Raw genomic sequence first — 63,947 nt, 5'->3', positions numbered from 1 at the left:
GACTGTAGAGATGGCTGCTAAGTGCCGACGGATAGTGCTGGTGGAGAGACCTTGATGGAAACCTTTCATGAGAAAGGCAAGTATCTTGTGGATGGGAAGACACAGGGGGGATAAACCCTCCTGCGAGCACCACTGATGAAATTTTGACCAAGTATGGTCGTATATCCTATTGGTCGATCCCCTTCTGGCCTTCAGGATGATTTCGACTGTATCCGGATCGTACCCTCGCAGGTCTAAGTCTCTCCGGATAAGAGCCAGGCGGTGAGGTGGAACCACTCCGGGTCTGGATGGAATGAGGCCCCCTGCCGTAACATATCCTCCAAAACGGGGAGTCGCCAAGGGTCCTGGACGGATAGTTGTTGAAGGTCTGCGAACCAGGGCCGGCGAGGCCAGTGGGGGGCGATCAAGATCACTCGAGCTCTTTCTAGGATGATTTTGTGGATCACCTCCGGTAAGATCGGAATTGGAGGAAAGGCATAAAGGAGGCCTGGAGGCCAGGGGCTCCTGAGGGCATTGGTTGCCTCCGCTCCCGGGGCTGGAAATCTGGAGATGAAGCAGGGGAGCTGGGTATTGGTTTCGGTCGCAAATAGATCCAGTACTGGAAACCCAAACCTGAGGCAGATTTGGTGGAACAGTGTCTGATGGAGGTTCCACTCTCCTGGATCTATGGTCGCTCGTGAGAGCCAGTCCGCTTGGACATTGAGGCTTCCCGAGATGTGATCGGCTAAAAGCGACTGGAGGTGTTTCTCCGCCCAAAGGCCTAACTTTAGGGCCTCCCTCATGAGAGCCTTGGATCTCGTGCCTCCCTGTCTGCAAATATGGCTTTTGGTGGCTATGTTGTCGGTCAGGACCAGAACATGTTGGTTGGAGATGTGAGGATAGAATTGCTTTAATGCTAGAGAGACGGCCCTTAACTCCAGCCAGTTGATGGGCCTGGAGGCCTCCTCCGGAGACCAAGTGCCCTGGGCTATCAATCCTTGAGCATGGGCTCCCCAGCCCAGGAGACTGGCATCTGTGGTGACCACAAACTGGTCTGGGCACCTGAAGGGGGAGCCCCTGTCCATGGCTGGAGAAATCCACCATTTGAGAGATCTGCGAACTGCCGGTGGAATGGCGATACGCCGTGTCGAGTTGCTGCGTCCCGATCTCTGGAAAGGTAACAGAAGCCACTGTAGTTCCCTGGCGTGAAGGCGAGCCCAGGGGACAATTCCAATGCATGATACCATTTTCCCCAGCAAGGAAGATAGGGAAACTATGGGGACTGATTGTTGGGACAACACACAGAAAATCAGGTCTTCTATGCTCTGCTTCCTCTCAGGAGAGAGAAATACCTGGGATATCTCAGTTTTAATAATGGATCCCAGATGCAGAATGGCAGTAGATGGTCGAAGGTGGCTTTTATCGAAGTTGATGGAAAAACCATGGTTCTGTAGAACTGACATGGTGATAGAAAGATCTGCGGCCACTCTATCTCTAGAGTTCCCATGAACTAAAATGTCATCTAAATAACATAATATGTGAATGGGCGTGGCCCGGATGTGAGCCGCTAGAGCTCCCAAAAGCTTGGTAAAGACTCTTGGGGCTGAGGAGAGCCCAAAGGGCATAGCTCTATATTGAAAGTGTCTGCCCTGGAAGGCAAAACGTAAATATTTCCTGTGGTGTTTGGCAATGGGAATATGGAGGTACGCCTCTGTGAGGTCCAGCGAGACCATGAAATCCCCTGGATGAAGGGAAGCTAAAATGGATGCCAAGGAGTGCATCTTGAATTTTCTATACTTGATGAATAGATTCAACTTTTTGAGATCTAGAATGGCTCTCCAGCCTCCTGACGTCTTAGGGACCATAAAGAGGATGGAATAAAAACCCCGGCCTTTTTGGTTGGGGGGGACTGGTTGAATGGCTTTAATAGATAGTAAATGAGAAATAGCTTCCTCCATTCGGGAACTGGATGAGGAGGATCTAGGGGAGGGACAGGAAATGAAACGTTTAGGTGGAAAGGAAATAAACTCTAAACAGAGGCCACTTTCTACGGTGTCAATGACCCAGGGGTCCTTGGAGGAGCGGCGCCAAGCGGAGGAGAAATGGGCTAGGCGGCCGCCTATCGGATGTGAGGGGAAATTACCATCTGGGTTTCTTTGAAGCCCTATTGGAAGAGGCTCCTCTTTGGAACCGGAAGCCTCTACCCCTGGAGCCTCTAGCTTGGGAACGAAAGCGGGGGGAATACTGACCTGGCTGTCTTTGAAAGGTAGACCCCTGCTCCTGTTGGCGCCCTGGGCGACGAAAAGGCTGTGTTTTGGACGCCTTCTTGATGGTGGGGCCCAAAACCTTCTTCTTGTCTGTGGTCTCGGTGAGCAGGGGGTCCAGGAGATCTCCGAAGAGGAGGTCACGTTTCAATGGTCCCATGGAAAGTTGCCACTTTTGTCGTACTCCTGCCTGCCAAGGACGAAGCCATAGGAGTCTTCTGGCCGTTGTGGAGGCCGCTATAGACCTGGCTGCAAATCTGGAGGATTGAAGAGTGGCATCCGCCACGTACTGGGCAGCAGCAAAAACCTTGTTGAAGTCCTGTTGACCCCTCAGATCATCGGGAGGAATATGCTGTTGAAGTTGACGAAGCCATAGAAGCATAGCCCTGGAGAAGAAGGATGCAGCTGCGGCGCTCTTTATTGCCCAGGAGTCAGCGGTGAATCCTCTCTTGAGCATTTGCTCAAGTCGCTTATCTTCTGGGCGAAGCACCTCCTCTGCCTCACCAGGCATGGCTGCAGCAGAATGGAGGGTTTTGACAGGTTCATCAGGTTTAGGGCATGATAGAAGCTCTTCGTATGAAGGAGAGAGCTTGTACAATTTCTTGTCTTTGGTAGTGGGATTGAGGCCAGAGGCTGGATGATCCCACTGTTTAAGTAAGGCATCCTTAAACAATTTAGGCATAGGAATTACCTCATTATCTTCCTGCTCTTCTGAGAAGTATGGTAAATTTTCCTCTGGGGGGTCAGTGGAGGAAGCAGTCTGCTTCTCCTGTCCAGCTAAACCTGTGGATACTCTTGCCTTGAGAAGGAGAGATTTGAAAAGTTGAGAAGGAAAAATAGTAGCTGGAGTAGGTGTTTTGACTTGAGATTCTTCGTCCTCTGAGAGACCCTGAAAGGGGTCCTCTTCCTCTGCCGGGTATTCATCCTCATCTTCGTCCTGGGAGGAGTCTGAGACCTCCTCCATTGGAGCCCTAAAGGTTGAGGGAGAACCATGGGGGCGGGAAGGACGCAGAGGTGGGTGAGACACAGATGGCACATTGATGGCTGAGAGCTTAGCATCAATGGCCTTGGATAAGACAGAGAAAATAGATCGAAATTCTGGTGGTAGAGAAGAAATATCTGCAGAAATGTTAGAAGAGTCCTTGGGAGCCTGAGAGGTTTCTGGCTGGGAGGAGTCTTCTACTAAATCTGGTTCCTCTGGCCCTAGACCCCACAGGTTAGGTTGGGGTAAGTTTAGGTTTGGCTCATCCAGAGATAAAACAGTTGACCCAGGGGGAGGCAGGATAGATGCTTCTGAGGGGTCAGGATTAATGTGCACTTGGGCCTGCACTTTTAAGCGTTTAGCTGATTTATCGTGAATTTTTTGGAGGGCTAGGTCCCTTCTCTTTTCAGCTCTGGTGGATTTAGCCACATGGTGAGCTCCAGCAGAAGAGGAAACAGAGGCCTGGGGGAAATTAGTAATCTCATCACCTGTAGGCCTGGCCTCTCTGGGACCTTTAGCTGTGCCTCTCTTGGGAAAAGAAGCCATAGTCTGAAATTAGCAGAAAACCAGGCTTGAGCCAAAAGAACCTAGGGGGGAGAAGCACTTTTAAAGGGTTTTATTCCCAAGAGGAATGGGATCCTGCTCCTAGGCCTAGGAGCTGCTGCGACTTGAGAGCAATCTGGGCGAGACCAGAGTTCGTGTCCTCAAATGCAGCGCGGCTAGCCTCCCTAAAGTTAATCAATTAACCAAGGCACACTGGTTAAAGGCGTAGCCGGTGGAGAATTTAGCCTGAGAGACTCAAAGCCCACTCCAGGATCCAAGCGGTGGACTGCAAGCACTAAACGGATGGCAGAAAGCCAAAAACGGAAGTGCGCAATTAAGGGGACACGAAGGCCTTCGCGCCAAAAATAAGAACGCTCCGAAGTTTAAAGAAGCGATAGACTAAGTCCAGGAGACTGACAAGAGAAACTTGAGAACGTCTCACACCGCAGGAGGTAATGCCCTCTAATTATCCGCTTGCTAAGAAAAAACCTCCAGGCCGAGAGGATTGAGGGGAAACAATCCAAGCCGGCAGCAGCAGCCGGCTAGCGGCGAAGGAAAAGCCGCGGGGAGCCGGGCTGCAGGCTTCTCCCTTAAGAAAACCAAGCCGATTACGGTTGGCTATATAACAAGCAAGTCAATAATAGAGAAATATTCTTACTGTTCAAAGAAGAAGGAGTCAAAGGGAAGGTGTTATGTTGAACGAGCGTTTCACCGTACCGATGGATACGAGAACTGAGCGAATTCTGGGAAGGGGCGGATCCAGCAGGCTTTTTTAATACAAGGCTCAGTTCCACCGGATTGGACATGAGCAACCCACGTGACTGCTGGACCCGCTCCTTTAGCACAGAGAAGATTGCATGAAATGTTTTTGAAGCATACACCGGAGTTTTTGTTGCAGAAATCCCATATTTCGTATTGGAAAACAATATTTGTTACTAGTAAGAATGTTAATGAAATCCTGTTGACATTATTATCCTTGCATTTTGGTTCATCAACCTAATTCTGTGCACAGTAGCTGTCAGTTAATTTCTACCACTCCCCATATCCCTTGTCTACAGTGAGGGCTAAATTTTTCTTGTACTCCAGGGCATTTGCATTTTACCTCTAACACCACCTGGCTGAGGCAGGTTAAGGGAAAGAAAGGCACATCGTAAAGAACTGGATATGGGCATTGATTTTGACAAGGTATTTGGCCTTTGCATGGTGCAAGTTTATTCTATCAATTTTATTTAAAAAATGATTTTATTTTTTATTATAATGCAGGTAGTCCTCAACTTATAATAGTTCACTTAGTGACTGTTCAAAGTTACAACAGGACTGAAAAAAGTGACTTATGACTGTTTTTCACACTTACAACTTTTGCAGCATCCCATGATCATGTGATGAACATTCAGATGCTTAGTAACTGGTCCATATTTATAAGGGTTGTTGTGTCCCAAGGTTATGTGATCACTTTTTGTCTGACACAAGAAAAGTCAATGAGGAAGCCAGATTCACTTAACAATTCGGGCAAGACGGTCATGAAATGGGGCAAAACTCACTTAACAAATGTCTCACTTAATAACAGATATGTTATGACTTAATTGTGATCGTAAGTCGAGGACTATCGGTACCTCTACAATTCTGGTAATTCTGGTAGCTCTCAACACACCAGCAACCAGATCACTATCTCCATGGTCAAAACTGTGTTTGGAAAAGAGAGAAAATGCTACTTTAACACTGGAACAGCAAAGAGTGGCTGTATGCTTTCTCTGGTATTGGCTGGTGATGACATGAATGCAACATCATAAGGACATCATCAAATTTAACTGGGCAATCAGGAACTAAATGTATACCTCCTAATATTGTTCTAATAGTAGCATCCAAGTCAAAATAGAAATGCAGATTTCAGAAACTGGTCATAACAAGATGCTAAGTACAGACCTGTACTGCTACCTTGCTTGGAATAATCCCTGTGGTGAACAAACAAATTTTTTACCACTTTACTAAACAGATGCTAATATGTAGAATGCCTTTCTAATGACTTTTGGAAATGTCTATGTCTTCTGTGCCAGTTGTTCTACTTAAAACTTAATCAAATTTAGGAAGTAAGATGGCTAGAGTCAAAGAGTTGAAAAGTTTATTATATTCATCCCAAGTTTTCAACTCTTTGAGTCTAGCTTACTTCCTAAATTTGATTAAGTTTTAAGTAGAACAACTGGCACAGAAGACATAGACATTTCCAAAAGTCATTAGAAAGGCATTTTGGATTTGGATCCCAGAGTAGCCCATCCGAAAACACCAAAGTCTTTCAAATGAAAAAAAAAGTATCAACGGGTAATATAGAGTTATTCGTAATTTTATTTCTTAATAGTTTTTCTTCTGGATGAAGAAATGGTAATCTGAATATAGTTTTATAAAAAGTACAGCCAATGACTCCAATGAAAATTGAAAACAGGCTGAAAATTTGTAAGACTTGGGATAATTCTTCAATCAATCCAGCAAGATTTTGGGGCAGAGCACATAGCTGAAAGGGATAGAAATGTTCACAAAATTCCTATTAAATGCATGTTTATATTTGACACCCACATTCCACAGTTTACTTTTGGTCTGTTAATTTAGGTAACTTGATTCTTATTGATCACAGCTTTAGAGAGGACAACATAATCCACTACAACATTTGATGAACTCTGAGTTTGTTTCTTTAGGCTGACCGAATCATTGTGAAAATTATATGAATTAACATGGCAGGGTTGCAGTAATTCATTGTGATTACAAGTTAACTGCAGCATTATAAATTTAATTGTGATTACAAATCTCATGGACCAGTAAGTAGTTTAAAACCTAAAATGAAAAAGTTGCTTTACGTTTAAAGTACGGTACTTACAGAAACTCTAGATGAGTCTGTATCATCTCTGACTGACACACGCAAGCAAGCAAACATATATACATACACAAAACACACAGACACACAAGCTACAAAAAATAACCTGGAAAAGAACTACAATGGTGTTTTATCTATTAAAAATATATACAAAGAGTAAGTCTGAATCTGATCGAACACTTGTAAGAGCTTTTATTAAGACTTACAAAGTGGCGCTCAAGGCGGCAAGATGCGCGTATCATGCCGCCCTGATTGCATCAGCGGAATCCCGCCCGGTCGCTCTGTTTAGGGTGACCCGCTCCCTTCTTAATCAGAGGGGAGTTGGGGAGCCCTTACAGAGTAGTGCCGAGGACTTTAACACGTTTTTCGCTGATAAAATCGCTCAGATCCGGGCGGACCTCGACTCCAATTGGAAAACAGAGTCGGCTGACAACGAGTCAGTCGAGGTGACTGGGGCCCGTACTTGTCCACCTGTCTGGGAAGAGTTTGATCTGGTGACACCTGATGAAGTGGACAAGGCCATTGGAGCTGTGAGTTCCGCCACCTGTTTACTGGACCCGTGTCCCTCCTGGCTGGTTTCGGCCAGCAGGGAGGTGACACGGAGCTGGGTCCAGGAGATTGTCAACGCTTCCTTGGGGAGGGGATCCTTTCCATCATCCTATAAAGAGGCGCTCGTGCGGCCCCTCCTCAAGAAGCCTTCCCTGGACCCAGCCATACTTAATAACTACTGTCCAGTCTCCAACCTTCCCTTTATGGGGAAGGTTGTCGAGAAGGTGGTGGCACTCCAGCTCCAGCGATCCTTGGAAGAAGCCGATTATATAGGTCCCCAGCAGTCGGGTTTCAGGCCCGGTTACAGCACGGAAACTGCTTTGGTCACGTTGATGGATGATCTCTGGCGGGCCCGGGACATAGGTTTATCCTCTGTCCTGGTGCTTCTTGACCTCTCAGCGGCTTTCGATAACATCGACCATGGTATCCTTCTGCACCGGCTGGAGGGGTTGGGGGTGGGAGGCACTGTTCTTCAGTGGTTCTCCTCCTACCTCTCCGGTCGGTCGCAGTCGGTGTTAGTGGGGGGTCAGAGGTCGACTCCGAGGTCTCTCCCTTGTGGGGTGCCTCAGGGGTCGGTCCTCTCCCCCCTGCTATTTAATATCTACATGAAACCGCTGGGTGAGATCATCCAAGGGCATGGGGTGAGGTATCATCAGTACGCTGATGATACCCATCTTTACATCTCCACCCCATGTCCAGTCAACGAAGCAGTGAAAGTGATGTGCCGGTGTCTGGAGGCTGTTGGGGCCTGGATGGGTGTCAACAGACTCAAACTCAACCTGGATAAGACGGAGTGGCTGTGGGTTTTGCCTCCCAAGGACAATCCCATCTGTCCTTCCATTACCCTGGGGGGGGGGATTATTGACCCCCTCAGAGAGGGGCCGCAACTTGGGCGTCCTCCTCGATCCACAGCTCACATTAGAGAACCATCTTTCAGCTGTGGCGAGGGGGGCGTTTGCCCAGGTTCGCCTGGTGCACCAGTTGCGGCCCTATCTGGACCGGGACTCACTACTCACAGTCACTCATGCTCTCATCACCTCGAGGTTCGACTACTGTAATGCTCTCTACATGGGGCTACCTTTGAAAAGTGTTCGGAAACTTCAGATCGTGCAGAATGCAGCTGCGAGAGCAATCATGGGCCTACCTAGGTATGCCCATGTTTCACCAACACTCCGCAGTCTGCATTGGTTGCCGATCAACTTCCGGTCACAATTCAAAGTGTTGGTTATGACCTTTAAAGCCCTTCAGGGCATTGGACCAGAATATCTCCGAGACCGCCTGCTGCCGCACGAATCCCAGCGACCAATTAGGTCCCACAGAGTGGGCCTTCTCCGGGTCCCGTCAACTAAACAATGTCGGTTGGCGGGCCCCAGGGGAAGAGCCTTCTCTGTGGCGGCCCCAGCCCTCTGGAACCAACTCCCCCCAGAGATTAGAACTGCCCCTACTCTCCTTGCCTTTCGTAAGCTCCTTAAGACCCACCTGTGTCATCAGGCATGTGGGAACTGAGACATCTCCCCCGGGCATATACAATTTATGAATGGTATGTGTGTTTATGTATGTGTGTTTAGAAAATGGGGTCTTTTAAATGTTTTTAGTAGAATTTAGATTTGTTGTAAACTGTTTTTTTTCACTTTGTTGTGAGCCGCCCCGAGTCTGCGGAGAGGGGCGGCATACAAATGTAAATAAACATAAACAAACATAAACATAAACTTGCCAACCAGTAAAAATGCAATTAATAATATATTTACTCTCTATGGCCCATTAAAAACTACATATATTACTATGATATAAAATAACATAAAATATTTGTGCGCCCAATGCAAAAATAAATTTATTTATTTTATTTATTTATTAAATTTGTATGCCGCCCCTCTCCAGAGACTACTATACAGAAGCAAACTCTACAAAAGTCAGTGGGGTTTAATCCCAGAGGAACACACAGAGCATTAAGAGTCTTATTTTTGTTTATTATATACCCTGTTTTCCCCAAAACAAACAGCTCCTGATAATAAGCCCAATCAGGCTTTTGAGTGCATGGCAATAAGGCCAAGCGCTTATTTCAGAGTTCAAAAAAAATATAAGACAGGATCTTATTTTTGGGAAAACATGGTAGTTGATAGTTTGTTTTATTCTGCACAGTACAATTGTATTGAAAGGAGAAGCTTAATAATTTCAATTATGGCTTAATCTATAGTGAACTAAGCCATTCACAAAATCATTTGTGATAATTCTGTGAAGATGTGAAACTCTATTAAACTATGCACTCAAATGGTTTTTGCCTAGGAGATAATCTTGCAACTTTACTTTTAAAAGAACGATGACTCCTTCATTCATTAAAAACATGACATCTCATGAAAGAAAGTAGCACAGTTCAACAATCTTTGACCACATTAACAAAAGCATTGCATTAAACTCAGTACTTATGTGTGTGTGTGTGTATGTATGCCTTCTAGTCATTTTTTAAAAATTCCAAATCATATTTTGATTCTTGATGCCTGCCTGGATTAATCCCTACAGTTCTTTAAGCAAGATCTGGAGAAAAGGCTTGTCATTGCCTCCTTCTATGGGTGAGAGAGAGGAACTGAACCAAGTTCATAGCTGGTTTCGCACTGAAGGAAGGCTAGAACTCATCATATCCTGGTTGGTACTTTAACCATTACACCAATCTGGCTCTCACTCTCACTGCATCAAAATCATTACTGTGCAGCAATTTTGTGTACTCTACACTAGTTATACCACATTTAAAATATTTCTTCCAGCACTGGGTCCACAGATTAAAAAGAATTTAAGGAAATTGGGGTGGATTCAAATGAGACACACCAAGAAGTAAGAGGCTTGAAAACAAAGTTCTATGCAGCACAGAGAGCTACAGGTTTAGATTGTAAACAGAAAAAAAACGAGAGTACAGTGTTCCCTTGATTTTCGCGGGTTCGAACTTCACGAAAAGTCTTTAGCACGGTTTTTCAAAAATATTAATTAAAAATTACCTTGCGGTTTTTTCCCCTATACCACGGTTTTTCCCGCCCGATGACATCATATGTCATCGCCAAACTTTCATCCGACTTTAATAAATATTTTTTAAAATAAACTTTAATAAATAAACATGGTGAATAATGATCTAAATGGTTGCTAAGGGAATGGGAAATTGCACTTTAGGGGTTTAAAGTGTTAAGGGAAGGCTCGTGATACTGTTCAAAGCCAAAAATATTGTATTTACTTCCGGATCTCTACTTCGCGGAAATTCGACTTTCCCGGGCGGCCTCGGAATGCATCCCCCGCGAAAATCGAGGGAACACTGTAGTTTAAATGACTATTATTCCTCTGAAGAGCAGAGTGGACCTGTTCTCTTTTGTAAGCAGGACAGAGTCCAATGAGTTGGAATTAAATGAAATCATTATTTCATTTTTTCATTCAACATTAATTAAATTATTCAATATTAATTAAATGAAATAAATAAAAAATAAGTCTTAAGATTAGAAGAAACTTCTTGATACGAAGAGCTGATCAGCAATGGATCCAGAATAGTGGTGCTACCCTCTTACTGAAAGTCTATGGAGATTCTCAATTATCCAGGTCATAGTTGTCTCTAAGGTGTTTTTTCAAGAAGCAACTGGATTTTTCTTTGAAGTCTTTCCACTTCTCATCCAAGAAGTTTCTGAAGATGAGCTTTTTAGCGGAGCTGAAGAAGCTACTTGGATGAGACGCGAAACCTCTTCAAAGAAAAAACAGAAAGTCCAGTTGCCTCTTGAAAAAGCACCTTTGGGACCTCTTAATGAAAGTTTTAGAAAAAAAAGGATTACAGTAGATTAGCACCTGTTAAGGGGATGATTTAATGGATTCCTGCATTCAGCTAAAGATAACCCATAAGAATCCTTACAATTCAGGCCCACTGCCATTCTACCCTCTAATGCCCTGGTTCCCAACATGGGGCCCATGCCCCACAGGGGGGCAATTTCATTTTTAATGGGGGCAACTGGAACCTTATTTAAGCCCTACATGGCATAGAATCAGACTATCTCCGTGACCGCCTTCTGCCGCATGAATCCCAGCGACTGTTGAGGTCCCCCGGAGTTGGTCTCCTTAGGGTCCCATTGACCAAACAATGTTGGCTGGTGGGACCTAGGGGAAGAACCTTGTCTGTGGGGGGCCCGGCTCTCTGGAATCAGTGTCCCCTGGAGATTCGCACTGCCCCCACCCTCCTTGCCTTCCGAAAGAGTCTAAAAACACATCTTTGCCGTCAGGGCTGGGGACATTAGACCTTTCCCTGTCCAACAAAATGTTGTTAGCATGATTACTGTATGAATGTGAACGAATGTTTTAAATTAGAAATCTAAGAATTGTTTTAGTATATTAATTGGACAAAGTATTGTTATGTATTTTGGTATATGTTGTGAGCCTCCCTGAGACTACAAAGGCGGGCAGCATACAAGTCCAAACAAACAAACACATAAATAAATGAATGAATGAATGCATAAATAAATCTAGTTAATGGCCTTTTAGGCTTCCTCCATGTGAATAGTTTACTTTTTGAATAATAAGAATTATATGCAATGGGGGGGGGCTCAGGATTTTAGATTTTGGCACTGTCAAAAAAGATTGGGAACCACTGGTCTGGAGCCACAGTGTTCTTTCTTTTCTTCTTTGTGTCTATGAGAATTTACCATAAGTGAATTTTTTTCATGCCATTAAAATAATGAGTGTTCGTACGAAAACAAGCCAATTTGCATCCTGTGTGCTTAGATTCTCCTATAGATTTCTTCACAGTATTATTTATATTATCAGTGAGTAAGAAAATATAAAGGCAAAATAAATCTAATTATTTTCCACACTAGCCTAATCTGGCTTGATATGTCAAAGCAGACACCCCACTCAAGTGAACCTCAGGATTTTAGAGATGCATAGGTGGGGCATGGGGAAAAAAAGGTTGGGAACCACTGCTCTAATGGTAGCTAACTAGATCTGGCATCTCTCATGGGCTAAGCTAACTGTAGATGATGGGAGATTTAAAAAATAGCCAAAAGTCCCATGAACTCTTATGGAGTTAATTCCCAAGACGCACCCCAAACTTAACTAGAAAAGAAACGCGGTCTAATTATTTCTGAATAATTGCGTCTAGGGTTGGTTTTATGGTGGAAAAGTGGGGGAATAAAAACGGTCCACGGCAGAAGAAGAAACTATCTCGCGGAATATTAAAGCCCAGCCTCGGCACAAGGCTGCTTTTACCGCGTGGGTTTTGTAGTGCTCCGACAAAGGGGGGAAAAACGGACCAAGGCTTGCGCCGATTCCTTCCAGACGTGTGCTTGGTTTGGCTCCCATCCCGAGATGTCGCCTCTGCTAACGCCAGATCTCCCTCCCAAACACACACACGCCCGCTTTACCTGGGAATTCTCTCCGCTGAACCGACAGCGCCAGGATGCGCGCTCCCCAAGGGGTGGTAGAAAGCCTCCGGTCCTCGCCCCTCCCGGCCCCTTTGCAGCTCCCAGGTGCGAAGCGACGCCACCCGCAGAAGCTTCTGTCCTGCTTTGAAGGTGGGCGCGCGCTCTCGATTCGGGGAACTTTCTTGCGGGCAACGTCACCCGGGAAGGAAGCGGGAGGGAGGGAGGGGGCGGAAGTGAGAGCGCGAGGAGGGAGAAAAGAGGGGAGTTCCCCCCTCCCCTTCCTCGGGCCTTGGCCTAAGTAAACCTTGCAGCGCTGACTTCCTCTGGGGTTTCTGGGGCTCTTCCTCCTCCCCCCCCCCTCTGCCTCGCTTTCTTCGCGCGCACGCACGCACGCTCGGCGCCCTGGTTTCTTCGAGGCCGCAGGGCGCTGGTAGATTTTGACCTAAACTGACTTAGGAGCCGTTCCAAGGTTGCGCCACCCTTCCCTAAATTACACCGTCGTGAGATTGCTGAGAGAGGGGCGAAGTGCTACTCTGAGTTCAAGTCTGCTGTGAAAATTGTAGCTCACCGCAGTCCTCCCCCCCCCCCCCTCCGCGGATGACTAGAAACCTGTTGTGGCTACAGGGTGAGGGGAAAATATTCGGCTGATAACCTGAAGGACCTCTGAGGCTTTTTTTTTTTGAAACTGTCAAGACAAGCATGGCCCTTTCCCTGCCTAGTCAGACTAGTTCAATGGACTGAACTTTCTGGACGAGATGTAAAGTATAGGTAGTCCTTGACTTACAACCAAAATTGAGCCCAGAATTTCCCAGATAGTTTCTTCATTGCTTATTTGACCCCTACGACAATCATTAAGTGTTGTATCTCATGATTCTTGACAAATCTATATTTTCTTTTATGTACACTGACAGCATATGCACCAAAGACAAATTCCTTGTGTGGTCCAATCAGGGCCGCCATCAGGAATTTTGGGGCCCCATACAGCCTAAGTGCCCCCCCCCCGGCCATTTTAAAACTACTTTTTTAAAGTTTTTAAGAAGATGTTAGATAATCATCTGAAAATAGCTGTAAATAAAACCCGATGTTCCCAGAATTAACTTTATTCATAAGATTATGATAGCAACAACTTGACCTTAGTTTTACTGGAACTATAGAATAATCATATAATAACCGCTGATGTTACAGGCCGTATAACTATATAAAGAAGGAACTGTGAGGATAACAGTTCAAAAGGGACGGGGGTGGTGTTTGTTATGTTGTGTTGTTGCTTGTCTTATAAAATGCAAATACAAAATTTAAACAAACAAATAAGTATATTGTAAAATGATAGATTATGTACTATCTTATTTTTTTAATGTTTACATAATAACTACTTTAAAAAAAAAATCATCTGTCTGAAGTAGTGTAGGATTCCTGTCTAAGCAGGGGCTTGGACTAGAAGACCTCCAAGGTGCCTTCCCACTGTTATTCTATTCTAATTATCCAGGGGGTTGTGTAGTTATCAGTGGTATTAAAATAGGAGCTATTAAAAAAAACCCAAATACAATTTCATATTGCTTCACATCTCAATATCCTTTTCGATCTAGTTTTTACGCCCATCAGTGAACGCAGGTCTGAACGAGCCCGTGGTATCCAAGTTAATTTCAAAGTACACTGCTCAAAAAAAAGTGAAGGGAACACTTAAACAACACAATATAAACTCCAAGTTGTCAATCAGCATTGCTTCCTAAGTGGACAGTTTGATTTCACAGAAGTTTGATTTACTTGGAGTTATATTGTGTTGTTTAAGTTTTTCCTTTATTTTTTTGAGCAGTGTAGATAGAGCAGGAGGTCTCCAATCTTGGCGACTTTAAGACTTGCAGACTTCAACTCCTAGAGTTCCTCAGCCAGCGAAGCTGCCTGGGGAACTCTGGGAGTTGAAGTCCGCAAGTCTTAAAGTCACCAAGGTTGGAGACCCTCTGATAATACTGTACAGGGATTCTATCATTGTATAAGTCAGTGTTTCCCAACCTTTTTTGAGCCGCGGCACATTATTCATATTTTCAAAATCCTGGGGAACATTGAAACCGGGGTGGGGTGGGGGCGGGCTAAAGAAAAGTTTGGACAAAAAAACCCTCTCTCTTCCTCCGTTTTGCTCTATTTCTCCCTCTTTCTCTCTTTTCCTTCCTTCCCTTCTTTCTCTCTCTCCATCCCTCTTTCTTTCTTCCTCTCTTTTTTGCTCTCTTTCTCCCTCCCTCCTTCCCTTCCTCTGTCTTTCTCTCTCCCTTGCTCTCTCTCTGTCTCCCTTGCTATCTCTTTCTTGCTTTTTTCTCTCTCTCTTTCACTGTCTTACTATATGTCTCTTTCTTTCTCTTTGCCTCTCTTGCTATCTCTCTTTCTCTCTCTTTCTCTCTCTCTTTGCCTCTCTTGCTAAGTCTCTCTTTTTCTCTTGCTATGTCTCTCTTTTTTTCTCTCTCTGCCTCTCTTGCTATGTCTCTCTTTCTCTCTCTCTTTCTCTGCCTCTCTTGCTGTCTTTCTTTCTTGCTCTGTCTCTCTCTCTGCCTCTCTTGCTAAGTCTCTCTTTTTCTCTCTTTTTCTCTTGTTTTGTCTCTCTTTCTTTTTCTCTCTCTCTGCCTCTCTTGCTATGTCTCTCTTTCTTTTTCTCTCTCTCTGCCTCTCTTGCTATGTCTCTCTTTTTCTCTTGCTATGTCTCTCTTTCTTTTTCTCTCTCTGCCTCTCTTGCTATGTCTCTTTTTCTCTTGCTATGTCACTCTTTCTTTTTCTCTCTCTCTGCCTCTCTTGCTATGTCTCTTTCTCTCTCTCTTTCTCTATCTCTCTTTCTCTGCCTCTCTTGCTGTCTTTCTTTCTTGCTCTCTCTCTCTCTCTCTCTCTGCCTCTCTTGCTAAGTCTCTCTTTTTCTCTTGCTATGTCTCTCTTTTTCTCTCTCTCTGCCTCTCTTGCTAAGTCTCTCTTTTTCTCTTGCTATGTCTCTCTTTCTTTTTCTCTCTCTCTGCCTCTCTTGCTATTTCTCTCTTTCTCTCTCTCTGTCTCTATCTCTCTTTCTCTGCCTCTCTTGCTGTCTTTCTTTCTTGCTCTGTCTCTCTTTCTCTGCCTCTCTTGCTATGTCTCTCTTTCTCTGCCTCGCTTATATGTCTCTCTTTCTTTCTCTCTCTCAGCTGACTGCAAGCGGGAGCCCTGACGGCGGCAGCTGGACGTGCTGCTGGACACCGTATATGCCAGGCCCGCAGCGCCAGCATGTACGACGTCCAACAGCACATCCAACCGCACGTCAGGGCTCCCGCTTGCAGTCAGCTGAGAGAGAGAGAGAGAGAGAGCGCTCCCTCTCGCCGCCGCCTGGAGCTCTCTCTCGCCGCCGCCATCTCCTCACGACTGACTGCAGCCGCTGCAGCCACCCCCCCTCCTACCGCCAGTGCCCTCCCACCGCACCGGGCCACAAAGGACACTTGCCGCCGACGCCAGGAAAGTTGCAGCTGGGCGGGGCGCTGCCGGTACTTCCGTCCTGGGGCTCCCGCTCGCAGCTGTCCCCCGGCTTCTGCTCGATGCCGCGGTTTTCGGTGCTTTCCTGCTGGGCCCCAAAGAAGGAAGGCGGGAAAAAGGCGCGAAGAATGAAGCTCTCCTTCTTCCTGCCTTCCTTCCGGTTGGGAAACGCTGCGGGTTCTGAAGACCAGCCCCACACGACAACAAACCTCCCTTCTTTTGCTTTGGGAAGGCGCCTCGAGTTTCCCTCACGTCCATTCATCTGGGTTATTTTTCTTTTACCGAAGGGAAGCTCTGATTGACGCCGTTAATGCGGGGCCCCTGTAATCACCGGGCCCGGTACGGGGCTCCCTGTAGTACCCGTCTATCGGCGGCCCTGGGTCCAATCACACTTGGACAATAAAGAATTCCTATTCTATTCTATTGTTAAGTGAGACATTGGTCAAATGAGTTTTGCCTCATGTTATCATTTTTCTTGTCACAGTTGTTAAGTTAATCACTACAGTTGATACTTGTAGCTTAATAACCGGGTTGTTAAGTGAATCTGGTTTCCCCACTAACTTTTAAAAAGTGAAAATAGAACAAAAATAAGAATAGAATAGAATAGCTTTATTTTTACAGTGATACCTCTACCTAAGAACACCTCTTCTTAAAAACTTTTCTAGATAACAACCAGGTGTTCAAGATTTTTTTGCCTCTTCTCAAGAACCATTTTCTACTTAAGAACATGAACCCGAAAAAATTTCCCAGGAAACTTGAAAGCAGCACGAAGGCCTGGCCAGTTTCCTGCTATTCCTGACCATGTCAGGTTTTTCTGGGCTGCTAGAGGAGCCCTTCCGTGGGGCTTAAGGTGGCTTTGGCAGTCCAGAACAAACAAAGCATTTTCTTTTCCCTGGGTGCTTGGAGAGGGAATAAACCACTTCGCTGTGGTGACGACTTTGCACTGCCTCCCATACACCCAGTGCAAGGTTGCCTCCCGGAGCATCTGGGCACGGAAAGACAAAAGGGGGCACTTCACCCAGCCGGATCAGCTCAGCTTCAGCCAAACCGAGGAGTCACCACAGTGAAGGAAAGCACCATCTACAAGCGAGTGAGAGGAGAGGGGAGCCTTTCAGCATGGGAAGGAAGAGGAAGCAGGTAGCAGCAGCAGCTGCTGCCTTTCGGTCAAAGGAGCAGGAGGTTCTCCCCCTCTCGCCTGCCTGGGTTTCTCTCTCTGGTGCAGTGTATGGGAGGCAGCCTCCCACTGGGCATATGGGAAGAATGTGCTCCTCGCCGCCTCAGAGTCCATCTTTTTTTTAAGCCTTAAATTTTTGAATTTTTTTTATTCCCCTCACCTCACCTTCTTCCTCTTCCTCCTCCCACCCAAGTTCCAAGCTTTTATTTCTTTCCTAATGGGTTTGCACACATTATTTGTTTTTTTACATTGATTCCTATGGGAAAAATTGCTTCTACTTACAAACTTTTCTACTTAAGAACCTGGTCATGGAAAGAATTAAGTTCTTAAGTAGAGGTACCACTGTACTTTGAATGTACACCAATCTGCATACATTAAAATGAAATTTTGCTGCACACATCTCAAAGGGTAATAGACATACATACATACATACATACATACACACATGACCCTGGGACACTACTAATGTCCTAAATATGAAACAGTTGCCAAGCATCTGAATTTTGATCACAGAATCATGGGGATGCTGCAAAGGTTGTAACTGAAAAACAGTCATAAGTCACATTTTCACATTTTTGAATGGTCATTAAATGAACTGTTATAAGTAGACTACCTGCACAAGATGTTGATGTGTCAAGACTTCATCAGCAAATTCCGTGTCACAGCGTATCTGCAGGCTAGGAGTCTTCGGAGAGGGGCGGCATACAAATCTAATAAATTATTATTATTATTATTATTATTATTATTATTATTATTATTATTATTATTATTTTCCCCCCATACTCCTGGGTTCAAAAGCAGATTGTTTGTTCCGTACAGATAGTCCTCAACTTACAATCACAACTGAACCCAAACTTTGTACTGCTAAGCAAGACAGTTGTTAAATGACTTTTGCCCCTTTTATGAACTTTCTTGTCTCAGTTGTTAAGTGAGTCACTGCAGGTGTGAAATTAGTAACATGGCTAAGTGAAACTGGCTTCCCCATTGGTTTTGCTTGTCAGAAAGTCTCAAAAAGTGATCACATGACCCCGGGACACTGCAGCTGTCAAAAATGCAAGCCAGTTGCCAAGCACCCAAATTTTGATCACATGACTATGAGGAATGTTGCAACAGTCATGGGGAAAATGGTCATAAGTCACTTTTTTCCGTCCCTTCGTAAATTCAAACAGTCAGTAAATGAATATTTGTAAATGAAGGACTATTCATTATATAAATGTGTTGCACTGGGCAATTTTGAGAGGAAAAATGAAATAACTATAACTCTTAGTATTTTACTCAAGTGGATATTCGATACAGATTCTTGTAGAGTTCATTTTTGGTCCACTATGTTGTAGCCCAGAGGCATCAACCTACATTGCAGCACATACCACTATAAGAGACTTTCCTTGTATATTTTGCTTTTTTATATTCAATGATAACACAATTCACCGCAACTACTTTGTGGTGATATGTTCTTTTTAAAATAATTTACAAGTTTTATGATTAGTCATGAACAGGGTCTCTTACGTTTTAACATAGGAACACAAAAATGGTTTTGGTTAATTTTTATTATTTCCCCCCCTTCCAAAAAAATAAAACATTGCATGCATATAACCAGAAGCGACACAAGAATAAAGATACAAAAAGCAGGATAAAAAATAAATTTTAAGAAAAAATATTGTAAAGCGAAACAATACATATGGTAATTTCTTTTTCATTCCTTCCATTTCCCCCAACTACTATTACTTAAACACTAGATTTAGCATTAAACACTGAAGATAATTGCTTATATCTATTTAAGCTGCTTTTTCTGTTATTTTTAATTAGTCTCTTAACTGTTTTCCTAAAAAACATAAAAAATATCTAAATTTGCCTTGTGTAATGTATCAAATATAATGGAGCAATTCTTCCTTAAACTTGATTGCACTTCTGGTATTTATATGCAGTCTGTTTTGCTGCATATTCTCAAATTGTGGTCTCCTACAATTGTTGTATTGTTGCCAAGTTTTCCTTTTCCAACATGCATCAGATTTGTTCATGCCCCTGTCAGCATGTACCCTAGTATATTGTAATACTTTTGGTTTATGCTGCCTAGAATTATTCCTAATAAAAATATTTGTGGTTTGAACTCAGGTTTTATTTTAAAAAATTCTGAATGCTTCAGTGTAGTTCCTTCCAATAATTTTGAGGGTTTTTTACATTACTATTAGACATGAGTAAATGTTCCTTGTTAATTTGCAGTTTCCAATATTTATTGTTATATAATGTGTCCATCTTGATAATCATTGATGGAATTATATATCATCTGTGCAACATTTTGAACCAATTTCCCCTCAAATTATAGCTTGGAGTAAATTTTATTGAAACCCCCCCCCCCCCATATATTTTCCCATTGTTCTATTGTAATTACTTTTTTAAGGTTTTGCTTTCATTTTGTTATTAAATTCTTATGTACTACTCCTATGCACAAACTATGGGCCTGCAAGTTCCCTGACTTACTTACTTACTTACTTACTTACTTACTTACTTACTTACTTACTTACTTACTTACTTACTTACTTACTTACTTACTTACTTACTTACTTTAGTTAGTTAGTTAGTTAGTTAGTTAGTTAGTTAGTTAGTTAGTTAGTCCAATACACAATGAGGGTTTTAGTGGGTATATATCTATATACACATAGTAAAATACATGAAGGTTATAGAGGAGATACTTATAGTAAAATATATCTAAGAAAGAATAGAAAAGAAGATATAGTAATAGAACATATCAATGAAAGAATAGAAGAAGAGATATAGGAATAGAAGAAAGGTATAGGAGATATAGGAGAGCAATAGGACAGGGGACGGAAGGCACTCTAGTGCACTTGTACTCGCCCCTTACTGACCTCTTAGGAATCTGGATAGGTCGACCGTAGATCGACCCTGAAAAGCAGAAAGTCTGAAAAAGAATTTCTCAAAATTATCTTGCCCAGAAGTCACTCTCTTTGTCTCCCCATCCTTTGTTTGTTTGTTTGTTTGTTTTGCTCAATACCCAATAATACCCAATGAGGGTTATAGAGAATATAATCAGGTAGAATGTATTAAAGGAAGAATAGAGGAGAAAATAAAGGAGTAAAATATAACCATGAGAGAATAGCAGAAAAAGATATAGGGATAGAAGAGAAGATATAGGAGATATGGGAAAGACAATAGGACAGGGGATGGAAGGCCCTCTAGTCCACTTATGTATGTCCCTTACTGACCTCTTAAGAACTTGGAGAGGTCAACTGTGGCTAGTCTAAGGGTAAAGTGTTGGGGGTTAGGGGATGATACTACAGAGTCCGATAGTGAATTTCACACTTTGACAACTCGATTACTAAAGTCGTATTTTTTACAGTCAAGTTTGGAGTGGTTAATATTAAGCTTGAATTGTTGTGGGCTCTTGTGTTGTTGTGGTTGAAGCTGAAGTAGTCTTTGACAGGCAGGATGTCCTCCCTCTCTCTCTCTCTCTCTCTTTGTCTCCCTTTGTGTCTCTGTCTCTCTTTCTCTTGCTCTGTCCCTCTCTCTCTCTCTCTCTCTCTCTGACACACACAGAGTGATGGATTCCTACCGGCATGATCAGGTACATAGAACCGGTAGAAAAAAAATGTGATTTTTTTTCTTTTTCCCCCTTCTGGGCTCTGGGTATGTTTTTCCTATTGCTGTAAATGAGGCTAAATGTGTATAATTTTAGAAGAGCTGCACGTGCGTTTGTGTGTGTCTACATACACATGCAGTTTATATAGTAGATAATGCATATTTTTGTGTGCCTGTGTGTAATATGTATGTACACATATGGCATATATACATAGAATGAAATAGTATATTTTGGATGTTCAGTAAGAGTAAATAGATAGGGAAATGTATCTCTTTGAGGCGAGAAGAGGCCAGGCACCCTAGCTCTTACTGCCCTGAGTCGCCTCGAGAAGGGCGGCATAGAAATCTAATAAATGAATGAATGAATGAATGAATGTAACAGTAACAGTAAATAGATAGGGAAATTGCCAGGTGCCCTAACCCTTGCAGCCCTAAGCATCCTTGAACCTTCCTCGTTACTCCTGACTTTGTCCCAGTGCAAAAACATGCTCACGGAAGATAATACATGGATCAGTTAAAACAAGCTACCTTGTTTAACAAATGTTTGCAAATACAGTGGGGTTTTTTTTTAATCCTTTGCGAAGGAGAAGGCAGGTCATGCAAATATAACAAATTGTAAACGCCAGGTAGAAGTGGCCACTGGCCTTGGATGTGGCAAATTTGCATGCATGTTGCAGCTAGGCTGATGATTTGCAAAAAAATAATCATTTTGGATGGGCACTGACAGAGAGAGTTAAATTCCCCCTGAGAAAATGTCAGGATTCCTGCAAGAAAACCCATGAAGACTGGAAAGCCCAAAAGGGGGGGCAGAGGTTTAGAGGAAGGGCTGATGGAGTGAGCACGAGTTAAGAACGGAAGGCACTTGTAAGGGGAGGCTTGAGCAGCATCTAAAAAGTCCCTGAAGAGAGGATTGAGAGTGGATTCTCCTTAGACAATTATTGTAGGTCAGATCTCTAATGGACAAATTGGAGTCTGTACATTAATGGGCAGCCAAAATTTTTATTGCTACAGTGTGGGTGTGGCTTATTTTGTGGGTGTAGCTTAATGGTTATGTGACTGGTAGGAGTGGCTTGCTGACCATGTGACCAGGTGGGAGTGGCTTCAGCGATCATCATTGTTCAAATGAAGTGTTAAGTCCTCGACTTACAACCTCACCAGTGTCACTCGCTGGGGTGACAATTTGCTTTGTGTTTCCTGCGCTCTCCTTCCTGGGCCACCCCTCCCTCCAGGGCCACCATCAGGAATTTTGGGGCCCCATACAGCCTAAGCGTCTGGCCCCCCCCATTTTAAAACTATTTTAAGTCGCCAAGCCACTCCATCCCCCTCCCGCTTCACGCCAAGTGAGGTGGTCCCATAGGCCAGTGTTTCCCAACCTTGGCAACTTGAAGATATCTGGACTTTAACTCCCAGAATTCCCCAGCCTGCAAACGAGGAGCTGGAAAGGACGAGGGGAGAGAAAAAGCAGGGTACCAGCAGTCAGGCGGGTGTCTTGAGAGGGCACTCCCATCTGGAAGGAAGGGAAGAAAGGCGAGGGCGAGCTATGAAGGAAGGAGGGAGGGAGGGAGGAATGGTAAAAGGGGCGATCAAGAGAGGAATGGGTGAATGAATGGACGGAGGGTGGGAAGGAAGGAAGGAAAGAGGGAAGGGACAGGAACAGAGGAAGGGTGCAAAGGAAGCAAGGAAAGGTGTGAAAGGGGAGAGTAAGAGAAGAAGGAGTGAAAGAAGGGAATGAGGGAGGAAAGAAGGGAGGAAGGAGAAGGAAAGCAAGAAATGGAGGGAGGGAAGGAAAGAAAGAAAGAAAGGGGAAGGGACAGGAACAGAGGAAGGAAGCAAGAAAACTTATGAAAGGGGAGAGTAAGAGAGGAAGGACTGAAGGAAGGGAGGGAGGGAAGAAGGTAGGAAGGAGAAAGAAAAGAAGAAATAGAGGAAGGGAAGGTAAAAGAGAGAAAGAAAAAGAGCAAGAAAGAAAGCAAGAAAGAGAAAGAAAGAATGAAAGAGAAATAAAAATAGAGAGGGGGAATGAAAGAAATGGAAGGAGGGAAGGAAGGAGAGAAAGCAAGAGAAAGAAAGAAAGCAAGAGAAAGAAAAAAGAATGAAAGAGTAAGAGAGAAAGAAAGAAAGAAAGAAAGAAAGGCAACTTCAAAGAAAGGCTCACTGAGCATCTCTCACTCTCTCTTTCTATCCCTCTTTCTTTCTCTCTCTTCCTTTCTATCTCTCCTCTTCCTTTCTCTCTCCTCTCTCCCTCTCTTTCTACCCTCCTTTCTCTTCCTTCCTTCTCTCCCTCCCTCCCTCCCTCCCCTCCCTCCTTCCTTCCTCTCCATTTCTCTTTCCCTCCCTCTCTTTCCCTTTTCTTTCTTTTGGTCCACTTCTCTCTCTCTCCGCTTCTCCACTTGCCTCCCCCTCGCGCCTCGCCCTTCCCACCCGGCCACCCGCGCGCGCTTACCAGCAGCAGGAATTCGAGTAAGCCCAAAAGAAACCATTGGCTCCGGACGGCGTTCATGGCCCCCCCGAACCCCCGGCCCATCACTTCCAGAAGCCGAAAGGCGCAGCTCTCTTGCCCTTGCAATCCTCGGGGGGACACAAGGCCGGCGGAGAAGCCCTCTCCCGGCTTCCCCAATTCCGCTTCCCCAGCAGCGCGGCTTGGCTTGGCTTGGCTTCCAGAGGGCTGAGCCAACCCCGCGGTCTTTCCTCCTTCCGTGGCTGCCATCGGGGCTCCCTGCCTGTCTGCCGGCCTCCCTGCCTTCTTTCCTCGTGGGGGTGGGAAGAAGGTGCGGGCCGCAGAGGCAGAGTTTGTCTCAATCGGAGTTGGGCAGTTTTTGGCGGGCACCCCACCAGCGCGAAAACAGGCATTTTGCCTGGCAACAGAAGTCTGGAGGCGGGGTATCCCAGTGGCGGCGGCGGGTTCATAAGGTGAAAATAGTTCAGAAGAAGAGGCCAAAAAATCTTAAACCCCGGGTTCGTATCTCGAAAAGTTCATATGACGAGGGGTTCATAAGACAAGGTATCACTGTACTGTATATACAGTACATACTATATAATCTCTGTAACCCTCATTATATTTTGTACGAAATAACTAACTAATTAACTGACTAACTAACTAACTAATTAACTAACTAACTAACTAACTAACTAACTAACTAACTAACTAACCAAATCGGTTGTACAAGCTTCAGGCTCGAGGGGTGCCATCTTAGCCCCTCAAATCCGGAAGGGAAGCTCTTGTCCCCTTCTGGGCAGCAGGAGGAGAGATCCGGCCTTCCGTTTCCTCAGCCCAGGTGGAGAGGCAAGAGGAGCTGGGTCAGCCAGAGGAGAACCTTGTGGGTTTCACTCAAGGTTGGCCGCTCTGCATCCCTTCCCTCATCCTTCAAGAGGGCCATTTTTTCCAGTTTTGCTCTTGGCAGTGAGCCTGGATGCAGGCTGGGTTGTTAGACCTCTAGAGACCAAACGGGGGTAAATTTGAAAGGCTGCCAGGCAATTGCTCATCCTAATTATCATCAGTGACTTAAACGAACATTGTGTTATTCACCCGGCTATTACCTCTTCCGTCTCCCTGACTAGCTTGGTCCCTCGTAAACCTCACCTTGGAGCCTCCACAAACTTTGCGAGCAGGCATTCTTTCAAAACGGCCCTTCGTTTGGGGAAACGAGCTTCCCACAACAATCATCCAAATTGTTTTCCTCTCCATTTTCTTGTACAACAAGGGTGGTGGTGGTGGGGGAGTACATCTTGCATAAAAAGAAAGGCATGCAGCGTTGCTGTGCTATTGTCAAGCTCCAGGGTCCTTCTAAAATCCCAGGCCCTTGATTGTTGCAGAGGATCCGGCTCAATTCTGGTGGCAGTTTAAAAAGTTGGAAAAGGAAGAGGAGAATGTAACTGAAGGTGACTGAAGTCCTCCTCCTCCTTCTTGTTCTCCTGCCCCTGCTCCTCTTCCTCCTCTTCCTCCTCTCTCCTCCTCCTTGTCCTCATCCTATTCCTCACTATGATTCTTCCTTTCTCTTTCTCTTCATCCTTCCCCTTGTCCTCCTGCTCTTCTTTCCTCCTCCTGTCACTCTCCCTCCTCCTCTTCCTCCTCCTTCTCCTCTTTCTCCCCTCCTCCTCCTGCTCCTTCTCTTCCTCTTCCTCTTCCTCTTCCTCCTCTCCTCCTCTGCTTGTCCTCCTCCTATTCTTCCTCCTGCTCCTCCTCTTCCTCCTTTTCCTTGTCCTCTTCCTCCTCCTTCTCCGCCTCTTTCCCCTCTTTGTCCTCCTTGTTCTTGTTCTCCTCCTCTTTTTCTTCCTCCTTTTCCTCTTTGTTCTTGCCCTTCTCCTCCCCTTCCTTGTCCTCTTGTTCCTGCCCCTCCTCTTCTTCCTCTTCCCCCTTTCCCTCTTCCATGTCCTCCTCCTATTCCCCTTCCTCCCGCTGCTCTTGCTCCTCCTCCTCTCTCCTCCTTCCCCTCCTCTTCCTGCTCTTTCTCTTCCTCCTCCTCCTCTGCCTCTTCTTCCTCCTCCTTGTCCTCCTCCTCCTTTTCCTCCCCCTCCCCTTTCTCTCTTCCTCCTCCTCTTTCTTATTTTCCTCCTTTCCCCACCTATTCCTCTACCTCCTCCTGCTCTTTCTCCTCCTTCTCCTCTTTCCTCCTCTACCTCCTCCTCTTCTTCCTCCTCCTCCTCCTCCTCTGCCTCCACCCAGTGAAGAATGTGCATCATATGCAGATGTGCAGGAAAGAGCCGCCCTCAGCCTGCCAGTCAGGGGGGGGGGTAGGTGCATCAGGCAGCTCCCTCATTATCTGGCTGCTGCTCGGAGTTCCAGGGCGAGAAGGGTCCTTGAAATCTCCTATAACTGACACCTCCCTTGATTGGCGCTCTTTCGTACCTTGATGGATCTCTGTTCACCTCCCTGTCGTATTTATACGCTCCATTTGAAAGCTTCTGTGAGGATCATGACTGGAAGTCTCTTGGAGGAAATCCATACATGCTTGACAGCACATTTGCTTTGTGAAAAATGTCTCACAACTCCTGCTGAGAGCTCAGTTTTCAAAGGAGATAATCAAATATGTCCAGTACAGCAGAGATATATTTTATTTATCTTTTTGAGTTATTCCATGTCTCCCCCCTTTTTACCTTGTTCTTATACGCTGAGATCAATTTGATACCTCCTGTGTGTGATACTATTATTATTTTTTTAAAAGACAAAATATCTCTAACTCAAACCGCTCTTCACGTCAGGCTTAGGAATGCTGGCAGTCACAGCTGCAGAGCTGCGATTCAGCAGGTTCTGAACAGTTCTGGAGAGGTTTTCAGTACAGTGGTACCTCTATCTAAGAACGCCTCTACTTAAGAACTTTTCTAGATCAGAACAGGGTGTTCAAGATTTTTTGCCTCTACTTAAGAACCCGAAGCCGGAAAAATTTCCCTGGAAATTTGAGAGCGGCACAAAGGCCCAGCCAGTTTCCTGCCATTCCCCCTGGGTTTCTCTCTCTGGCGCAGTGTATGGGAGGCAGCCTCATGCAGGGTGTTTGGGAGGCGTGTGCTCCTCCTCGCTGCCTCAAAGTCCCTCTTTTGTTTTTTTTAACCCTTAAAGTTTTGGATTTTTTTGATTCCCCTCCCCTCACCTTCTTCCTTCGGCAGCGACTGTCCTCATCTCCTTCCTTCGTGCCTGCTACCGCACGAATCCCAGTGGCCGATTAGGTCCCACAGAGTTGGCCTTCTCCGGGTCCTGTCGACTAAACCAGTGTTTCCCAACCTTTGCAACTGAATGCTGGCTGGGGAATTCTGGGAGTTGAAGTCCAAATATCTTCAAGTTGCCAAGGTTGGGAAACACTGGACTAAACAATGCTGTCTGGTGGGACCCAGGGGAAGAGCCTTCTCTGTGGCGGCCCCAGCTGTCTGGAATCAACTCCCCCTGGAGATTCAAACTGCCCCACCCTCCTCACTTTCTGCAAAATGGTAAAGACCCATCTCTGCCACTAGACGTGGGGGGATTAACCTCTCCCCCTTTTTCTCTTACTTACTGTGTTTACCTGTATTAAATAGTTTTGTTTCATCCTTAGAATTAATAAAGATTATCAACAACTTTTTGTCCAGTTTGTGCTACTAATATGTTTCCTCGCTTACTTTTGCACAGGTGAGATCTCCAGATATGGCGTTAGTAATAGGGGGAATATTTCAGAATGAGGGAGGGGAGGCAGCCGGAGGTTTCACCTGTGCAAAAATAGGTGAGGAGGAGGGAAGATCTTGCTCAACAGAGGGGATCTGCTCCCCTCTCCCCCCAAGCAACACTAGTCTAGCAGCAGCCATTCATTGTCAGCGGAGCCTAGGCAAGCTCAGAGGAGAGCAGTACGCCACCAAGCTAAGTCTCCAATGCTGTGCTCCTGAAAGCCACAAGGCTCCAAACCAGCTGCTCACTTGTTTGAGGCAGTATCGCCGTGCCAGTAAGATGACATGCTGTGCAGGAGAGCAGGCCTGGCGGCTGGAGCTCGGAGCTGTTGCTATACCTAGCTCTCCCGAAAATTTTGCAGTCACACGCATCAAGCAAGATTTTGCTTCCTGTACACGCGCAGGAAGCAAATCTCATGCCAGGTGCATGTGTCCGCCCACCAGTCACCTGGAACTGCACGCCCAGCTCCATTACCGCTGTCAGAACAGTGCCCCCTCCCTCCGTCCAGCCGGCAGCTCCCTCACTGGTCTTTTTTTTTTTTTAATAAATTTTATTGATTTTATAGGTTTACAAAAAACAAACATATAACAGTGCACAGTGCATGTGCCCATCACCAAACAACACACACACCCCGTCACCCCCACCACCCCTATAGAAGGATTCAAAGACCTCACTGGTCTTATACTCTGAAAAATATGGTAATTTTTCCTTTTCTCATTTTTGTGCATTTTTTTCATGAATTAAATGAATTTTCGGAGAAAGAGAATGAGAAAAAAAATTCCCTAATTTACAATTTTGTTCTGCATTCCAGCATTTCAAAACATACAATGACAAGCGTTTTTTTTCCTTCTCAGTTGGATGAACTTCAGCTTTGCAAGAACTGTTTCTATCTTTCAAGTGCACGTCCTGACAATTGGTTCTGCTATCCTTGTGTAAGCTTACTTTTTCTCACAACTGAAATGCAGAATCTGCTGCCCCAAGTAATGGTGATGGAAAATAATCCCAGCTGTCTTAAAGAATGGGATTCATTGAGGATATAAATGCAGCTATCAGACAAATAGGGGATGCGGTGGCTCAGTGGTTAAGACGCTGAGCTTGTCAGTCAGAAAGATCGGTAGTTTGGCAGTTCAAATCTCTGGAACTTGCCCCAGCTTCTGCCAACCTAACAGTTTGAAAGCATCTAAAAATGCAAGTAGACAAATAGAGATCACCCTTGGTATAAAGGTAACCGTGTTCCATGGGCTTTCGTGGTTTTGTCATGCTGGCCTTATGATTACGGAATCATCAGATAGCACTAGCTCTTCAGCTTAGAAATGGAGATGAGCACCACTCCCTAGAGTAGTGATGGTGAACCTATGGCACAGGTGCCACAGGTGGCACACGGAGCCATATCTGTTGGCACGCGAGCCATTGCCCTAGTTCTGCGTGTGCCGACCAGCTGATTTTTGGCCCGCACGGAAGCTCTGGGAGGGCATTTTTTTTTGGCTTCCAGAGAGCCTCCAGGGGGATGGGGCAGGGCGTTTTTACCCTCTTTCAACTCCAAGGCTGGTGTTTCGCTTTGGAGGGCAAAACACGAGGCTACTGGGCCCACCCGAATTTAGGAAACAGGACGTTTCTGGCCTCCAGAGGGCCTCGGGGAGAGGGGTAGCTGTTTTCCCCCTTTCCAGGCATTGAATATGGATGTGGGCACTCATGCATGCATGATAGCGCCTGTGCACATTGTTTTGGCACCCAAGGAAGAAAAGGTTCACCATCACTGTCCTAGAGTCTGGAACGACTAGCACGTATGCGTGAGGGGAATCTTTACCTATGAGACAAAATTGTAAAAAAGTTAGTTCTGTAACTACCACTAGGTGGAACCATCTTCATACCAGTACAAAGGTAAGATCAGTTACCTTTCAGAGATCACATTCTTATGTTTCCTTGAATACAGTGGTCAATTCCTATTTACCCGGCACTTGGGAAAGGATTGATTCTATAATAAAGCTTTGCCAATATTTTCCTGGCTTAAGGACTCACAGAATAAAAGCATTCCTTGGAGTAAAGATGACACTCTGTATTCTCAAAATAGCAATCTATAATTCATTCAGTGTGGTTGAATCCTGCCAAGACCACCTGTAGTGAGCAAACCAGCTTATCAGTTTTTGTATGTAGTGCAAAGAAGGCCAGAATCTTCCATTTTATAAACACCAGTTAAGCATTTAGAAACATTTGTTTAAACCACATTTTCTGATGCTTGCCTGTGAGATTTAGTTTACCTGCACAGCTTCCTCAGTAACATCAGATGTTTCCCATGCATGAAGCAACACAATGTCAATTTTTGCTGATGAGAAGGAACATTTATTTAGTTGAAGGCTCAATGAAACTGAGTTTCTTTGCTCTAAGTTAACAGTACTTAGAAACTGCTAGAACAGTAATACAGTAATTTGTTATATCATGTGAGTATGGTCTGTTAAACTATGCTGATACTGGTATTTTTAAAGTGTTGACCACTTTTTAAACTTTTTAAAGTGTTGACTATTAACTATTGTTAACTATTGGGGCTACCTTTGAAGAGTGTTCGGAAATTGCAAATAGTCCAGAATGCAGCCTTGCGAGCTGTCATGGGTGCTCCACGAGCTGTGCTGGCTACCAATTAGTTGATTATTATCTATAAAGCCCTACATGGCTTAGGGCCAGACTATTTACTGGACCGTCTCCTGCCATATACCTCCCAGAGACTAATAAGATCGCACAGGGTTGGCCTTCTTTGGCTCCTGTCCACTATGCAATGCAGGTTGGAACCAACTCCCCCCCAATGTCCATACTGCTCCCACCCTGCTGGCCTTCCGAAAGGTTACGAAGACCTGGCTTTGCCGGTAGCCTGGGGGCCATGAATTGTACATCTTTCATGGCCAAATTTGATATATTGTATTGAATGATATGTATGTTTTGATTGGATTGCTGACTTGTGGGTTTTAACTGGAGTTTTTGTTTTAATTTATACTTGACTTCTTTTTATTGTTAACTGCATTTCTTTATATTGTTGTAAGCTGCCCTGAGTCCTTCGGGATTGGGCGACATAGAAGTCGAAGAAAGAAAGAAAGAAAGAAAGAAAGAAAGAAAGAAAGAAAGAAAGAAAGAAAGAAAGAAAGAAAGAAAGAAAGAAAGAATCTGTCATGAATAGGTTTTGTTGTGGAGTCCTTGGTGCTCTCTCTGTTTGGTTGTTTTCTTGTAAATTTTTCATAACCCAGCTAGGCAACCCACTTGTACATATGAACAGATACCAGAGCCCATTCTCTTGCAGCACTGATGATGTTAGCCAGTTGGGTAATGGAACGTCTAGAAGAAAACCACCTCACAGGACCTCACAGCTCCAAACCTGAGCTCCATATTATTCTCCATATATTCTCTTGAGTTGGCAAAGTTTTATTTTCATTATGTTGACATGGTTATACCTAACGCCTGCCAAGTCAGAAATATTTCTGTAACTGGTACCATATTTCTTTAATTTTTAGATACCAAATCATGAATTGGTATGGGCCAAAATGAAAGGCTTTGGGTTCTGGCCTGCAAAAGCCATGCAGAAAGAAGACAATCAAGTTGATGTTCGCTTTTTTGGCCATCACCACCAAAGGTATTTTCCTTCTTGCAGTGTCTCTTGTATACTGAGATAACCAGCACACCCCTGAGTGTGGTTAGTGGTGTGGATTCAACCCAGACTGATGCAGGTTCAAATTCACTTGAACTTTGACCCATTCTTTCTCAGGCCAATCAACCACACTGGATTACCTTTGCAAGATGAAATTGGAGGTGGAGATGTTGTGGAGCTTCAACTGGAGGAAAAAGATCTAACAAATAAACAACAGTGCGCTTCCCTTTCTAGGTGTGGTGAAATGTCTGGATTCCTAGCAGGGAAAGGCTGCATTCCTGGGGACTAAAAGACAACAGCATTTAAACAGTTTGGTTGAGGGAAAGAGAGTTAAGGCAGCTCCACCCTAGAGATTTTTCAGATTACATCTCTAGTGATGGATTAAGTTTGGCAAGATTTAATCAAGGACACTGCTTTTAAAGGTCACTCTGTGTCTTTCTTGGTTTTTTCCCTGGGGCCTGATACTAAGGCTCAGTAAGATTCTAGCGTTCTCTTAACCACAGAAGCCAACTGGGGCCAGTCTCTTTCAGGCACCCTGGCCCAACTCATAACGTTGTTTTGGTTAGAAGTAGGGAATCAATGCGTATGTCATCCTGAGCTGAACAAAGTAAAGTGAGATAAAAATCCCACTTCAATAACTGCATATTTTGTCTTTATGACGTTTGTGACATTAGACAATCTGAATCCTAAACACAACCTGCCAAAGAATTCACGTCTTAAAATTTAAATAAGAATGCAGTTAGTAGACAGTTCACAACTGTTTACTTAATGACTATTCAGAGTTATAACGGCAGTGAAACAAGTGACCTATTACTTGTTCTCATACTTACGACCCCTCAGTCATATGTTCAAACTTTAGGAGCTTTGCAACTGACATGTGGTTGCCAGTGTCCAGGGTTGCAACATTTCTAGGAGGCTTCTGATAAACAGAGTCAATAGGAAAAGCCAAGTTCACTTAACAGCCATTTGATTCACACAGCAACTGTAGTGATTCACATAGCAGCACGGACAAAAGTGAATTGTGCCCCATTTGCCAAGTTGTTGAGAGTTACTTGTAGTCTCTAATATAATTAAGATTCATTTTTTCCCCTACACCATAAGTTGTGATGTCGTTGTGAAGCACTTAGATACTAATAAAGTTAAACATATTGATAAGCTGTAATTGCACATAGAAATAATAATTGTTGCAGTTTGGACTAGGAGAGAATGAAAATTGAAATAGAATTAAAATTAAAATTGTGTGTGTGTGTGAAGAGTGTGGCAGGGCGGGGGAGACTCAATGTTGTATCTATGACCTCGCCATCAAAGCCCAATGGAGAAAACTCTTTCCATCATTTAGGTAAGATTTGCGCTCTTAGAGTTGAATGGATGTTTGGCATAGAAAAGGATGATTTAAAAAATGAATTGGCAGCCACCTTCAAAGGATGTGCTTAAGTGTATCTTTTCATTTTGATTGTCGAGGGCCTGGATTCCTTCAGAAAATATTCAGGATATCACTGTTAATGTACACCGGCTACATGTAAAGCGTAGCATGGGCTGGAAAAAAGCATGCGATGAGTTCACGCTACATCAGCGTTTCCTTCGGGATGGCAGATTTTGGAAATCCAAAAATGAGGATAAAGGAGAAGAAGCTGAATCAAGCATTTCTTCTACAAGTAATGAGCAAGTAAGAAGATGGGTTGAATTATCCCAGTTTATATAGCCCAGTTGCAGTTGATCATTGAAACTCTGCTGTTTCTTTCATCTCCTTTTTTTTTTACCATAGATATGAAAATCCATATACATTAGTTATATGGAAAACTCTGTGCACTAGATTCTGGATCTAACATAATCTGCCTTTACATTCCTTTTAATCTCTGTATTTGATCAAAAGATCATCTCCATCTGGACTTATTCCACCAGATCTGCCTCAAATTCGGTCACCCGTCACTAGACCTGTTTGCAATCGCGACCAACACTCAATTCCCTCAGTTCTATTCCAGGTTCCCATCTCTGGGAGCGGAGGCAACAAACGCACTCAGAGCTCCTTGGCCTCGGGGTCTGCTGTACGCATTTCCCCCAATACCAATCCTACCATATGTAATCCACAAGATCATATTCGAGGAGGCCCAGGTGATTGTGATAGCCCCTCACAATCAGGATAGTTCGTGGACCTTCAGCGGCTATCCATCCAAGCCCCCTGGCGACTCCCCATTTCAGAGAATATGTTGCAGCAAGGGGTCTCTCACCATCCAGACCCGGGGTGGTTCCACCTCATCGCTTGGCTGTTATTTGGTGTGACCTAGATCTTCGAGGGTATGATCCAGACACCATAGAGGTGATCCTAAAATCTATAAGACCATCTACCAACAGGATCTATGACCATGCCTGGTCTAAATTTCACCAGTGGTGCACGCAGGAAGGTCTCTCCCCCTTGTGCATTCTCATTCACAGAATTGTGTCCTTCCTCATGAGAGGTTTCCATCAAGGACTCTCAGCCAACACCATCCGGCGTCATCTGGCAGCCTTATCTTCGGTCCTGGCAGGACCCCGCAGACAACCACTATGTTCTTTCCCTAAAATGCAAGAGTTGTTAGGAGGCATTTCAAACCTGAGGCCTCCCACTGTCCACAGATATCCGTCCTGGGATCTACCTCGAGTTTTGCATTCCCTTACTTAAGCACCACACGAACCATTAATGTCTTCTTCCTTCAGGCACCTATCATACAAGGTAGCCTTGCTTGTGGCAATCACATCTGCCCAACGCATTTCAGAACTGGTGGCTTTTTCCATCCGACAAGACTTGTGCCAATTTCACATGGACAAAGTAGTTCTCCGTCTGGACCCCACCCTTTCTTTAAAAGGTCAGTTCCATGTTCCACAGATCCCAGGACATAGTATTGCCTTCCTTCTGCTCCAACCAGAACCATCATCTCTCCATGAGATGGCACACAGTAGATCTCACCAGAGCTCTGCATATCTATATCCAACAAACCAGGACATTTCTCAGGTCAGAAGCCTTATTCGTAGCCTACTACCCCAGATCCCTGGGGGCCAAGGTGTCGTCAACTGTATTAGGCCTTTGGATTTGAGGGGCAATCTCAAGGGCTTATGAGTCAGCTTCCCTTAATGTACCAAGAGGTATCATGGCACATTCTACAAGAAGTGCAGCCACATCAGAGGCTTGGGCTACTCAAGCCCCTTTGGAAGAAGTCTGCTTGGGCCTCACCTAATTCCTTCATAAGGTATTATAAAATTGACTCTTACTCTTCAGCGGATGCTGCCTTTGGCAGAAGAGTTCTCCAATCCATTATCTCTCATGATAGCCCTCCGTAGGGACACATCTGTTGGGTATGTCTCACGTGACTGCTAGACCCACTCCTTCGGTATAGAGAATAGCCGTTGATTGCTTACCTGAACGTCTCTTCTCGTATGCTGAGCAGGTACAGCTGTCACTTCCCTCCCTATATTCCTTCTGACTATGGTTGTACCTTTCTAACCTTTTTTCTTTTTCTTTTTTTTTATAAATTTTTTTATTATACAAATAGTACATGTATATCGTATTATACAAAACATAGAATGGTAATCAGGACAAACAAAAACAGACAAGTATTATATTTACAATAGGAAAAAAAACTTTAAAAGCTTTGGGAAAGGAGGGGGAAAGGGGGTAGGAAAAGGGTAAAGACTGAGGGGAAAAGAGATAGAAAGGACAGAAAACGTTGTAAGGATAGAAAGAATAAAAAGATTCGGCGAATGTACGAGGGAGCTGTTTTGAAAACGAAAATTAGTTCCTGTTTTATTTGCTCATTACCATGTTTCTGTTTATTTATCTAAATTGAAAAATGCAAGAGTTGAATTAATCTTATTGTAGAGAATTTAACAAGTAACAATAAAGTTATCAACATATTTATAAAGTCTCTTGTGATTATATTAAGTAAAAGGTAGCTTTACACCAGATTTGTAACGGTTCGAGTTTATATCTGACATGTCAATCATATAGCGTGTTATTCTCGCTCTTTCTTCCCAACCAATTATAAAAAGGATCCCAACAATTATTAAATGTGGGCAATGATTCGTTTCTAACTAGAATTGTTAATTTCGTCATCTCTGCGCACTATAATATTTTTTAAATTATTGCATCATTTGGGGGTAGCTCCTCATTTTTCCACCACTGCGCAAAGGTTAGTCTAGCTGCTGTTATTAAATGGACCATTAAATGTATTTGGGATTTCGGTAAGTTATGTCTAATTATGCCCAATAGAAAGCATTCGGGGTTTTTTTCTAATGACAAATTAAGTATTTCATCGATCCAGATTCCTATTTTGTTCCAATATATTTTAGCTTTTGTGCATTGCCACCATAAGTGGAAATAAGTGCCCAATTCTTGGTGGCACTTCCAACAATATGGTGATAGTTTATTATTTAATTTGGTTAGTTTAATCGGTGTAATATGCCATCGGTAAAACATTTTGACTAAATTTTCTTTATAGGACGTGGCAATAGTCAATTTGTAGTTCCTGCTCCAAAGTATTTGCCATTCCTCTTCTTTGATCTCATTTTTAAGGTCTAGATTCCATTGTTTTACATTAATTTTTGTATTGAAATTATCCAATTCATTGTAGTTTAAGTAATAATAGAATTTTTAAATTAATTGTTCTTGGGGATCTGTACATAACTTATCTAGCGGGGCATTTTTGATTATTCCAGGTTTACCTTTGTCTTTGTTAAATTTAGTTTGGATCTGTAGGTATTCCCACCATTCCGTTTTTTGACCGAGGTTTTCTAATTCTAGTCTTGATCTGATTTCCCCGTGTGGATTTAGAATATCTTTGTATCTTATTATATTGTTTTTTTTATGAAAATTGGGATGGACATATGCTTCTAATGGGGCGTACCAGGTGGGAATTCCTTTGTAGAGTTTAGGCTTAATTTTTTTCCAGGTATAGATTAAAGATTTCCTAATCAAATGATTGGTAAAATATTTGTGGGTCGTCTGCTTTTCATCCCAAAGATAGTAGTGCCATCCTAAATGAAGGTCATGACCTTCTAGGCTGAGTAGTCTGGTATTGGTTAGACTCATCCAATCTCTCATCCAAGTTAAGGCTGCGGCATTATAGTAGTCCTTCCAAATTGGGAGTGCCAGACCTCCTTCTTCTTTTCTTTCTTGTAAATATTTTAAGCGAATTTGGGGACGTTTGTTTTGCCAGATGAAATTACTAGTAATTTTGTTCAGTTTTGTGAAGAATTCCTGTTTCAATTGAATTGGGATTGTTTGGAATAGGAACAAAATTTTGGGTAGAATGTTTAATTTTATGGCCGCAATCCTCCCTAGTAAGGAAAGTTGTAGGTTTTTCCATTTCAACAGGTCGGATTGTATTTTATCTATTAAAATATTATAGTTGTTTGCTTTTAGGCTGGACACTTTATTCGTCAAATTAATGCCAAGGTATTTAATTTTTTTAACTATTTGAATATCAAGTTTGGCTGTTAAGATAGCTTTCTGTGATTCTCTCATATTTTTGGTTAAAATTTGCGTTTTAGTTTTATTTATTTTAAGGCCTGCCACTGTACCATATTCTTCCAGAACTTCTAGTAATTTGGGACCTGAGTCTAAGGGGTCTTCTAAAATAAATACCAGGTCATCTGCGAAAGCTTTCTTTCTTACACTTTAACCCCTTTATATCTTCATTTTCTCTAATAATTCTGGTTAGTACTTCTAGTGTTATTCTAACCTTTTTTCTTAATCACGAGAGTAGAGCATCATTTGAGCCACCATTTTTCGAGCCTAATCCTATGCAATTCTGGGGAAGGGGCAGATCCAGCAATCTTTTAAAAGACAAGGATTGGTCCTATGCGGATCAGACAGCAAGCAATCCCACGTGACTGCTGTACCTGCATACGAGAAGAGGCATTCAGGTAAGCAATCAACGTCTATTCTACAGTCTCTGGAGGTTTCTCAGGTTCCAGCTCTCCCTCACTCTCACTGTCTGACTCAGTTGTCAAGAACACTGGCCTAGCTAGGGTACCAAGAAGGCCCCGATTCATCCTCTTCACAATCTGTGAGTAACTGACCCGGTCGTGGACCACTCACAACAGAGACCGACTTCTTTTCTGAGCATTCAGGAGGGCACTTTGAATGTGCAGTATAATTCTGGGATTTGCAGACTCTGCATTCATGAATTTCACCATCATGCATCTAGAAAACATGGTCTGCTTTCTGAACAGATGGAAGGGGATTCTGTTATCAAAGCCAAAAAGAAATAAAAAGTCTGTCAGCTGCAATTCCCTTCTCCCGAATAAGGACCCTAATCACCAAATTCTGGCAAGATTTTTATGTTCATTTCAAGGGAATTAATCTAGCTTTTTTTTTTACATAAAAATATTCCACTTTGCCCTTGCTACATGTCCCCTGATATCTTCAGCAATCTCTGGTTCTTCTCAGCAGAGGTGAATTACCTTACATCAAATCCAGCTTGTCAAAATTATACTTTTGTCTAACCTGCCAGTTGTGCTCTTCAATGTAATTGATGACTTGGACCACTAGAGGGTGCTCTGGTATTTTACAAACTAACCTCCAGATCCTGGCTTGAAAGAGCTTACTTTAGGGCCGCCTTCAAATCTAACTTGTTCAAGCGGAGATGCCCAGATCAGGACTTTGAAATAGCACAGCCATATATCAACCAAAATGTTTGTTAAATGGTACATACATGACTTGTGCTAGCTGAGTGAAGAGTTCCCCTTGCTTTGTCTAGATCAGGGGTAGGCAAAGTTAGCTCCTTCATGACTTAGATTAGATTAGATTTATTGGATTTATATGCCGCCCCTCTCAGCAAACTCGGGGCGGCTCACAACAAAGTAAAAACAATACATAATAACAAATTCAATACCCACCAATCCAATTACAATGTTAAGCTAAAAAATTCATAAAAAACAACCCCAGAATATTAAAAAAACAAGCACATAATCAATCTAACACCAAAACAACATGGGCAAGGGGGAGATGTTTCAGTTCCCCCATGCCTGATGGCAGAGGTGGGTTTTAAGGAGTTTACAAAAGGCAAGGAGGGTGGGGGCAATCCTAATCTCAGGGGGAAGCTGGTTCCAGAGGGTCGGAGCCGCCACAGAGAAGGCTCTTCCCCTGGGTCCCGCCAAGCGGCATTGTTTGGTTGACAGGACCCGGAGAAGACCCACTCTGTGGGACCTAACTGGCTGCTGGGATTCGTGCGGCAGAAGGCGGTCCCTGAGGTAATCTGGTCCAGTGCCATGAAGGGCTTTATAAGTCATAACCAACACTTTGAATTGTGACCGGAAACTGATCATCAACCAATGCAGACTGCGGAGTGTTGGTGTGACACGGGCATATTTAGAGAAGCCCATGATTGCTCTCACAGCTGCATTCTGCACGATCTGAAGTTTCCAAACACTTTTCAAAGGTAGCCCCATGTAGAGAGCGTTACAGTAGTCGAGCCTCGAGGTGATGGGGGCATGAGTGACTGTGAGCAGTGACTCCCGGTCCAAATAGGGCCGCAACTGGTGCACCAGGCGAACCTGGGCGAACCCCCCCCTCGCCACAGCTGAAAGATGTTTCTCTAATGTGAGCTGTGGATCGAGGAGGACGCCCAAGTTGCGAACCCTCTCTGAGGGGGTCAATGATTCTCCACCCAGGATAATGGACGGACAGATGGAATTGTCCCTGGAAGGCAAGACCCACAGCCACTCCGTCTTGTCTGGGTTGAGTTTGAGTTTGTTGACACCCATCCAGGCTCCAACAGCCTCCAGGCACCGGCACATCACTTCCACTGCTTCGTTGACTGGACATGGGGTGGAGATGCATAACTGGGTATCATCGGCATATTGATGATACCTCACCCCATGCCCTTGGATGATCTCGCCCAGCGGTTTCATGTAGATATTAAATAGCAGGGGGGAGAGGACCGACCCCTGAGGCACACCACAAGGGAGAAACCTAGAGGTCGACCTCTGACTCCCCACTAACACCAACTGCGACCGACCGGAGAGGTAGGGGGAGAACCACTGAAAAACAGTGTCTCCCACTCCCAAGCCCTCCAGCCAGCGCTGAAGGATACCATGGTCGATGGTATCGAAAGCCGCTGAGAGGTCACCAGGACAGAGGATTGATATATATATCTGGTTGATATAGTCCACTGCATGGCTAGCCAGTAAAAGCCTTAAAGATGAAAGAATAATGACATGGTCCCCTTGAGTCTTTTATTCTATATGTTATAGTAACATATTATACTTTATATTATGGGATTTTCATTTTAATAATATATGTATTTTTGTGTTTTGTTCCTTTTGTTCTTTTTCTGTCATTTAAAAGCTATAATCATGTATAAAAAATGAATATAAATATATGGTCACCTGAACTGCCAAATTGCTAGTTATTTATTTTTCTTTTAAAATGGGACAGTAGAAGATAATTTAACAAGTGTTAAAACATTTTTATCTGCAGTAAAATTATAATTATGATTTGTATTATAAAGCACCATCTTATATAAACATTTCATCTTTTTAATTAACAAATCACTGTAGTTTTTTAAAAAAAATACCTGCTAATATTTGTTGCATAAATGATGAGGTCGTTATTATTGAAGAAACTTCAGAAGTGTTAATTGTAACATTGACGCCACCACCACCTTAAAAAAAACATAAACCACTTTAAATACTATATATTATTTAATACCTGTTAACCTCCTTGACTAGATAAACCTACTGCAGGAATGTCCCTCCTCAAACATTGCCCTCATATGGCCACTTTACACCTGACCAGCACAGTCTACTAACTTTTAGAGATTGTGGGAATATACACAAAACAGAAGGCCAAATATATGTTAGTAGACAAAGAAAAGTGGATCAGGGTTAAGCTCACATTCACATCAACAGAAGTCCCTCCCAGATTTTCTGTTTCTTAGCTAATGTTTTAGGATTAAGATGCACAAGCATCAAGAAATGTATAAGAAGTCCTTCGGGATTGGGCAGCATAGAAGTCAAATAAACAAACAAACAAATAAATAAATAAGAAACATTTTTTAAAACACGCAGAGAGAAAGAAATCCCAGAACTAGCATATAAACTGCAAGATCAACTTGGGGATTCTACTGGTCTTTTGAAAAAAAAAAAATAGAAATTGGATCTCAAGAGTTCTCAAGCTTCGTCCTGTTTTAAGCATATATATGAAGACATAAGCATGGTGAAATGATACTCCAAAGTCCAATGAATCTTACATTAGAGCCCCATACATTAAATAAATGGAACTTCCATAGCTTACAAAGGGTTTGCAAAAACCATTACTGGAGCCAATTTTACCTTAAGTGCAGGGCTTAGCACTAGTAGTTTCAGCTCTAAGACCCCACACAAGAACCTGGGAACACCAATTCAACAGCTTGAGGACAAGACTCAACTTGGACAATGAGATTATTTCCTAATAAGCACCTTTTCATTATTCTATAATGTGCCAGTTGAAAGCCAAAGGGTATTTTTCAACTCTGATGTGCTTTCTCTTCTCACATAGAGGTAGAAATTATATTTCATCTTACCCACAATTCTAAGCAGGAAACATTTAAATGTTAGACACCTGGAAAATAATTTCCTATCCTTTCACAATTTGACTTGTCGAGCATGGAATACTGATCAAACCTCTGTCTCTTAATTTTAAAATTAAGGGAGTCTAGGATAGCGCTATTTCAGCCTTGTTCTGTTATATATATTTGTAGATTTTCATGTGTATGTCTTTACATATTCGGTCTTTACATATTCGGGTTTTTTCCCATGTAAGGTTGATAGACTCCTGGCGACGTTTCAACAAGGTGCCACTCTTCATCTTCAGGCTATTGTCTTCGGCTTTGTGCTTGGAGGAACAAAGCGTCGTCTGAGCTGCCATCCCTCTATAAATACTATATAGAGTATTTATAGAGGGATATTCAATTCCTCAATCATCCTAGTTATTGCTAAGAAATCTGGCAATTGAAGTCCGTACATCTGGAAACTGGCCTTTTGGGGGAAAGTTAACCTCTGTTAATTTTGTATGAAGCATTGAAATTTTATTTTCTTCTTATCATTCTATCATATTTTACATATACAATTACCATCAAGAATATCCGCTCCTGCAAAACAGAGTTCTGAAACGATGTCACGCACTTCTATTTCATCAGGAACAGAAGGTCCAGGAATAAGGGTCCGTCTGTTTTTATCAAACAGAGCTTCCATAATGGCAAAAAAATTGCTGAATTGCAATCAAATATTTCCATAAGCAACCGTTCTGTGATGGTTCGAGGCCAAGGCAGCTAAAATAAAATAAAAAGATTAAGGATCATGTTGTATTCCAAATACTGGTAAATTAAATTACAGTAATATATATATACTAATAGTGTTGTTACATGTTATATTGTAGAATTCGATGTCAAGTGAAACTTGGCTGCCATTTTTTAATCCATTATAAGACATAAAATGTTATAAACCTGATTCTTTAAAAAAATGAATTTTTGGGAGGGAAAGATAAAACACGCTGCAAATAGTGAAGATATGTATGACACACTATGTCATTTAATATTTAAAGATCATAATTCTGGCTTTTACCTCAATGGAAGAGGCAGTGATGAGTAAGATTCAAAAGGCTGGTTGTAAAAGTTTCTGTGGCCAGGCACTGACAGCAATGGGATTCTCAATAAAAATTCCTTTCTGGAGTTACAGCCTTCAAAAGCCAGATTTTCATAAGAAATCTACACATCAGATAGTGGTTTCAAATACATTTGTGCTTATTCACAATTTCAGACAGCACACACAAAAAAATAAGACCTGGCAGAATGAAGAGATAGATTCCAATGTAAAGATCTCTTTTTAAAGAAGTTCATTTTTCAAAAAGGGACAGAATCTATAAGCATCAATAATATAAAGCTTTTAGTCGAGACACAATTTTTTTCAAAACAGGCATTCTAATGCTACAATCTCTATCTACTCACCTGAGAATAAGTCTCACAGAGCTCAAAGTGATTTATCTAGACAGACAGACAGACAGACAGACAGACAGACAGACAGACAGACAGACAGACAGACAGACAGGAAAGTCACCTTCATGAGTTCCTATTCCTAGCCAGGACAAAACTTACATGCTGTGCTTCTTTCAGATTAGCTTTTATTCTTGGTCTCCTTCTTGGTTCAAATACTTTTAAAAATCATTACTGCCATCTGGCTCAAAGTGAAGAAATGTATAATTATTATATTACTTCAATTTTTAATTATGGTAATCTTTATGAAAAAATATGTACCTTCACAGTTGCTTCTTTGAATTTTTTCTTTGTTTCTAAATTCAGAGGGGATGAACTCATAAACTCCATTTGCTTTACTTCATCAATTTTAATCAAAGCACGCCGTGCAAAGACCTACCACACAATATATTAATTCATTTATTACACACACTCTGAAACTTTGACATGTTTGAAATTTTGCCTTTATAATAAGGACACAACAGATAGAGAAAGGAAATGGGAATACTGTCTGTCCATTTTAATCTAGCACTCCAATTGACGTTATATGGAACACTCCACACCCTTATCAAAGCGTCACACTGCAAGTACTAAAGGGGACAAGGCTGAGAAAGGATTTTGGAAACACTGCCAATACCCGGGATGCAAATGTCATTCTACTCAAATGTTCCAACTAATTTGACTCCATGAGCAAATAGACAGAACAAAACTGGAAACACATTAGACGGACGGAAGGGGACGGAAGGCACACTGGTGCACTTATGCACACCCCTTACTGACCTCTAAGGCAGTGTTTCCCAAACTTGGCAACTTGAAGGTATTTGGACTTCAACTCTCAGAATTCCCCAGCCAGCATTTGCTGGCTGGGAAATTCTGGGAGTTGAAGTCCAAATATCTTCAAGTTGCCAAGGTTGGGAAACACTGCTCTAAGGAACTTGGAGAGGTCAATCGTGGATAGTCTAAGGGAAAAATGTTGGGGGTTTGGGGATGACACTATGGAGTCCGGTAATGAGTTCCACGCTTCGACAACCCGGTTGCTGAAGTCATATTTTTTACAGTCAGGTTTGGAGCGGTTAATATTAAGTTTGAATCTGTTGCGTGCTCTTGTGTTGTTGCGATTGAAGCTGAAGTAGTCATTGACAGGTAGGACGTTGCAGTATATGATCTTGTGGGCAATACTTAGATCGTGTTTTAGGCAACGTAGTTCTAAGCTGTCAAGACCTAGGATTGATAGTCTGCTTTTGTAGGGTATTCTGTTTCGAGTGGAAGAGCTCTTCTGGTGACGTATCTTTGGACACTTTCTAGGGTGTTGATGTCTGAGATGCGATATGGGTTCCAGACAGATGAACTGTATTCAAGGATGGGTCTGGCAAACGTTTTGTAGGCTCCGGTGAGTAGTGTGAGTTTGCCAGAGCAGAAGCTGCGTAGGATCAGGTTAACAACTCTAGAAGTCTTCTTGGCAATATTGTTGCAGTGGGCTTTGGCACTTAGGTCATTTGATATTAGTATTCCAAGGTCTTTAACTTTTCTCCTCCCTTCCCTCCCTTCATTCTTTCCTTCCTTCCCTCTTCCCTCCCTCCCTCTTTCTCTTTCCTCCCCCACCTTCTCCTTCCTTCCCCCCTCCCTCCCTTCCTTCATCATTCACTCACTCCCCTCCTATCTGTCATGTTTGGCGGCATAGAAGTCAGATAGATAGATGATAGATAAATAGATAGATAGATGTTTCTCCCTCCTCCTTTCCTCCCTCCATTCCTTCTTTCCTCCCTCCACTCCATCTCACTCATCTTCCTTCCTTCCTTTTCTCCCTCCATCCCTTCTTTCCTCTTTCCTCTCTCTCTCCCCTCCCCATTCCTGCTCTTCCCTTCCCTTCCCTCCAGGTTGCTCATCTCAATCTCACTACCAAACAACTCTGGGATGGGGGGGGTATATAGTGATACTGGTAGTCCACGGCTTATGACCGTGTGAGCCATTCCTTTGCAAGGCAGTTGAGTTTTGCCCCGTGTTGTGGCCATCGTCGCTAAGTGAATCGCTGCAGTTATGAAGCCAGTAACACGGCTATTAAGTGAACCTAGCTTTCACGTGGGTTTTTGCCGGTCACAAAAGGGATCGTGAAACCACAACCGTCATAAATACGAATTCGTTGCCACGCATCTGAATTCTGATCTCCTGATGCTGCAACGGTCGTAAGTGCGGAAAAACAGTCGTCAGGGCCACTCTTTTCAGTGTTGTTGTAAATTTGTACCGTCATTAAATGGATGGTTGTAAGTCGAGGACCTCCTCTAATGAAGAATTCCACCTCCTTCCAAAAAGGTGGAGGGAGGTATGATTGATTGATTGATTGATTTAATTATTTGGTTCTTTAGTTATTTATTTAGTTATTTATTTAGTTATTTGATTATTAGTTATTTGGTTAGTTAGTTAGTTATTTGGTTAGTTGGTTATTTGTTTATTTATTTAGTTACTTAGTGATTTAGTGATTTAGTTAGTTATATAGTTAGTTAGTTAGCTAGCTAGCTAGTTGTTTATTATTATTATTATTATTATTATTATTATTATTATTATTATTTTAAAACTTGCAGTTTTTAACGGTTGACCTCACCAGCTTCCTAAGAGATCAGTAAGGGGCCTGCATAAGTGCACCAGAGTGCCTTCCGTTCCCTGTCCTATAGTCTCTCCTATATCTCCTATATCTTCTCTTCCATCCCTGTATCTTTTTCTGCTATTCTCTGATAGTTATATTTTACTCCCTTATTTTCTCCTCTATTCTCCCTTTAATACATTCTACCTGATTATATCCTCTATAACCCTCATTGGGTATTATTGTGTATTGGACAAAACAAATAAATAAAATAAAGTAATAAATAAAATAAGAGTTATATGACAGTATTGTGAGTAGTTTATTATAGTGGTTAAATGTAAAAGTCGTCGTTTATTTAGTTTGATAAAAAGAAAAGTAAAATATATTTTTTACAAGAAAGCCTGCTGCAGTGTTTTTCATTGAGGACTTCAATTAGGTATAGTGGTGAACTGTGGCTAGTTGGTCAGTTACCTTTGCATGTGCAAAACTTTTCCAACAGGTCTTAAAATCTCCAAGGTGCCCCAGGATAATCAGAGCATCCTTTAAAACAACTCAGGATGGGCCAAAGGCAGGCGTGGGGGCCAGAAATAATAATAATTATCATCATAATAAAAGCATTTTCAAATGAGAGTAAAGGCCAAGTAGGAAGTCAAGGCGTGGTGGTGGCCCCGATCGACCCACCGGGCTCTTCCCAAGCTTGGCAAAGCCAGAATTAAAAACAGAGCCGACATCTAACCAAACACAGGAAATAACCACGTTAAAAGAGAAATGGCATGTAAGGTTTAAAAGATTAATAATTGACATGCTTATCTTTTTCCTCTAATTTGAAACTAGACGTTTTCGGTTTTTGAAATTTTCTTTTTTCCTTTTCTCTTTCCGTTTACCTTTTCTAAATTTCTTTTTTCTTTCATAAAATGTAGCGTATTTACAGTGAAAACTGACCAAAAATAAGATTCCCAATCGATGTAAAAACATATGCAACTCCATATGTGCTTCTGACGAAAATTGGGATGCAAACCGTCCCGGATATGTGTATTTTTCTTTTATGTTTTTATGTGTTAGAACTGAGGCCGCGAAAGGGTTAACGCCCGTCCTTCCCTTGACCCTCCCCCCTCCGCCTGAATTGATCTATTAACCAGCTGCCACATGGGGTGGGGTGGGGCAAGGGGTATAATAGCCGCCTCTTGTCTGCGGCACCCACCGGCCTCTTCTCCTACTGAGTTTCTGCGCTGAGCGAATGCGAGCGAGGTAAGCAGGCGTCAACATTGCACTTTGGGCTGGGGGGGGGGGTGCGTCACGCTGGGTGACTCTTTCGGTCTCTCCTTCCCCCCCGGGCTGGGCGCTTTCGGCGAATGGCTTGTGGGAAGCGGGTGGCGTGGCTGAGAATTTTTTATTGCAAGGGCTTCTTTTGCCTTTCCGCCCGAAAGGAAAGTCAGGAGATAGATTCGGAGTCTTTTCTAGCCACGAACGCCCCCCCCCCCCCCGGTTCCCTTTATGGCTACCTCGTTTATATGTGTGTGTGTGTGTGTGTGTGTGTGTAAGGAAAGGCGTTTGAACCCCGTCAGTTTCCACCTCGCCTCCGCCTACCTTGGCGTGGCTGCCCTTCTGAACTTTAAAAAAAGGACGGTGGTCTGTTTGCAATCCAGGTTTGCGGCTGGTTTGTTGGATGGCTTAGTCCGAGATAATTTTTTTACAAACGGAATTCCAGGCGGTAATTGCTTTGAAAAGCAGATTGGGGGGGGGGGGGGGCGTCTGTGGAAGAATCTTGGCGGAGAAATGAAAAAAGGAGAAGAGCCTTCTCTGTGGTGGCCCCAGCCTTCTGGAATCAACTCCCCCCCCCCGATATTAGGACTGTCCCCACCCTCCTTGCCTTTTGTAAGCTCCTGAAAACCCACCTATGTTGCCAGGCATGGGGAAATTGATATACCCCTTAGCTATTATGGTTTATGTATGGTTTGTTTGGGTTGTATGATTGCTTTTTATTATAAGGGGGGGAGGTGCAAGGAGCTGCTAACTTGGCTTTCTGTGATAACAATAAGAGAGAAGAAAAGCTCCCATTTCCCATTCAGAGTCTCCTTTATCACCAACATTGTAGACTCTGGAAGGGCAAAGCCTCCTGATTCTGAAAGCTAATTGCTTCTGCCTCCCACCCCACCCCATATACACCCCCCACACCCATTTGTATATATCATAGGACTGCTGGGTCAATTTCCTTTGCCATGTTCTTTTTATAGGAAGTAATACTTGGAGGAGAGCAGAAGTGTGAATATTATTATTATTATTATTATTATTATTATTATTATTATTATTTTATTTCTTTTATATTCCTTTAAATGAAAATGAATCCACAGTGTGTATAGGGATCTAATTTCAGTCTTTTAAACTGAGCTTTGATTTGGATCCAAATAACAACAATAACAGAATTGGATGGTACCTTGGAGGTCCTCTAGTCTAGTCCAACGTCCTGTTTGGGCAGGAAACCCTACACTACATCAGAAAATGGTTATCCAACATCTTCTTAAAAACTTCCAGTGTTGGAGCATCCAGAACTTCTGGAAGCAAATCATTCCACTGATTAATTGCTCTAACTGTCCAGAAATGTCTCCTTAGTTCTAAATTGTTTCTCTCCTTGTTTAGTTTCCACCCATTGCTTCTTGTTCTACCATCAGGTGCTTTGGAGAATAGTTTGACTCTTCCTTCATTGTGGCAGCTCCTGAGATATCTGAGATCTAGTGGGTTGTTTTTTGGTTTTTTTTGAAATGCAGCTCCTGGCAGTGTGCGGTCTGAATAAGGTTGTTCACCCTTGCCACAGCAAACTGAACATTGCTTTGGTCTGACGTGATCTCCCTGGAAGGTGAGTTTGTGATACCCTAGCTATTATTAATGTAGGTCCTTTCAGATATCAGTATTGTTGCAAAAGCCTGTGACAATAAAGTAAGGGTAGTATCAGTGAACAGGTGGCGGCTTATATTCAGATTTCCTTGGGTGTTTTGTCACTAGTAACTTCAAACCCATCTGCATCCAGTGTCATCTTCCACAATCAGTAAGGGGGATAGTCATAGTTTCTCTATACAGTGGTACCTCTACCTAAGAGCGCCTCTACTTATGAATTTTTCTAGATAAGACCTGGGTTTTCAAGATTTTTTTTTGTCTCTTCTCAAGAATCATTTTCCACTTACAAACCCGAGCCTCCGAAACTGTAACCGGAAAAGGCTCTGTGGGGCCTCTCTAGGAATCTCCTGGAAGGAAACAGGGCCGGAAAAGGCGGGGAGAAGCCTCTGTGGGGCCTCTCTAGGAATCTCCTGGGAGGAAACGGCCTCCACCCTCCCTGTGGTTTCTCCAATTGCACACATTATCTGCTTTTACATGAATTCCTATGGGAAAAATTGCTTCTTCTTACAAACTTTTCTACTTAAGAACCTGGTCACGGAACGAATTAAGTTCATAAGTAGAGGTACCACTGTATATACCCGAGTCTACTTGGGGGTCCAGCAATAGGCCTTTGTTGTGTCACCTTGATCATTCTCCTCTTTCAGAACCAAAGTGAAAACTGCAACCCGCCAAGCCATTCAGACGCATACCACCTGCCTGGAGCCTGTGAATGTGAAGATGGATGACGGTGGCAGAGCTACTAGCAGAGCCTCAATTCCGCAGATGAGTGGGGTGGCAGCTGTTAGGAAGAGAGTGCCAACTACTTGTACCCTTCCTGCCAAGCAAAAGGCCAGCAAGCTCCCCCAGCCATCAAAAAAGGTTCCCAACAAGAAGCAGCCCGCAGCCCCTGTAGCTGGTTCTTCTTGTGGAGCTTCCAAAACGCTTGGAAATGGACCTTCTCGTAAGGCCAACATGCAGCAGCCAAAGCAGCCAGAATCCAAGCCTACTAAAGTTGACAACTTGTCTGCTAGAGTGACAATGAAAAAAGAAACGGGACAAGGCAAGTGGATCAAAGACTTCAGAAAAATCAGCTAGAGAGAAGGAAGCGCCACAGAAACCCCCCAAAGTGACCACGCATGGAGTAATTCACCCTGGAACCCTTGATACATTCCTGCATCTTTTGAGGATGGTTTTAGTCATGTTTTTCAAAGTATTCTAAACTTACTGATTTGTTTAACTCAGAAAAAAGTATTGAGAGTCATCTAATATTAGCTGTTGGGAAGAATGCAAGATGGATCTCTTTTCCTAGATCCCTAGATGTGGGGTGGCTTTTTATAACCTTTAACCAGGCGAGCGGTATTCCCAGCATTAAACTCTGGTAGCCATAAGAATTCAGAATTCTCTGATGTTTCTTTAAAAGCGACAAATGCTGTTTAATCCTGTGAAAAAGAAACCCTCCCTTGTCCTACATTCATTAGATAATTCTTGCATGTGTTCATTGCAATTTGTCAATTAAGTTGTTGCCTTTTTTCTCTCTCTCATCAGCATCAATAGCACCTTCCACAAAGCCCAGCAGAGCTGAACAGACTGAAACCACCAGGTATCAGCTTTGGGTATCACTTTCAGATGCACCAATCAAAGAGTTGGGATTTTAAATGTTCTGCATGAGTGTGCTGCTTTGCGCAGAAATGCCAGGTTTCTGAGGTTTAAAGCAGAGTCTTGGTGGAGGGAATAGTTATGAAATTATGGTGGGAGCAATTGTTTGTACATCAATATAATGTATTCCTTCAGACAGGTCAGGTTGCTTATATGGAAAGCATATAGGTGTTCTATTAAAGCAGTCTTTGTAGCATATGACTGTTATGTCTGTATCTCATTAGAAGCCAGGATTTTTGCAGGGGCCATTCTGGCACTCTGTCCATTACACCACTGTCTCTCTGACATCATAGCAATGTGATACGACCCCAATTAAAAGCGTTAGAAAGAAAGAAGAAAATATAGTAAGTGGTTCTCAACGTTTCTAATGCCGTGACCCCTTAATACAGTTCCTCATGTTGTGGTGACCCCCAACCATAAGTCTAGCACCAATTCTCCCAACAGAGCTTTAAGCTGATTGGCAGGAAGGTCAGAGGGACACCCCCACTGTAAACGCCTGATTGGTCAGATTGTAAAAATATGCTCCAAGGTGCCAGAATAGAAGCTTTAGTTCCTAACACCATGGGAAATTTGTCTTTCCCCGTGGTCTTAGGCGACCCCCGTGAAACGGTCATTCGACACCTCCCCCAAAGGGGTCCCAACTCCCAGGTTGAGAACCACTGTGACATAAATGGTACACAACTGTATTTAGTTCGGTAGTGTAATAAGAGTAAATCATACTAGTAGAAGAATAGGGGGCTGCCAGCTTATTGGTGTTAAAGCCAAGGAATGCCTCTATATCAAGGCAAATCGCTTAATTGTCTACTATACAAGTGTACTGTACTATAGTATACTATTCCATACTATCACTGATGCAGTGGTAAATCTAATGAGCACACATACAATATCAGTGGATAAAAGTATTGAATAAGCTGTTCCAGTGCAAGAGCTTCAGTTTGCTGGGATCTACTGTCCTGAGCCCAGGTAGCTGGACTGTCGTGTTCCTGGCCTGGAGTGCTGCTGATCTATGCAAAGTCTAATGTTGTCTGTTTGTAACAAGTCCTCATTCCATCATGATTTAATGATGGACCAACAGATATATCTGATTAATAACTACAATTGGTTAGGCAAAGGCAGCAATGCCACCCTATCTTAAACCTGCCTTGGTGAATTTTGGGGCCCACAGTTGGAAAGAAAAGCTGGTGTTGATCTGTCTTGAGACCTTAACCATAAGCCAAGTTCACTATTCCTCAGATAGCGGGGTGGAGGAAGCCTAAAAAGGCCATTAATGTGGTTTAAACAAGGTTCAAATTACCACCACCACCCCCGGTGGGGCATGGGCCCCACATTGGGAACCAGGGCAAATGCTGTGATTTTGCTGAGGCTTCCCTCGCTGGAAACCCCACCTCCGGACTTCTGTTACCAGCGAAGCACCCATTTTTGCAAAGCTGGGATTCCCCTGCAGCATCGCAAAATCCGGAGGTGGGGTTTCCCATGGAGGGGAGCCTCAGGGGAATCCCACCAGTGCGAAAACGGGTGCTTCGGCTGGTAACGGAAGTCCAGAGGTGGGGCATCCCAGCGGCGGCAGCGGGCTTGTAAGGTGAAAATAGTTCAGAAGAAGAGGCAAAGAAATCTTAAATCCCAGGTCTGTTTTTTACATGCTTTGCCTTTTAGAATGGACACGGCGTCCAGAAACTCTGCGCTGACACCCATAGAGTCCGTGGCCAGGACCTCTATCCAACTCGTGTTACAAAAAGAAAAATTGCCACCCGAAAGGATTGTGAAGCGTGTGAAGGTACGCGTTGATGCCCGGCAGTCATTTTGTAGCAGAAGCAGTACGAAAAAAGGCATCTTGGCTTTTGCGGCTGGGAGATCATCTATCTATCACCTTATCTAGCTATCGACAGAACACTGGATCCCTCCCCTTTAATTCTCAGAGCCCCTTTTTCTTCAGCCATCGCTTATTGCCACCCGCCGCCGTCACCTCTTCTTCCCCCATCCACCTAAGCCATTTCCCTTAGTGGTAGCGTCCGACCTCCCAGCTGACCAGACTGGAATCCCGGCTTCAAGTCCTGGCCTGGATCCCTCTTGCCTTGAGCTTCCCCTGCCCTGACCCTGAGCACCGGTGCTGTCGCCGCCTCCATGGGAGACGCCGGCAGCGAGCGCAGCAAAGCCCCCAGTTTGCCACTCCGTTTCCCCACTACGGGTTCTGGGGGTAGGTACAACCAGGAAGGGAGGAGGGAGGGGGAGGAAGGAAGGGAGCGTCTCCACTTTGTGGAAATGTGACTTTCACGGGCGGTCTTGGAACGTATCCCCCGCGAAAGTCAAGGGACCACTGTATTCGATAGCTGTGCGTTGGGTTATCTGACACTTGGCATTGGCCGAACCAGATTAGCGGGACCAGACTGGGTTTTATAATAAAATTCTTGTGTACACAGTTGCAATGATTGGCTTGCCCCAGAGATAGCAAACTAATGACAGGTTGACATATAGCATGGAGAGAGCACATAATGGCTAGTTTAACCTTTTGCTCTTAGCTAGAACAATAGAACAGCAGAAAAAGTAAGTAACCTTTAGACCAGTGATAGCGAACCTGTGGCACGGATGCCAAAGGTGGCATACGGAGCCATATCCGAATGAGCTGGGGTGGCACAGCAGGTAGAGTGCAGTACTGCAGGCCACTGAAGCTGATCTGTAGGTTAGCGGTTCAAATCTCATCACTGGCTCAAGGTTGACTCAGCTTTCCATCCTTCCGAGGTGGGTCAAATGAGGACCCGTATTGTTGGGGCAAGAGGCTGGCTCTGTTCAAAAGTGCTATGGCTAACATGTTGTAAGCCACCCTGAGTCTAAGGAGAAGGGCGGAATAAAAAACAAACAAACAAACAAACTATCTATCTATCTATCTAACTATCTGCTGGCACGCAAGCCGTTGCCCTAGTTCAGCTCCAACGGGCGTGTGTGTGCCGGCCAGCTGATTTTTGGCTCACACAGAGGCTCTGGGAGGGGTGTTTTTGGCTTCTAGAGACCCTGGAATGTACTGGGCCCACCAGAAGTTGGGAAACAGGCCATTTCCAACCTCCAGAGGGCCTCCAGGGGTGGGGGAAGCTGTTTCGCCCTCCGCAGGCATTGAATTATGGGTGTGGGCACTCGCAGATGCACGATAGCGTGCCTGCACACTCTTTCGGCACCCAAGGAAAAAAAGGTTTGCCATCACTGCCTTAGACTTAAATAAGACAGAAGAATGAGATGCTTTGTTGATAAGATAGGCTTGCCATATCGTTGCAATAATCCAGCAATAGCCTACATTAGGGCTCCTATGGGTAGTCCTCATCTTATGACCACAATTGAACCCAACATTTCTGTTGCTAAGCGAGGTGTTTGTTCAGTGAGCTTTGCCATGTCTTGCCACCTTTCTGGCCACAGCCCTTAAGCAAATCCCACTGTGGTTGTTAAGGGAATCTGACTTCCTCCTTAACTTTGCTGGTCAGAAGATCGCTAAAGGAAGGGGATCACGTGACACACACGACACTGCTCCCAGTACATGCCAGTTGCTAAGTCTCTGAAGTTTGATCACATCACGAGGATGCTGCAATTGTCCTAAGTGTGGAAAGGTGTCATAAAAGTCACTTTTTTTCAACACTGTGGTCCCTAAGTGAACTCTTGTAACTCGAGGACAACCTGTATGCCACTTGATTAAATGAGCCTTTTCTGGAATGATGCTGTGGATGTTCTTAATAAATGGGGCCTGCGTTCTGTTTCTAACCACAGCTCACGGCCCCTGGGGGCATCCCCGCCAGTCATGGGGGTCCGCCATTCTCCTGCGCTCGGCCTTCGGAAGCGGAATCCAAGCTGAAGGACTTGGAGGAAACTTTGGAGCTGGAGAGGAAGAGGGCCCAAAACCTGACAGCCCACGTAAGAACTTATTTGAATTTCTAGATTACTTTTCTGCAGAGGACTCAGGGCGGTTTACAGCATAAAAAGAAGTCGAAATCAGACAGTTATAAAATCCAACCCTGCGTCTGACGCCCTAAAACTTCCATATTTTTCACGAGAAGGGTTTGGGCTTTAAAGGATTGAAGATTTTGGATGTCAAAAAAGGCTGGAAAAAAGGGCAACAAGAATGATCAAGGAAATGGGGGCCCTCCCTTATGAAACGAGGTCTCTTCAGCCTTGAAAGACGGCGTTTAAGGGGGGACTTGATCGAAGGGTATAAAATCACACATGGGATAGAAACGGTGGATGGGGAAAAATTATTTTCTTTATCACACAATACTAGGACGAGGGGGGAACTCCCTAAAGCTCACAGGTAAGAGAGTGAGGGCAAATAAAGGGAGATATCTCTTCCCCCAGAGGGTCCTTGGTTGATGGGATTCCCTTCCCGAAGAGGGCATGACAGCTGTCAGCCTGGAGAGCTTCAAGGCAGGATGAGACAGATTCATGGATGCCAAGTGTACCCATGGTGGTTATTGAAACGGGTGTCCATGTGCCGCCTCCATGTTGGTTGAGGCAGGTAGGGTTCCCTTGGGTCCCATTGGTTGGGGGTCAAGGGAAAGGGAGGGACTTGCCTTTTCTTTCTGCTCAAGATGCCCATGGACAATTGGGGGGCCATTGTGGGACACAGAATGCTGGACACGATGGGCTTTGGCCTGATTCATTTATTTATTCATTCATTCATTCAGCAGGGCTCTTCTTAGGCTCTTAGGTTGATTTTAACAATGTAAAACTGCTTAGTCATGGTGAATCTACGGAGTCTACGGAGAGGGGCGGCATACAAATCCAATAAATTATGATTGTTATTATTATTATTATTATTATTATTATTATTATTATTATTATTATTGTAATGTGATTGGTTGACAAACATATATACTATGATGCACCTTTGCCAAGGTGTGACAGTGTGGCTTGTGGTGGTTAATTGTTTTGTAAGAATATCATAGCTGAAGACTTGTAGCTGCGTATTGTAACTGAATAGTACAGATTTGTGAGTATTGTGTATAGCAGTGTTTCCCAGCATTTGCTGTTTGGGGAATTCTGGGTGTTGAAGTCCAAATATCTTCAAGTTGCCACGGTTGGGAAACACTGGTGTATAATATCATCTGGAGAGATAGCTACAGTATAAATAGTGTAGTTTTGCTATGAAAGAAGTAAATATTTTATTTAAGAAACTCTGCAGTGCTTGTCTTTAATTATCTTCCAGATTACAATTCCTGATATCCTGGTCTGAGGCAGACTGGCTAGCCGCTTTAGCTATCTGGGTGGGCTAGCTTCTGCACAATAGGGGCTTGTTTGGTGTGGTGGCCAAGCGGTGGCTTTGTGTAGAAGAAGACAATGGGGAGGGGAGGGGACTTGTCCTGGCCAGTGAAATCAAAAAGGCTCCATCTCATCCTCTAGAAGGAAGAGATCCTGAAGAGATACGTGGGCGATTATGTAAAGAGTCTGAAGAAGGAAGAGCAGAGGTACCAGGCCCTGAAGGCTCGCGCAGAGGAAAAGTTGGACCTGTGAGTCGGGCATCAGAATCCTTCCGGGTTTAGTTCTTTGTTCATTGCTCGTATTTATATGCCGCTCACTCCAAAAAGGTCTCCGAGCGGCTGACAATAGTGACAAATACAGCAACAATAAAAATACTGCAATAAGATCTATAATATCCTAAAAATCAGGCATACTTGCAATCAATTCTAAGTCCAGGCCTGCCAAAAAAAGCCCGGCCTTAATGGCTTTCTGGAAGAGCAGCAAGGAGGAGACCTGGGGGCAGTGGATTCCAAAGAGTCGGAGCTGGTACAGAGAAGGCCCTTCCCCAAGGCCCCGCCAGCCAACATGGTTTGGTGGATGGGACCTGGAGGAGGCCCGCTCTGTGGGCCCTTATTGGGTGCCGAGAGATGTGCGCTATAAGTGGGGCTACCTTTGAAGAGCGCTCAGAAACTACAGATCGTGCAGAATGCAACTGCGCGAGGGGTCATGGGCCGTCCCAGATACGCCCACCTCTCTCCAGCACTCCTGCATTGGCTGCCAATCAGCTTCTGGACGCAATTCAAAGTGTTAGTGATGACCTATAAAGCCCTACGTGGCATCGGGCCAGATTACCTGCGGGACCGCCTCCTGCCGCACGAATCCCAGCATCGGGTCAGGTCCCCCAGAGTCAGCCTTCTCCAGGTCCCGTCAACTAGGCAATGTCGCTTGGAGAGGATCCAGGGGAAGCGCCTTCTCTGGGAGGGCAGCCCTCTGGAATCAGCTCCCCTCCCCCGGGAGGTTGGCACTGTCCCCACCCTCCTCACCTTCCGCAAGAGTCTTAAAACATACTTGTGCCAACAGGCCTGGGGAGTCATCAGCCCCTGCCTATGAATGAATGGATCTTAAATGGAATGTATGCTTGGTCTGTTAGAAATGACTGGTTTTTTAAATTAAATTGGGGGTTTCGATTGTAGTTTTTGTTTAATATTGTATTTCAGATTTTGTATTGTTCTTTTTATATGCTGTAAGCCAGCCCGAGTCGTTGGAGAGGGGTGGCATATAAATCCAATTTCAATAATTAATAATAATAATAATGTGGTAGGAGGTGGTCTCGTACATAGTCTGGCCTTGGGCCATTTAAGGCTTTAAAGGTGATAACCAACACCTTGAATTTCGCTCAGAGACCTATTGGGAGCCAATGCAGCTCGTGTAAAATTGGAGTAATGTGGGCGTCCCTTGGTGCACCCGTTCTTGCTCGTGCCACTGCATTGCAAAGTTGGGTTGAAGAATAAAACCTTGAATGGTTCCATGTGCATGGCCATGTTTTTTATTTTCCCTTCCCACGCAGATTGAATGAAGAGATCGCCCAGGTGAGGAGCAAGGCCACCTTGGAGATGGCTGCCCGGTATGTCAACCTGCGCAAAGAACAGCTGAGGGTCTAATTGCTGGAGAGCAGCATTGAGCAAGAGGTCGGGTTTTTTTTGACGCTGTCTCCTTTTTTTAAAAAAAATTTTATTCATTTTTATAAATAAAACATACAACATATAACAGTGTGCCCAGTGTTCTTAGTGCCCGCCACCTGACAACATTCGTACCCCTCCACCAAAATGTGGGCATATTTTGTATATACAATTTTAACTCAAAAGCAACATATCTATCCTTTCCCCTCTCAACCCCCAAATGTATGCATTCTTCCCGTGGTGGGGCAAATATTCATTCATTCATTCATTCATTCATTCATTCATTCATTCATTCATTCATTCAATTTTAATGCCGCCCTTCTCCTTAGACTCAGATACTTCCAGCCTCAGAGGAAGAATCCGTGGTTCTGCATTGGGGGGGGGGGCTCGCGGAGAAGCATTTATCTCTGCCATTGGAGGTGGGAGTGGACAGAACAAGGGGCAGCACCAATGGGAATTCTCCCTGCTTGAGCGTCATCGGTTTCTGGGCAGAGTCCTTTGAGACTTCACCTGAAGGAGGAGAGAGAGAAGCGGGGAAAGTGGGAGGGGGAGGGAGGGGGGACCTTGGCCTGAAGAACCAACTGGGGCTTCTTCTCTGGGCGGAACTCTCTCCTCCAGTGGCTGAAATCAAGGGAAGTTCTGCCTGGAGACTGATGACGCTGCAGAAGGGAGAATTCCCAAGGACGAATCCTAAGGACGGTGCAGAGTTTCTCCCCGCCTGGCTTCTCCGGCTCTGTCTGGGACTGCCGTCGCGTGCACCCACCTCCCCTGTGACCTCAGAAGAAGGCAGAAGATGGTGGTGGGGGCTGATGGAGGCCAGCCCCGTCGTGCCAATCAAGGCTGCCCTGCGGGCTTTCTCTAGTGCAGCGTTTCCCAACCTTGGCAACTTGAAGACATTTGGATTTCAAGTCCCAGAATTTTTTTTTTTTTTTAGCAATATATCTCTTCCATTTTATCCCACATTCGAACAGAGAGCTACAGCTAAGGCCCTGTTCTAACCAATACTTTCTTGTGAATATACACTGGGGTCTAGTAACTCCAATTCTGGAATTGTGTACAAGTCGTCCAAGCAATTTCTGCAAAGGCTGCACCCAGAGATGCCTGCTCTGGTGCCAGGGAGAATCATCGAGAATATTGTACATACTGTAGTAGCTCCTCTTTATTGTTTAATCTACATTAAAGCACCACACTTTCTATTTTTGGCTTAGATTAAGAGAGGCTAAAGGGGAGTCCGTTTCTCACCCTTGCACATTTATTTCTCTGAAATGGGGCTTCATAGCACAATGGTGCAAAAGAGGAGCCTAACATTTGTTTTACCCTATAACATCAATTATAATATACCCTGGATGCAGAAATTGCTAAAAGTACAGAACTATTAATAATTCCTACTGTTTACACAAGGGTATTACAGGCTTCCTTCACTATCACTGCCATCAGAATGCCTATGAGGCCAACTCAGAGGCTTGGGAAGCGTATCCAGGGATTCCAGTCCAAATTTTACACAGTTCACATGCAGAACTTTTTCCTTAGCTCATGTTTTCACAGAAGTACTCCCATACCCTTCTGACATCCTCAATATGCCTTTTCTTACAAATGCAGATGCTTCACCTCTCCCCCTTCTCCGTAAATATCTTTTTATTTTAGCCGAACTGATTTTAATATTTATTGCAGCTTTCGATCTCATTCAGCCAGTAAAGTATACTATATTTAACACTGTTCCATTAATCAAAAGCACTGGGGAATCTGGAGGTCTCCCTTGCTACAACAGCTAGGTCTTATCAAATGCAGCCCAACAGGTTAAATAGATTGCTTATGTGATTACAGGGCAGGTAATCCTGTATCACTACGAGACATAGTAGCCTGGGAAGAAGTACATACACACGATTCACGGGGAATTTCCCTGAGTCTTAAAATAATTTGTCACCTACTTCCCCTATTATTTGATCTATGAGTCATAAACCACATGCATCTATCTGGCATGAGAACATGAAGCCATACCAGTAGTGGGTTGTAAATCCTGATGCTACTGGTTCGCTAGTGTGGGTGCCGGGCGTGTGGACGAAGCCTCCTGCCGCCACTGCTACTAGTTTGCTGAACTGGGCCAAACCAGGAGTAACTCACCGCTGAGCCATACATAATGCAACATAAAGACTCCTGAAGCATTGATAGGGGCACCTGACTATCATTCAGACTTGGAACTATTAAGTAACTAACCAAAAAAGACCTCCACATGTTGAGCGTGTGGTCAATCAACATGCATGTCAAGGGAGGTGAAAAATAAATTGTGCAGTAGCAACCACGTTTTTAGGTACTCATGAACTGAAATCTATGAACATGAAAGCAAGTGTGACATTCAGGCACATCTGTTCACATTCAAATTTACTATGCAAGTAACCAAGAAGCAGGGAAGCTGGAAGAATTGGAATGCTGGGCAGGAGGTTAGCAAGCCCGTGTTTTAAGACCCAAGAGCTGCCATGAGGCAGGGTTAAGTAAGTCCCAGGAATTGCTAGAAGTCAGGCAGGCGATGAGGATGATGTGATCAATTCAGTTGTGTCAAGCTCTTGGTGATTCTGCGGACCAGATGTTTTTCCACATCTCCTGATCTTGGACTGTTTCTTTGAGGTTTTCGTTTTAATGCTCTTTGTAGATACGCTGTTAATTATTTATACACACTCTTCCTGGATGCGATACTGTATTTTTATCTTTCAGCTAAGAGAAATTGGTCCCAGTAGAGCAACTATGAAAAAAACCTAAGAAATAATTCTATACTATAGATGGAATACCAAACGTTGCCGATAAACACATCCATCGGTGATTTATTGATGGTCTGCACCTCTTGGCTTTTTCCTGATAAAAAAGGAATGATTTTATTTTTAAAAGATGAGCACCTATTATTTTATAAAACAAAGCACTGGCTACAGCCTAACTTTTATTTCCAAAAATGTTCCTGCAATCTAAATGTGTTCCATAAACTTTCTTAGAAAATAAAAAGAATGACATCTACTTTCAATTGCTTTGTTTGGCAGCATGTCTACAAGTGAAGAAAACACACACACACACCAAAAGCGTGCATCAAGCTACTCTACATAAACGAGGAATAAGCCTCACCCTCACTTATACTGACAACGTTACCTAGTTGGGTAATGAAACATCTGCAATCCAAAAACCACACTCAGAGAGTACCAAAGATGCGGCTTCTAATTACCGGTATATCTTAGCCAGAGTTCAAAAGAATTAGTAAAACTAAGGTGGAATCTGTAATCTAAGTACTTGAATGGATGGGGTGAAAAACAGGTTTATTGACAACAGGGCAAAGAATCCATTCATCTGAGAAGCATTTAAAATTAGTAATTTCATAAAACAATCCCAATACATATAAAAAACAGGCACACAGTCAATCAATCAAACAGCAAAACAACATGGGCAAGGGGGAGATGTTTTAGTTCCCCCAAGCCTGATGGCAAAGGTGGGTCTTAAGGAGTTTACGAAAGGCAAGGAGGGTGGGGGCAATCCTAATCTCAGGGGGGAGCTGGTTCCAGAGGGTCGGGGCCCCCACAGAGAAGGCTCTTCCCCTGGGTCCCGCCAGATGACATTGTTTAGTCGACGGGACCCGAAGAAGGCCGACTCTGTGGGACCTAACCGGTCGCTGGGATTCTCTGTGGTGGCCCCGGCCTTCTGGAACCAACTCCCCACCTTTCGTAAGTTATTAAAAACTCATATTTGCTGCCAGGCATGGGGAAATTACCAAAATATCAGAATGGGATATGATTGGATTGCTCCCAAATAGGGGAGGGATTTTGATATTGGGGATTGCTTTCAATGCATTATTTTTGCATGGATTTTTCTCAGAGCTTGCCTTGTTTGTGCTGCACTCAGTTCCTTAGTAAAAGTACCTTTTCTCTTCCATCGGTAGGGTCAAGAGTCGTTCTTTCTCAGGAGCAAAACTGGGGTCAGTCTGACACTTGCTTAATATTTGTATGAGACCCACTTTGGTGAACTGCTTAAGGCAGCACACTAAAAACCGGAAGACTCTGAATTCTAATCCCAGTTTACTCATAAACCCAGGTGGGTGATCTTGAACCAGTGACTCCCTTTTGGCCCTAGGATGAATGCAATGGCAAACTACGTCTGAAAAGTAGCTGAGTGATTTCGGCCAGTCACTCTCTCAGGCTAACCAATCTCACAGGATTGTTGTTGTGGGGAAAACAAGAAGAGGAAGTGTGTTGTATATGTTTGCTACCTTGAATTATTAGTAAAAATAATAAAGGTGGGATACACAAACAGACCTTGCAAAGAAAACAGCAGGAACTAATTGATTAACACTGACTCAAGGTCTCTCTCTCTCTCTTTCTCTTCTCTCTCTCCCACTCTTTCCTACTACCCTGCCCTTCTTTTCAGAATAAGAGTAATAAAGAATGTTCACACTAATTCGCTGACCAGTAATTCATGAGTACTTTTGTGCAATTCTTGGTAAAGTATATACTGAGCACTCATGGAAGGTCAGTACTGTATACTGTACTTTGCTGACAGCTTTACTATTCCAGCTACAAAGCTACTCATAACTCAACTGCTGGTGAAAATCCTCATACTGCAACTTCTAGCCGCCCCGAGTCTGCAGAGAGGGGCAGCATATAAATCCAATTAATCTAATCTAATCTAAGCTTTTTGCATTTTCATCCACAATCTCTGTGTGCTCTGAATGCTGAAGCCATCAGATAATCTTCTGGCAAAGTCTGGCAAACAGTTCTTAATATAATTCTTTGCTTCTTGCTCAATAATCATAGATTTCTTCAATCTAAGTATTTTACTGACACTGATCTACAACCACAGAATATTAATACAATTTTGTTCTGACATAGCTAGAGCATCGTGGGACTCACCGATGATCAGATTCAAAAGTCAAAATAAAATGGAACGTATGGAATATACTGATATACTGTGAATACTATACAGTGGTATCTCGACCTAAGAATGTCTCTACGTACAACCTTTTCTAGATAAGAACTGGATGTTCAATATTTTTTTGCCTCTTCTCAACAACCATTTTCCACTTACAAACCCGAGCCTCCAAATCTGTAACCGGAAAAGGCAGTGAGAAGCCTCCGTGGGGCCTCTCTAGGAATCTCCTGGGAGGAAACAGGGCCAGAAAAGGTGGGGAGAAGCCTCTGTGGGGCCTCTCTAGGAATCTCCTGGGAGGAAACAGGGCCGGAAAATGCGGGGAGAAGCCTCCGTGGGGCCTCTCTAGGAATCTCCTAGGAGGAAACAGGGTCTCCACCCTCCCTGTGGTTTCCCCAATCACACACATTATTTGCTTTTACATTGATTCCTATGGGAAAAATTGCTTCTTCTTACAAACTGTTCTACTTAAGAACCTGGTCACGGAACGAATTAAGTTCATAAGTAGAAGTACCACTGTATTAGAGTAGCACAAAGTCCTAACTCTGATACATATCTTTTGGCAGAACAGAAACATTCTTCGCATTCATGCACATTCAAATATCTCATTGGTAACTATTTGCAGTTAGCAAAACATGCTTTAAATGTATCCAGTGACGTATTTTAAACAATGCTATTTATACTGTCCCTCTGCCTAATAAGCTCACGGTACTGCAAGCACTGATCAATTAAACTATATTGCATAGAGTGGAAGATGCACAACTAAAAATGCAAATCTCTGACATTGTGTTCAATAGCCACACAGAACATATAGTCTACGGAGAGGGGCGGCATACAAATCTAATAAATAATAATAATAATAATAATAATAATAATAATAATAATAATAATATAGCAGTAATAAAGGAGAATTTCTATGAACATGTAGTATAAAGACAGCAGTAGCATAACTAGAAGATGGGCTCTGTTACACAATGAGGTCCCGGGCTTAGACATTGGTCCAGGTTTTCAAACTCTTCCGAAAAGTCAGAAAGTTGGGGCTGATCTGATTTCGAGAGGAATCGTGTTCCTTTGAGAAACAGAACCAAAATTCCCTACCAACTTTCCTACTGCCCAACAGTAACATTACCCTGTCTACTGCTATCAGATCTAGGCTGCAAAAATCTATACATGACTAGATGGCAATACTGTACTCCTTTTGCCACTAAGTACCGTATTTTTTGGAGTATAAGACACACCTTAGTTTTGGGGGAGGAAAATAGAGGGGAAAATCTGCCTACCAGGTATTTATCTGGCTAGTGTCCTTAATCTGGTCAGATTCAGCATATTATTTTATCCCCTGGTTAGGGCTTTAAAAAAAACCTTATTCAGAGAGAGTAACAATGAAAGAGTTTGCAAGCCAGTAAGAGCTGGGAACATCGTTAGCACCTTGTTATGGCTGGAAAGAAACGTATTCGGAGCAAGTAGAGCAATGAAAAAAGCCTGCAAAGATTTAGGGCTGTGGAGAGAGTAACAATGAAAAAGCCTGCAAAGTAAGAGCTGGGCAGATTGTTAACAACTAGTTAGGGCTGGGGGGAAAAAGCTTTGAAAAAAGCTACCTCCAGAATATAAGATGCACCCAAATTTTCAGCCTCTTTTAGGGAAGAAATACATATACCCGTAGCTGTTCCGGTTTATGTATGGTTTGTTCGTGCTGTATGATTGTTTTTTATAAGGGTTTTTAAAACAGTTTTTAATATTGGATTTGTATACTATGTATTGTTTGTTGTGAGCCACTCCGAGTCCTCTGAGAGGGGCGGCATACAAAAATAATAATAATAATAATAATAATAATAATAATAATAATAATAATAATAATAATTACTATTATTACTAAAAAGATGCATCTTATATTTCCCCAAAATACGGTAGTCATCTGAGTTTTTGCAATCCATTATCTGGTACTGTTTTCCATCCCTGGCTACTACAAATATCTATGGCTTCTCTGTAGCAACATCTGCTCTCAAAATAGCATTATACAAGCACTCATTTTGACGGAATTTAAAAAGTCTTTGAAAATGCGGGCAGCATAATATCTTATGGATCTTGATCATCGTATTAATAGTCAGCCAGTACTAATAATGGTCTTCCATTTGATTCATAAAAATATTTTTCCCTCAATTATTACAAAAATGCTGCAATGTACTGTATTTTTCAGTTTGAGAGGAAAACTAATTAACTAGATTAAAAATAACATAAACATAATTTCATTTTACATCTCATTTTTAGCACTAACACTAATTATTTTGGGGCTTGAGTAAGTTGTCAGAGTCAGGTACCCATATATCATCATGAGGATTAAAACTGTCAGGTATTCAGGTTGAATCAAATGTTGGCCTATCATTGGGACACTTCATTTTGTTCTTTAGAAAAGCTTGAAATTTAAAACGTGAATGGTCTTGTTGGGACAAAATACAGACCAAACACAGGTATTCTAGAGACTGGGCACATGATTATGGTTATGTGCCGCACCCATGTAGTAAGCTGTAATCATCTTCAAATTCACCATAATTTTGAGTTTGATAGATCATGGGGGAAAAGTTGCTTGGTCGATGGCATGGAGACAACTTCATGATAAAACCGCATGATACAAAGAACAGTTAAATGGCAGGACATATAGCTTGCCAAAACCTATGATTTTAACATGCATATCAGAGGTCCAAGACAATTCTGAGCTATCTTATATCCTCCTATTACTGCCAGAAAGTATCCAGGTTTAACCGCAAAGCCAACATCTCCTCTATTTAACTTTGGAAAAACTGAAATATTTGTATCTAAAGTGGAACTTGAAAAATTTAACACAGGCTAAAAAGGAGGCGGCAGGCAGTCTAGAACTTGTGGCAACAATCTCAAGCAGGCGCAGAAAAGAATTTAACCTGAAGTTTAAATATTAAACACAATTCTGTACTTCTTGTTTCCGCCTTAAGAATATATACACCTCAACTCACTCTAAAAATTAGACATTCTCTGCCAGAAAGATTTTACAACTGATGTGTGGAATTTGATATGACAGAGGAAATATGTTTCTGAGGGTTCTTAGAATTCCCGTCACAGAATCTAGACAGCTTGCAGGAAAGAAATGTCCGTTGCAATCCTAGGTCAGCAAGTTAACAGTAGAAATTTTAAAAAAGATATGAACAAATTTTACTAAGATGGGTTACCAAAGCTAAATTAGACTATATCTTGAAAAACTGCTGCTGAGCCAAATAGAACATTAAAGCATTCTCTTCCTTGCTGATATTATCCAAAGATTTAAAACCAAATCAGAATGCATAACAAACCCTATACTAGATTTTATCTTACAAGTAATTTTTCGGTTTGGTGAACATGCTGAAAACGCAGCAAGCATTTAAAAAGCCAAAGTGAACTGGCTGATGATAAACTGAGGTCTTCCAATGTGGAGGTAGCTACAAAATTAACCCCCTTACAGTGTATATAACTTGAAAAACAAGCACAGTAATCTGTTAT

At 43.4% G+C, this 63,947-nt stretch overlaps 1 protein-coding gene and 1 long non-coding RNA gene across 5 annotated transcripts; one reads left to right on the top strand and one right to left on the bottom strand.

Annotated features, from left to right (window-relative positions):
- The first annotated feature begins 12,626 nt into the window (after positions 1–12,626).
- LOC139155787 (uncharacterized) lies at positions 12,627–55,632 on the top strand. Of its 4 annotated transcripts, none has more exons than XM_070731063.1 (9): positions 12,627–12,708; positions 30,431–30,549; positions 46,893–46,981; positions 47,664–48,058; positions 48,544–48,598; positions 50,308–50,428; positions 52,402–52,545; positions 54,028–54,134; positions 55,433–55,632. In XM_070731063.1, the coding sequence occupies exons 4-9, from the start codon at positions 47,737–47,739 to the stop codon at positions 55,524–55,526; spliced, it is 843 nt and encodes a 280-aa protein (XP_070587164.1). In that variant the 5' UTR covers positions 12,627–12,708; positions 30,431–30,549; positions 46,893–46,981; positions 47,664–47,736; the 3' UTR covers positions 55,527–55,632. The 4 variants fall into 4 exon arrangements, with proteins under 4 accessions (XP_070587164.1, XP_070587165.1, XP_070587162.1 ...); XM_070731064.1 differs by lacking the exon at positions 12,627–12,708 and adding an exon at positions 27,789–27,865; XM_070731061.1 differs by lacking the exons at positions 12,627–12,708; positions 30,431–30,549 and adding an exon at positions 45,277–45,375.
- On the bottom strand, positions 39,117–41,712 carry LOC139155789 (uncharacterized). The gene is made up of 3 exons (XR_011557118.1): positions 41,673–41,712; positions 40,653–40,850; positions 39,117–39,203 (listed from the first exon to the last, which is right to left on the bottom strand). It is a non-coding gene; the product is annotated as an uncharacterized lncRNA (long non-coding RNA).
- Positions 55,633–63,947: the final 8,315 nt, after the last annotated feature.

The sequence above is a fragment of the Erythrolamprus reginae genome, unplaced genomic scaffold (assembly GCF_031021105.1).
Source record: "Erythrolamprus reginae isolate rEryReg1 unplaced genomic scaffold, rEryReg1.hap1 H_59, whole genome shotgun sequence".
Lineage (NCBI taxonomy): Eukaryota > Metazoa > Chordata > Lepidosauria > Squamata > Dipsadidae > Erythrolamprus > Erythrolamprus reginae.
This window is presented reverse-complemented; position numbering and strand designations above follow the sequence as displayed.

Coding starts and splice junctions, on each gene's coding strand:
- LOC139155787 (XM_070731063.1), top strand. CDS start 47,737: ATGGATGACGGTGGCAGAGCTACTAGCAGAGCCTCAATTCCGCAGATG. Junction 50,429..52,401: donor GGATTGTGAAGCGTGTGAAG/GTACGCGTTGAT, acceptor TTCTAACCACAG/CTCACGGCCCCTGGGGGCAT. Junction 54,135..55,432: donor GCAGAGGAAAAGTTGGACCT/GTGAGTCGGGCA, acceptor CTTCCCACGCAG/ATTGAATGAAGAGATCGCCC.